Source organism: Hordeum vulgare, chromosome 4H, assembly GCF_904849725.1.
Source record: "Hordeum vulgare subsp. vulgare chromosome 4H, MorexV3_pseudomolecules_assembly, whole genome shotgun sequence".
Taxonomy (NCBI): domain Eukaryota; kingdom Viridiplantae; phylum Streptophyta; class Magnoliopsida; order Poales; family Poaceae; genus Hordeum; species Hordeum vulgare.
Window position 1 is genome coordinate 3,200,624 of NC_058521.1, and position 60,948 is coordinate 3,261,571.

The 60,948-nt window shown below is 45.1% G+C and overlaps 2 protein-coding genes and 2 pseudogenes across 2 annotated transcripts; 2 read left to right on the forward strand and 2 right to left on the reverse strand.

Annotated features, from left to right (window-relative positions):
* Positions 1-3,023: 3,023 nt before the first annotated feature.
* Positions 3,024-6,488, reverse strand: LOC123448300. Its single transcript, XM_045125145.1, has 4 exons — positions 6,238-6,488; positions 4,653-5,118; positions 3,338-3,886; positions 3,024-3,257 (listed from the first exon to the last, which is right to left on the reverse strand). The coding sequence occupies exons 1-4, from the start codon at positions 6,486-6,488 to the stop codon at positions 3,144-3,146; spliced, it is 1,380 nt and encodes a 459-aa protein (XP_044981080.1). The 3' UTR covers positions 3,024-3,143.
* An 8,133-nt stretch (positions 6,489-14,621) lies between these two features.
* Positions 14,622-16,380, forward strand: LOC123450952 (annotated as a pseudogene).
* Positions 16,381-33,315: 16,935 nt separating this feature from the next.
* On the reverse strand, positions 33,316-38,557 carry LOC123450955 (fatty acyl-CoA reductase 1-like). The gene is made up of 10 exons (XM_045127971.1): positions 38,467-38,557; positions 38,284-38,387; positions 35,953-36,158; positions 35,715-35,815; positions 35,223-35,418; positions 34,928-35,098; positions 34,769-34,850; positions 33,943-33,999; positions 33,605-33,900; positions 33,316-33,526 (listed from the first exon to the last, which is right to left on the reverse strand). The coding sequence occupies exons 1-10, from the start codon at positions 38,555-38,557 to the stop codon at positions 33,316-33,318; spliced, it is 1,515 nt and encodes a 504-aa protein (XP_044983906.1).
* A 2,885-nt stretch (positions 38,558-41,442) lies between these two features.
* LOC123450956 lies at positions 41,443-50,063 on the forward strand (annotated as a pseudogene).
* The last annotated feature ends 10,885 nt before the right edge of the window (positions 50,064-60,948 follow it).

Here is a 60,948-nt window from a genome sequence, read left to right on the forward strand (position 1 = left end):
CCTAGGACCTAGATGGTTATTGATTGGCTGTGAAATAAGTTAAAAATAACATTGACACTACATATTTATATAAAAGTAGTATAACAGAGTACTAATTAGCTGTTATGAGTAAATGCAACGCGTCTTAAATATTGTCAATTATGGAAATGCACGTAAATTTAACCGTGTCTTCTAAACCGTGACGGAGGTAGGTACTAGGCAGTTACAAAGTATTACTTACTATACTTGCTTGCTTTTGTAGGAGTTGTTGGAATCCCCCCAAATGTATTGGGTGAAATTGCCTAGTTGGACAACTAAGTTTATCAATCCGGTAGGAGTGTACCCGTATGAACAAAGACAATAACACCTACACACGCGACGCAAATGTCCACAACAAGACAAGTGGGTTGTCAATTGCCTTGCCTTGCTAGTCACAATTAAATACAAGTGGTAGAGATAATTAGTAGCAAGGTAGGATAGTAACAGTAGCAATTGTAGATTAATCCTTTATGAAGAATAAACCCGGGAGCATAGGTCCACCAGTGACATGTCTCTCAAAACGTACAAGCAAATGATTGGTTTACAGTTAGGCAATCGACTGAATTGCAAAAAAATTATGACTATCAACATTCATGTTATAATCTCATATAAGCATTACATCCGTGATAAGTAGACTGTTAATTCAACTGTATCTACTATTAATAATTCATTCAAAAATCGCTATCCAACATGCATCTCAATGTATGAAGTTTGCAAGAAACAAATTATCTTAATAAGCAAAATAACATAATGTAGTATAAAAAAGCCAATAAATATGACAAAACCCCGTCGTTTTATCTAAAGTGACAACAATATGATACACGCCTTAGCTCTTTCTGTCACTGGGTTAGATCATCGGAATAAAAATCCATGAAACCAGAAAATATAAATATATCGAAGAGCATGCAAAGCTATTTAATTACATAGCAAAAAGACTTAAAATATTTAAGTGATTTCAATAAATAATTTGATCATAAGTGACAATTTGATCATGTCCCAACAAACACGTCAGAAAATTACATTGAATCGATCCGGATCGTGTGATGCAGCCCACGATAACATGGTATTAAATATCCGAAATCAAGAGTCGTCTAGCCAGTACCATGGTCCATGGACCCTAAAGTCCTGAAGGAACTACACATCATAGGTTGCCTATTTTTCTTTCACAAACGTCCGTAGTTTGCCGAGTGTATTTTTGCCTACCCTGCATTTGGGGGAACCTTTGATAAAATGCAGTCGGCAAAAAGTGGTCGATTCCGTGGTGACTTCACGTAGGTATACGTGTCGTGCAAACAAGATTGTACTGTTTTTGTTATATAGTGCTTTCCATGTTTTTTTATTATAATAGTTGCTTGCCCTGCAACTAATGCCTACCTCTTTTAATTACATTGACATTTTGTGAACCTGTGGCCAGAGCGCTTTCGCACGTTGACACTGAAGGTACATGTAAAAAGATTGGGCGGGGGGAGGTTGGCTGTACGTATTCATTAACCAGCATTGATCTTTTATTTTGTTTTCTTCTGACCATAGTACAGATGGAGACGCTTATACATATTGCACGCGTTTGCTTACCAGCATATACCGAGTCAGACCCGCATGGAAAGAAAACGACCCATTTGGTTAATGCGACATCCCGAGTGTCATGTACAGTAACCCTTGTAATCAGGCTACAGTAATCATCATGATTAAGTTAATCATATTGTTCGAGGGGTCATGATCAACCTTGACACCATACCTCATTTAGGATTTCTATGAATTTCAAAATTCATTTAATAAATGGAATTAATATTGTATTAAATATGAAAATTTAAAATCACTAGTCAGCATGCACGTGCAACGCACGACTAATCGAATAATTTATAAATTGCTTTCTATATTAAATTTTTAGTATATATATATATATATATATATATATATATATATATATATATATATATATATATATATATATATATATATATATAGCTGCAAAAATATTGAAACACACACAATATACACATTACTTGCACTCCATTGAAAAACTGAAAACAAATGTATTCAGTGGAATAATGGAAAAAATGTTTGGAGTAACATAAGACAAGGAGAAACATTGGGCTCACTTGAAGGTTGCAGTAAGCTGGAATGAATCCTAACTTCTTCACTTGATGCATCATATCTAGCTTCGATGTTTGAACAAAAGGCTTAAAATACAGATAATCTGGCATTAGAACAGGACACAACCTGATATTTCAAAGGAAATATATACAACCTGAGATCTTTTGGCACTTGCATATAAAGGTTGAGGTATCACCTGCAGAAACTCCAAAAAATCAAACAGAAATCCGTTGTGAGTAACTGCAAATCACAAAAAATATCAACAGTCCCAACATATATAACCAGTTGACGTGAAATTAAAGCTTCTAGAGCTACCTCACAGGTGAAGAATTGTGGCTTATTAATGGGGTATGCCGGTCTTGTGACATCCTCAGCTTTTGCTACAGTAAGCATTGTAATTAAGCTACAATGATGACCATGATCAGCAACAAATCATTTTGCTAAATTGGATATGATCAAGTTGAAATTCATATCTCTTTTCAAATTCCACGTAAAAAGCCACTTGAATTATATGGAAATAAAATAATTTTCCAAACAACATCGGAAAAATGTTGCACAATTGTGGTATAATCCAAAACAATTATTATTAAGGAAAACAACATCACCCTCGATGTTGGTGTGGACCCCACCATCAAAACAGAGTCATTTTTGCATTTAAAAGTGCTCTTAAATTCCATGGAAAAATCCAAACATATTCCAATGGGCCCAATTATTCTTATGGTCATTTAAAATACTGTAACATATGTGTTGGACCATGTCACACATTTTTGCTATAGGGAATAGTTGCTGAAATTAAATAAAGCAGAAAATAATAAAAGAAAGCAGAAACAAAAAAATAAGAAAAAATAATTGCTGGATACACGTAAGAAAGTTCTTGTTTGCTTGTTTAACAGTAGTATAGAAGCAGCCAATTACTGCCAAGTGCTTGAGGCAGAAAAAGAGCCTCCAGAACACTTGATCCAAAGAATGTAGGATGGTAACTACATCTTGCAGGTATCATCTGGACAGAAAATATACATCTCTGATCTCCATCAATCAAGAGAATCAAAGGCTGAGCCGAATGCTCCGCGTCCACATTGCCGAACAAACATAAACAGAGTACCATTAACATATCCTTTCACAGCACTGCATAACCGTCTTGGTGCCTATATCAGAATAATGATGGTTAGCAATTGTGAAGGTTGAAAGAGCAGAGGAGATTTTTCTAAGGAATGTTAGAATGAACCAGATGCCATCTTTTGCTTAATGGGGACGCAGAAACTTGAATCTCGTCTATGTCAGATAAAGGAGGTGACCTAAAGCAAAACACCTTCCTTTTGAGGTCATCCCGTTCACTTGACCTTATGTAGGAGCCTCTAGTTATGTTCCCATCCTTCCAAACATCCTTCAAGAAAAATAAGACTGGCTTCTTGCACATAGACTTCTGAATTTCCTTGGTGTCAAAATCGAATTCAGTTCTCTGGCTCATCCTTTTGAAAGCAATGTAAGTCCGCTCGGATCGTTCCAATTCAGGAGGAAGAAGAACACTGGGGTACACTTGAACAACATAACCCAAAGAGATGGCAAGTGTAAGCTTGTGCTTTTTATCATAACAAATTGAGCGCTGCAAGAAGCTCATGGGTTCTGTTTTCATAGCCTTCGTAAAAAGCTCCAAGCTCTCAAGAGAGTTCAATCCAGGATATATAGGATCCACAATATCCACATGGTGGATACTGATGAAAGGAGCGATTGGATGAGCAACCAATATACCATGGGCATTGCCTCTGATATCCCACTGATTACAACATCAGAGAGAAAGTACATACATTAGGAGAGCAGGGAGGTTAGAGAGATGTATTCAAAACTCCAAATCCATAATACATAAATGAACTGGAAAATCAAAATATGTAGTCAAAGGTCGATTGCCCACACTAAGCAAAACAGCTTGATCAGTAATTGTCTCTTTCTCTAATGATGCACTGCTTATTCAACATATAGATGTACAAAGATAGTACCGTAAAAAAAAGTAGACAAGCAAGAAAATTCTATGAGAAGGAAGCACCAGTCAAGCCCAACCAAACTTGCTTTCACTATCATAAACACTCTGGCAAGGCCCTACTTTTGTACATGCATTACAACCAGCGAGGTAACAAAATAGGACACAGCTAGGATGGTACCACAGAGAAAGGATCAATTTTCTTTCTGTCATAACGAATCAAGCATGATACCCATAGTAAAGTTCAAAACAGCGCATCAACATCAAAACTTGCAAAGCAAGATCTACAGTGGGGCTAATTCCTCAGCAATCCCCATATTCGTTCAGTCGACATGAATAGCATGTCACATTGCACTAATGAAGCATGGAATGGGGGGAGGAGCGCGCCTGAGAACTACAGTTTGCTAGCAGAATCTACATAGCACGACAGGCTAAGCGACCCAATTACGTTGCTCGGATGAGATTTATAGCCATTTCATAAGATCTCTACAAATAAGATAAGCGCTGTAAATAGCAAAAAAAAATGTTGAGTGCCGAACAAAAGTTGAAGGATATAGCTCCACACCTGATGGAATCCATATTCGCGTGAAAGGGGCACGCCAAGCTCTGTGATGCAAGCATGGAGGCGGTCGTCGCTTCCATACAGCCTGGGGTACCTCTCGATGCAAATGTCGAGCGTCCGCGCGAGCGCAGCGGCGAGAGGGAAGCTGAGCGCGACGCCTCCGCCTCCGAACGCCATGCCGTGGCTGAAGTAGTTGTTGGCCGAGTGGCTCTTCGACGGGGCCCCGACGTACACCATCTCCCTCCAGTCGTACTTCCCGAGCACCGCCACCAAGTTGTCCGGGGAGAGCACAATGTCGTCGTCCACGAGCACCACCCACCACGCGCCCCCACCCCCGATGAGCCGCACGGCCTCGGCAGCGATGTGCGCGATCCGGAGCCTAGAAGGGTGGCCCGTCGGGTTGGTGTAGAGGAAGCGGGAGGTGTCCTCGGACACCCGGATTGGCGGGAGCGATGGCGGCGGAGGCGGAGGCGTACGGGGAGGGGGAGGCGGAGGCGGACGGGGAGGGGGAGTTGGAGGCGGAGGCGGACGGGAAGGGGGAGGCGGAGGCGGAGGCGACGGCGATGGTGGAGGACAGGGCGTGTGGCTGCCGTTAATTCTGCCTAATATTTTGTAGTTGATTGGCTCGTTTTTTTTGGGAGGTGCAACAGTTGTTCGTTGTAGGAGGAGGTGGAGCACGGCCAGCCTTTGTTAATTTGGTAACTGCACACCGTCATGGTGTATGGATGGTGGAAGGCCGTTAGATTCTAATTTGTTGACTAATTGTGTGGTGGTGATTGGTGTTTGTTTTTTGTGGGGGTAATAGTTGTGTGTACTTAGAGAAGTTTTCGTTTGATCTTTTATTAGTAGTATAGATGAATAGGATGCAAATATTCCATAAGGAATTATAACATTGTAACCGAATTCTTATAAATTATTTGGTGCCTCAAATAAATAAAATAATGACCAAATCAATTATTAAGACCCCCTTTTAAATTTTAGAGTACTCAGATAATTTCAAAAGGGCCCCAAACTCTTTTTGGCACTCTTAGATATTACGGTTTTAAATATTTGACCATGTGCCATATTTTTACAAAGTGCAATTTTACTAAAAATATTTAAACCAAAATTGTAAAATAAAAAAGAAAAGGATAAAGATAAATAAAAATAAAGGGAAAGTCCCCGGCCGGACCACCCCGCCCCGAGGGTATATAACCCTCACCCCTCACCATAATCAGCTCCCAACCCCCACTCCCTCCCGGAGCCACACCCACCAGCCACCCTCTCGCGAGACCCATCAACCGCCGGCCCCTCGTCCCTCTCAAGTGCTCGCCTCCCCTCGCCCCCTCGCTCCTGGCCACGAGGGTCAGTTCCCTCGCCCCGTTCCTCCACCTCCCTCGCATCCTTCTCCCCACGTCGTCCGAGCCCTCCCTGCATTCCACCTCGCCAGGGCCGGCCCTAGCGCCACCACCTCGAGTTCCTCCACCCCGCCGGCCTTCTCCTCCTCCACCTGCGCCACCCCCTCCACCTTGCCTCACCCTGTGCTCGCCAGACTCCCTCGCCTCGCCAGCCACCTCGACAAAGCTACTGGTACCACCTCACCTCTCACCATGCCGACGCCGGCCTTCCATCGGCCTCCTTCGCCGGCCACCAGCGGCCACCGCCTCCGACCTTCCCCTTCACGCGCCCTAAGCCGTCGCCTGGCCCCCGTGCCTCACTGCCGCTCCTCGTGAACCGACGTGCCCCCTCCAGTGCCACTCCGATGGCCGGTCCTCCCGTCGTCCCCATGCCGGCCACCACCAGTCGGCCCTCCGCCGTCCCGGCGCCCCACACCGGCGCCACCAACCCCACCGGATCCATCGTCGGCCGCCGCCCACCGGATCTACTTTTCCAAACTCTTTTGCCCTTGTTTTGGACTCTAATTTGCATGATTAGAATGGAACTAACCCGGACTAACGTTGTTTTCAGCAGAATTGCCATGATGTTGTTTTTGTGCAGAAATAAAAGTTCTCGAAATGACCTGAAAATTTACGGAGAATTTTTCTAGAATTAATGAAAAATACATGCGCAAAGATCCACCGAAGGAGGTGTGCCAGTGGGCCACAAGCCCCTGGGCCGCGACCATCCTCCCAGGCCGTGCCGTGAGGGCTTGTGGGGCCCACGTGGCACAACCGCCCCCAAACTCAGCTCTATTTATTCCGTCTCGCCAGGGAAAAAATCAAGGAGAAGGATTCATCGCGTTTTACGATACGGAGGTGCCGCCACCTCCTGTTCTTCATGTGGAGGGCAGATCTGGAGTCCGTTCCGGGCTTCGGAGAGGGAAAATCGTCGCCATCGTCATCATTAAACTTTCTCCATCGACAATTCCATGATTCTCTTCACCGTTCGTGAGTAATCTCATCGTAGGCTTGCTGGACGGTGATGAGTTGGATGAGATCTATCATGTAATCGAGTTAGTTTTGACGGGGATTGATCCCTAGTATCCACTATGTTCTAGATTGATGTTGCTACTACTTGGCTATGCTTAATGCTTGTCACTAGGGCCCGAGTGCCATGATTTCAGATATGAACCTATTATATTGTCGCCAATATATGTGTGTTTTAGATCCTATCTTGCAAGTTGTAATCACCTACTATGTGTTATGACCCGGCAACCCCGGAGTGACAATAGCCGGAACCACTCCCGGAGATGACCATAGTATGAGGAGTTCATGTATTCACCATGTGTTAATGCATTGGTCCGGTTCTTTATTAAAAGGAGAACCTTAATATCCCGTAGTTTCCATTGGGACCCCGCTGCCACGGGAGGGATGGACAATAGATGTCATGCAAGTTCTTTTCCCTAAGCACGTATGACTACATACGGAATACATGCCTACATTAGATTGACGAACGAGAGCTAGTTAAATATCTCTCCTTGTTATAGATGTTACATGACGAATCACATTCGGCATACTCATCCATCACCGATCCACTGCCTACGAGTCTTTTACTATTGGTCCTTGCTATGTTACTTTGCTGCTACTGCTGTCGCTACTGCTGTTACTCTGTTGCTACTGCTGTTACTTGCTACTCTGTTGTCACTACTGCTGTTACTTGCTACTTCTGTCACTACTGCTGTTACTTGCTACTCTGCTGTCACTACTGCTGTTACTTGCTACTTTTGTCACTACTGCTGTTACTTGCTACTTGGTTGTTACTTGCTCCAACACTTTTACTGGCGCCATTGATACAACAAGTTGGGAATAGTATGCCGTCAACAGACCTGTTTCTGGCACCGTTGCTATCATACTACTTTGCTACTGATACTTTGCTTGCAGACTCTAATCTTTCAGGTGTGGATGAAATTGACAAACTCAGCTACTAATACTTGAGAATATTCTTTCGCTTCCCTTTGTGTCGAATCAATAAATTTGGGTTGAATATTGTACCCTCGAAAACTGTTGCGATCCCCTACACTTGTGGGTTATCACCCTCCCTCGAGCCTGTTGCCTCCTCCCTACATCGTTCATGGCTAATTTTGCTATTACATCACAGGTGGGGATTGGGGTATAGAGTATTTGTCAAGCCATGGCGAACGTGGAGTCGCGTCGAGAGATTGTGGGGCGTAGGCATCCACTTTTCTTCCTCATCGTCTTCCTCCTCACTATCTTTTTCAAGAACGATGGGTCTTGCACATCAGCTTGCCGCAAGCGCCCTGACCACCATCGGCACCTCATCATCGTCCTCCGCTGGAGCCACCACAATCTTGACCATCGAGTATGTTGCGGCACAATGGTCATTAGGATGCCTGTACTCCCTGTACTTGGCCCACTTTGCCCTTTGTCGAGCATCGCTGGAGTCGGCCTGATTCATGGCCCAGCGAAGGATGCCGATTTACATAACGCCCTTCGTTGGGCTAGTAATCAGCGTCTTCAACTCATTCGTCATCACCTTCTTCACCATAGAGTTGGACTCTTTGTGCACGTCTTCCATGCTACTGAAGTTCGAGCATAGTTCCATTTTTTTCTCGAACTTCGCAAGGTCACCGAGCGAGCACCCGATGAAGAATGCCCTCCATCCCATGCCCCACGTGAATGGGTTTGGGTTGTATTTCATGGCGAGGGAGAGGTTGTGAAATAGAGAGGTCGAAGAGGAGAGAAGGTGAAAATGAGAGAGGGATTGAGTGCGATGCTGGCAAGTTGTGTGAGTAAATATAGGATCGTTAGGCCGATAAAAATGAATGTTAACCTTTGAACTACGTTGTCTACATAATAATGTAGATGGCCAAGGGCAAGGAGGTCATGCCACCATTGGAGAGGGGCAAGGAGGTCGTGCCGCTATATTTCGACGTGCATGTGCAAGATCGCCCAAGTCCCAAGCAGAGGAAGTACGAACACTACCATGAGGAGGCAGGACATCTTTTCTCTGAAACTGGAGGATCTTCCTTCACATCTGGAATTCGCGAAGCACTTTCCCACCGTGTGTATGGTATTCAGTGTGAAGACAAACACCGTCTACTCATGAAGGGTCACGGCGAAGGTGGTCGGCGACAGGGTCACCATTGATCAAGGTTGGGCCACTTTCGCTGTCGTTCACCAGGTATCTGGTACATGGTCACGTTCAAGATGCTCACCCCCAACACCATGAAGGTGATCATCTTGAACGACAACGTCGTGGAGGTGGTCACCAAGTGCAAAAAGCACGATGAGGCCTTCGCCATGACCGCGTAAATGACCTCTCTTTCCTAGTTCCTTGTTGGTTGTTCATTTAAGACTATATTATGTTTTGCGTCGTACTATTTTGTTAAACTTTGATTTGTGCTCAAATTTGTTCTTGTTGCTTTATTTTGGTGCCCCTGGTAACTTCACCACATCGAGAAAGAGGTTACCACACTATTATCTTGGATGTAGCCAAACTACCATACTTGTGTTTCTCCTAAAACAAGGCCATAACCAAACAACCTGTTTTTCGTGTCGGCACATGCAGGCTAGAGGGGATGCAGTCAATCGATCAACATGAAGATGTTGGTTTTTTGCCTACATATGCTCAGCCATACCCATCTGAGATAAGTATGCAAAGTGGCAGAAAAATGATGCAGGTAACCAAACGCGTCCATAAAATATATTCATCTCTCTATAAAGACATAAATGTATGCCACACCCTATGAGCACCTTCGTTAGATTAAGTCGTCACATCATCTTCAGATTGACGAAATCGTCATAGATGCATTTCTAGTCGACGAGGACATGTCCTCCAACTGAACCCACATTGCTGAAATGGTTGAAATAAACCCCGAGAAATGCACTATCCTACTAAATGTGAGCAGCAATGTCATCTAGTCAAGAACTTCAACCCTTGTGGGACAAAGATAGCACTATCCTCCTAAACATCGAACTACTTGTTGATTCACTTCTGTTATAGTATGAATTTCCGTGTATTCTATATTAAGACATTTTAATGGACCACTAACTATTTTATAAAGGTGCAACACACCAGCAACTGAAAATGGTACTCCCTTCGTTTCAAAATAATTGAAATTTTGGATTTGACTTAAGTCAAAAAAAAATTAAGTTTGATCAACTTCACAAAAAAGTGTGTTAATATCTAAAATACCAAATACACACAGTACGGAGATACATTTTTGTAAAGGAATTGGTGAGCCTAATTTGGTGTTACATGTGTTAATATATTATTCTATAAACATGGTTAAATGTAAAAGAATGCAAGACTTTAAGAGTCACAATAACGCCCACACGTGTGGGCGTTAAGAGGTGTTGCTCACACGTCATGTGTGGCGTCTAAGGGAATCAGCCCACACGCCTGCATGTGGGAAAAACAACTAACATCCAGACGTCCACCCTCCTGCCTCGCGATCCGCTCATCCGGCCTGCCACCTCGCGGTCCCGCGTGACAGGTTCACTTAGTTGTCATGTAACACTGAAAAGACATGGCAATTGATAGGCATGCGGGCACGACCAGTTCCACTCACTTGCCGTGTAAAACTGAAAAGACATGGCAACTGATAGGCATGCGGGCACGACCAGTTCCACTCAGTTGCCGTGTAACACTGGGAAGACATGGCAACTGACAGGCATGCGGGCACGGTCAGTTCCACTCAGTTGTCATATAATACTGGGAAGATATGGCAATTGACAGGCATGCGGGCACGGCAATTTCACTCAGTTGTCATGTAACATTGGGAAGAGATGGCAACCGACAGGCATGCGGGCACGACAGCTCCACTCAGTTGCCATATAACGGTGAGAAGACATGACAACTGACAGGCATGCGGGCACGGCAGTTTCACTCAGTTGCCATCTACGCTGGAAAGACATAACAACTGACAGGCATCCGGGCGTGTGGGCGTGACACCAGTTGCACCACACGTCGGGTTGGCAGCCGCGAGCTCTGCATGCGCAAAACAGACGTGGGGGCAACACCCCTTATCGCCCACACCCCATCCCCTTCCTATGTGACATAAAAAATCTGCCAAAAACTATCAAAATTACTGTAAACCACAAATGGACGCAGATTCATGTGTTTTGACGGTTTGCAAACACCCACACATGTGGGCGTTATCTTTTCTCAACTTTAATTATATTGAAAAGGAATGTGTATTTTTTTAACTCGGAAAAGGAGAGATTTTTTAAGTACAATACAAGCAGCCTAACTTTTTCGAAATAGTTTGCCAATAAAACTATCTACGGTCCGTCGCGTCTATATATAACACCTCCGGCTGGCCAGAGAATATGGAGCTTTGGACAGGCTAGCTCCGTAACACTGAAAAAACATGGCAATTGATAGGCATGCGGGCACGACCAGTTCCACTCAGTTGTCGTGTTACACTGAAAAGACATGGCAACTGATAGGCATGCGGGCACGACCAGGTCCACTCAGTTGCCGTGTAACACTGGGAAGACATGGCAACTGATAGGCATGCGGGCACGGTCAGTTCCACTCAGTTGTCATGTAATACTGGAAAGAGATGGCAATTGACAGGCATGCGGGCATGGCAGTTCCACTCAGTTGTCATGTAACATTGGGAAGAGATGGCAACCGACAGGCATGCGGGCACGGCAGCTCCACTCAGTTGCCATATAACGGTGAGAAGACATGACAACTGACAGGCATGCGGGCACGGCAGTTTCACTCAGTTGCCATGTACGCTAGAAAGACATAACAACTAACAGGCATGCGGGCGCGTGGGCGTGACACCAGTTGCACCACACGTCGGGTTGGCAGCCGCGAGCTCTGCATGCGCAAAACAGACGTGTGGGCAACACCCCTTATCGCCCACACCCCAACCCCTTCCTACGTGACATAAAAAATCTGCCAAAAACTATCAAAATTACTGTAAACCACAAATGGACGCAGATTCATGCGTTTTGACGGTTTGCAAACACCCACACATGTGGGCGTTATCTTTTCTCAACTTTAATTATATTGAAAAGGAATGTGTATTTTTTTAACTCGGGAAAGGAGAGATTTTTTAAGTACAATACAAGTAGCCTAACTTTTTCGAAATAGTTTGCCAATAAAACCATCTACGGTCCGTCGCGTCTATATCTAACACCTCCGGCTGGCCAGAGAATATGGAGCTTTGGACAGGCTAGCTCCGTAACACTGAAAAGACATGGCAATTGATAGGCATGCGGGCACGACCAGTTCCACTCAGTTACCGTGTAACACTGAAAAGACATGGCAACTGATAGGCATGCGGGAACGACCAGTTCCACTCAGTTGCCGTGTAACACTAGGAAGATATGGCAACTGACAGGCATGCGGGCACGGTCAGTTCCACTCAGTTGTGATGTAATACTGGAAAGAGATGGCAATTGACAGGCATGCGGGCACGGAAGTTCCACTCAGTTGTCATGTAACATTGGGAAGAGATGGCAACCGACAGGCATGCGGGCACGACAGCTCCACTCAGTTGCCATATAACGGTGAGAAGACATGACAACTGACAGGCATGCGGGCACGATAGTTTCACTCAGTTGCCATGTACGCTAGAAAGACATAACAACTAACAGGCATCCGGGCGTGTGGGCGTGACACCAGTTGCACCACACGTCGGGTTGGCAGCCGCGAGCTCTGCAAGCGCAAAACAGACGTGTGGGCAACACCCCTTATCGCCCACACCCCAACCCCTTCCTACGTGACATAAAAAATCTGCCAAAAACTATCAAAATTAATGTAAACCACAAATGAAAGCAGATTCATGCGTTTTGACGGTTTGCAAACACCCACACATGTGGGCGTTATCTTTTCTCAACTTTAATTATATTGAAAAGGAATGTGTATTTTTTTAACTCGGGAAAGGAGAGATTTTTTAAGTACAATACAAGTAGCCTAAATTTTTTGAAATAGTTTGCCAATAAAACTATCTACGATCCGTCGCGTCTATATATAACACCTCCGGCTGGCCAGAGAATATGGAGCTTTGGACAGGCTAGCTCCGGAACACTGAAAAGACATGGCAATTGATAGGCATGCGGGCACGACCAGTTCCACTCAGTTACCGTGTAACACTGAAAAGACATGGCAACTTATAGGCATGCGGGCATGACCAGTTCCACTCAGTTGCCGTGTAACACTGGGAAGACATGGCAACTGACAGGCATGCGGGCACGGTCAGTTCCACTCAGTTGTCATGTAATACTGGAAAGAGATGGCAATTGACAGGCATGCGGGCACGACAGTTTCACTCAGTTGTCATGTAACATTGGGAAGAGATGGCAACCGACAGGCATGCGGGCACGGCAGCTCCACTCAGTTGCCATATAACGGTGAGAAGACATGACAACTGACAGGCATGCGGGCACGGCAGTTTCACTCAGTTGCCATGTACGCTAGAAAGACATAACAACTAACAGGCATGCGGGCGTGTGGGCGTGACACCAGTTGCACCACACGTCGGGTTGGCAGCCGCGAGCTCTGCATGCGCAAAACAGACGTGTGGGCAACACCCCTTACCGCCCACACCCCAACCCCTTCCTACGTGACATAAAAAATCTGCCAAAAACTATCAAAATTAATGTAAACCACAAATGGACGCAGATTCATGCGTTTTGACGGTTTGCAAACACCCACACATGTGTGCGTTATCTTTTCTCAACTTTAATTATATTGTAAAGGAATGTGTATTTTTTTAACTCGGGAAAGGAGAGATTTTTTAAGTACAATACAAGTAGCCTAACTTTTTCGAAATAGTTTGCCAATAAAACTACGGAAAACTCTTTCCATCAACCGGTGGATTTCTACGACCACATCCACCGCCTCTTCTATCAGACGCGTGTCCTGTGTTAGACAAAACCAACTTCGGTGGTGCCGATACAAACGTCCTAAACTCCGACGCCCTACGTCTCCTCCTTGGTTTGGCCCCGAGCTCGAGCCCCATCCCTCGAGCAAATCCACAGAGTTTCTGCAACAACGGCGTTGTTGCGATTTAACAGCGACGTAGCTAGTGTAAATAGGCACAATGACGAGTTTCCGTAACTTGGTCTATGTTTCAAAAAACTAGAACAAATATTTTTTGTTGCAAAAGTTTTCTACGGCCTGACCTACGTTGCAAAAGTTTTTTGCAACATGACGTTTGTTACAAAAGTTTCTGCAATACGATCCTTGTTGCAGAAAATATTCTATAACAAATCCTATCGTAAAAAAAATATACGGGCATTTTCGCAACATGCTCCTTGTTGCAAAAAAATTGCAACATAATCTATGTTGCAAAAGACCCGTCAGTCATTTTTTAACCCGTCAACCGGACGCGTAGCAGCGTGCTTGTTTCTGCAACTGGAGCGTTGTTTCGGAATTTTAGATAGTGGATGAAGACGATCCAGCTCGTGATCAGACGGTACGCACGTATACCTCGAACGGCTAAAAAGATGGTGAATGATTACTATAAATCCACCGGTGGATGCCTAGCAGTCCCTAAAACTATCTACGGTCCGTCGCGTCTATATATAACACCTCCGGCTGGCCAGAGAATACTGAGCTTTGGACAGGCTAGGTCCGTAACACCATGGGCTTTTCACCTCATGCAAAGCCCTTCCTCGTCATTGTTATCTTGTTGCTTGCATGCACTATCCTCCACGACACGACAGAGCTGGGTCTTCCCATGCGGCTCGTGCGCTGGTTTCACGCTTTCCCATACAACCACCACCTCTTCCTCACGGGTCTCCTTCCCACCGCCGTGGTCGCCATATACCTGACCATGAAGCTACGCCCCCGTACCGCATACCTCGTAGACTATGCTTGCTTCAAGGGTACTCCCACTTGTCGCGTGCCCATCTCCATGTTCATTGAGCATATGAATCTGTTGCCGTTCTTGGACGTTAGCAGCATCAAGTTCATCACGCGCATGCTGGAACGCAGTGGCATCGGCAACGAGTCCAACGTGCCCCCCACCATGCACTACATCCCCGTGTACCGAAGCTTGAAGGAAGCCCGTGCTGAAGCAGAGTTGGTCGTCTTCTCTGCCATTGACGACCTGTTCGCAAAGACTGGCATCGCCCCTGACGCTGTGAGCATAGTCGTCGTCAGCTGCAGCGTATTCGACCCAGTGCCGTCCATCGGCGACATGATCGTGAGCAGATACAAGCTCCGCCATGACATCCGCGCTGTAAACCTATCAGGCATGGGATGTAGCGCGGGTGTGACGGCGGTGGGGCTAGCGACCAGGCTACTGCAGGCGACGCGGCACCATGGTGCGCACTACGCTCTGATCGTCTCCTCGGAAACGCTCACCTCCAACTTCTACGAGGGCAAGGAGCGGCCCATGCAGCTATCCAACATTCTCTTCCGCATGGGCGGCGCCGCCGCGCTCCTGTCCACGTCCAAGAAAAAGGCTCGGTTCCGTCTCAGGCACTTCGTGCGAACCATCACCGGCGCCGCAAGTGATGCCGCCTACTCGTGTATCTTCCAAGAGGAGGACGCTGATGGAGAATTAGGGATGAACCTATCCAAGGACCTCCCGACGGTCGCCGCCGACGCTCTAAAGGCCAATATCACTGCCATCGGCTCCCTCGTCCTGCCACTCGCCGAGCAGCTGCTCTTTGTGTTACATGGAGCAACGTCTTTCGTGTGGAGCAAGCTGCCCATCGACGGCAAGCGGGTATTCAGGCCCTACGTCCCGGATTTCCGCAAGGCGTTCGATCACTTCTGCATCCACACCGGCGGCCCTACAGCGATCGACGGTGTACAGCGCATCCTCGGGATATCGGACGAAGATGTGGAGCCGGCGCGTATGACCCTTTATCGGTTTGGAAGAGTAATGCTACACCTACGGGCGTTCTACGGAAGATTTACAGGCTCGTTAAGAGTGATTGGTTGGAATTTACTTAAAGAAGACGGTCCCATCGGTGAAATCAGGGGGAGAGCAGTTAGATTAGGCCACGTCGTCCTTCCGTAAAAGCCTGTTAGAAGCTGTCCGTATCTTTAGCATTATCGGGTTTGGAAACACATCAAGCAGCTCATTGTGGTATGAGATGGCGTACATCGAGGCCAAGGGCCGAATGTCCAAGGCTGATCGTGTTTAGATGATTGGGTTTGGGTCCGGGTTCGAATGCGTTAGCGCTGTGTGGGAGTGCATTTGGCCAGCGGCCGTGCCGGACAAGGCATGGGCTGAGTGCATACATCGATATCCGACCGGTGAGCATTCCCGTGCGACGGAGATCATTGAATGCTAGCTAGCGCGTTCGACCACCTACGTTACCGCTGTCCTCTGCACTTTGCAGTGTGCATTACTACCTCGGTTTCAAAATAAGTGTAGTACCTCGGTTTCAAAATAAATGTCGTTGATCTAATACAAAATTTGTAATAATTTATTACAAAGTTTGCACCACTTATTTTAAGATGGATGAAGTATTATACTCCATGTGTCCCACAATATAAATATTTACAGACTACCTGCAACAATAATCACTGTGCCATGAACGCTAGTTCGATTTTACCTATTGACGGGGATGTACATTAGGGGCAATCCTACGAATCTACATCCCTAGGTCTGTTCAAGATCCTACATAGACATCAACGTTCCAAAAGTCATCTATGCAATCATGATCTCACTCGGACAAGTGTGTTTTCATTCGGGTCACATGACGTCACTTGGAGTGTCTAGTATCAGTTGGACGTGCCTCTACACTCGGACTGCAGCAAGGCGTGGGCAACGAGGAGACTGCAACGGCCAGAGACTTAGAACAATCACATGGAGTGCAGTGAAGACGTGTGTTATCAGTAACGCCAGAGTTAAAGCTGCCATTATTAGTAACTTCCGTTGTTATTAACATTTACTCGCCCTTGTAATGAAGTCCGTCCGATCGTGCTGCACTCTATATAAGCCACCCCGGGTTTCGAGCAAGGGTTCAACATCTGTACTATCACACATTCTATAAGCAAACACCAGCCACCGCGGCTCGAGAAGTAAGGTCGTTAACACTTTCGAGTGGGACCCGAACTCGTACATCTGACACTATCAAAAATATGCTAATACACGACGCTATATTTTTATCGCTACATCGTCACGGTTTTTAATTTACGACGATCTTACGACAAAAAACGAAGCGTCAAAAACTGACAGCAACGACGTTTTGATCAAAATCGTCGTAATTTTTACGACCATTCCTGGATCGTCATAACCTTTACGACGATCCTAAATCGTCGTTGGCAATCTAACCCAGTCCTACGTGGCAAAATTACGACGAAATCAAAATGTGGTCGAAATCAGCTCAACCCATTTCAATTGATCGCATGGGCTGGTTTTTTTTGTTTTGTACTTTTTTATCGGGCTTCTTTCTAGGCCTTAGCCTATTTACAGCCACTTCTAATATATTTTTTCGAATTTTTTTGTATCAATATAATTTGGGCCCTGGCATTTTAGTGTCAAAATACATTTGGTTCAGTTTCAGTTTTGGTCTTTTTTTCATTTTTTTATTTCAGCAACTTTTTGTTTCAGATGTTTGTTTTATTTTTATTTGTTGGGCCTTTTCAACCCAATTATTTGTCCAATTTTAAATTCGACACGATTTGCTATTCAAATCAAGAAAACTCCAAGCCGGATTCGAATCATCTGTCATATAACATCACGTAATACATCTCCCAGGTTTACATAACACAATAACTCATCTCATAAATACATTTCCTTACACATGAATATAGCAAGAACGGACAGAATTGCACAATAGAACAATGACACATCTGCTAACAATGGAGTTCATTCCACTCTGCTATGAGACATAGGTTTAGAAATTTTATGTTGTGTTGATTTGAATGTCCCAAGTAGGCATCATCGACATCTTCTCACCACTTTCCTAGCAACAAAAAAAGAGATAAAACAAAAAACATTAGGCCATAATATTACATCAGAACACAGATCAGTAACTGCAATTCGCAAAATATATCCATTATACTAGATGTCAGAGTTGTTAAAAGTTGCTAGTTATAAAAAAAACCATTATATGTATGTGTATGAACTTGAATTTAATTTTATAGATCCACCTACAATATATAGAAAAATATCAGTCAGGTGAGCAAATATGCTAACTTGTATGAATAAGCAGCATAGATAAATGAGAGTTGATTCCTTTATAGCTATTCAATATCAGGCTGAAGAGGACATTAGTTGAAATAATTTTCTACCAGTTCAAGATTCTAATAAAATAGGTGTCCAGAAAAGGTTTAAACGGATATTTTAATTGTCGTTGAGTGGGCAAAGTTGTCCACACCACATGAACACTACACAGTTTAATACAATAGCACATAAAAAAGCAACTCATATGCTAAAGTGATTATAGGACAATTGACTGGAGCTGCAGTAATACGGATCATACAAGAAACGATAAACTCCTCTCATGAATATACAGTTTTTTAGAACGAATATACAGCAAAAATACCATGAAAACCACGGCGTGCACATGTACTACCATCTGCATGAGAACAACTTGATTGTAGATAGATTCCAACCAGTTAGAACATAATGTATAGGAGTTGCGGGACTTTGTCCAATCGACTCTCCTTTTGTAGTGAATCTACAATTCAGTTGTAAACTACCGTTGTTTTGAAGAAATAAAGATGTTTTCTTTCCAAGAGCACATATTATCTTGTATTGGTTTAATCTTTCGGTGATATAAATATATGCTCCTCTTGATATGCAATGGCAATTTTAGAAACAAGACAACAATCAGCCGGATTACAAATCTCGATGGCACACTCTTGCTAAGCAATGCTGCTCTCAAAGAAAATACTACTTCATATGCAGAGTTGACAGCATAAGGTTGAACTATATTTGACATTGGAAGCTTCAAAAGTTAATTGCTTCGCAAACTTCCGTTTACTCACCCAAATCGCCAGATTTTACCTTCGGGCATAAGCACAAACAGATCTAGCTACTGCCAGATCCTACAACCGCAGCCTACTACTGACCCATGCAGTCAAGAAAACAAGTTCACGCATACAGATGTAGCAAAACTACCACGGGAGAGAGAGGATCAGGTCGCGTCACCTTGTAGTAGCTGAGATGGATGGGGAGGCGCTCGGCGGCGCGGATGGCCGCGAGCGCCTTGTCCGTTAAAAACAGAAGAGCAATATCTACTTTACCTTGAGGCCTCGTTTGGTTAAGGGGGATTAGGAAGGATTTGAGAGGGAGGGATTTTAGGGGATTGGGTGAATCCCTTTGTTTCACCCAATCCTCTCAAATCCCCGGGGTTTTGCTTCCACATTCCCCCTAGGAGGGTTTTGAAACACATGGATAGGAAGGGATTGAAGGGAAACGGAACGGATTGGGCTAAGCAAACCCCTCGTACCAAATGGGCGCGCGAGGATGTGTGGGGTTTCTGGGCCCCCCGGGGATTTTCCTCTCAAATCCTCCCCAGTCCCCCTTAACCAAACGAGGCCTGAAGTACCTGAAAAAGGGCAGAGCGACGAGGTCCTGCAGGATGGGGTTGAGCACGTCCTCGTTGATGGTGTCCGCCGTCTCGTAGTCCTCCATCATCCCACTCTACTTCCTCATCGTGCCCTGAACGAAATGTCGTCGTCGAATCAAAACCTCACCGGAGCAGGAACCCAAAATCACGAGACCAAGGGGAGCCTTACGGGGCAGCCGCAGCCTCCGGCGTGCGAGAGGGACAAAATGGAGGGGAAGTTGCGGGAGCGGACGGCCACGGCGAGGAGCGCCACGAGGAGGTCCGCCGCCCATCACCTAAAACGCCGGCGCGCGGCCCCGCCGTCCTTCGCGGGGGCGGGCTCCTCTGACATCCCGCGCCTGGTTCTATTCCCCGTCCTGGCCGACCATCGCTGGGGCCTGGCCCGTGAGCAGCACCGTCAGCAGGTCCAGCGCCGAGTCCCTTATCCCCGCAGCGGAGTTCATGGCGGCGGTTCGATGGGATCAAGGTGTGCGTGTGTGCGTGCGTGAGGGGAAACTGGCAGGGAGGGGCGTAAGGAGGAGGGCGTGGGGGAGGCCATGGGTAAGAGGAGGAGGACGGCGGCGAGATTCTCGGAAGGGAGGTGAGGGCGCGGATCTGGAAGGGAGGTAGCGGCACGGATCTGGAAGGGAGGAGGGGTTCGTGGGGAGGGAGACTAGGAGAGCGAGGGGTTGGGTTTACCCCGTACATGGCTCGCTGACCGGTGGGCCGAGTTGGATCTGTGGTGGGTGTGGGGCGTGGATCTGTCCGCCACGTCATCGATCCAGGAGAGTTCTATTCCATCCAATAGGAAAGCTTCAAATAATTTGTGTTTTTTAGACTATTACTTTTGTCAAAATAAAGATGTTCAAAATTAGTACAAAATTTCACAAATTTTGCACGCCTTCTAGAGACTACAAACCAATACCTGATCAAAGTTCATAAACATGAGAGCTTGTTTACATTTTTAAATAATATGAATGGTCATACCCTCTATTTTGACCGCATTTTAAAATGGTCATGAAAAATTCAAAAATAAAATAAAATAGAAAACCTTCACATTGTGTCATTATATGTGACAAAGTTATCACGTAAAATAATAAGCTTGTAATATGGCGATTATTTTTAAAAAATGTTGATATAAATGAGCTATCATGTGTGAAGATTCATGGCTTTCAAGCCAAATGACCAATTTTATGGCCACATTCATGACATAGTTTGTTTAAATGATCTTATATTATGTAGAAGGGTGCGTATTGGAATGGCAAACAATGTTGCCTAAGGAAGTTTTGATTTTATTTGGATGGAAAATTCATATTTCATTTTTCGAGTACGCAAAATGAGTTTTTTGTGAATTACATACCATATATTTGTTGCAAAATTGGACCAACCCAATTTTCTAAAATACCAGGCCAAATTTAATGGACAATTCACCAAATGGTTGGGTGTGGAAAGCTTTTATCCACCTCTCGTGAAAAAGACAAATGCTCGTCGAATCAGATGGAAGCGGGTCAAATTTGAACTGCAACTGCATTATAGTTTGCTCTTTATTTTTCCCAAGTATCTATTTCATCAGAGAAACACCAAAAAAATTCTAAGATTCAACCACTAGCTAGGAACGGTCAAACCCGCCTTTTTGACCGCATTTGAAAATAGACATGAAAAATTGAAAAAAATAAAATAAAATGGAAAACCTTTGCATTGTTTAATTATATGTGACAAAGTTACCACAAAAATCATAAACTTGTAATACGGCAATTATTTTTAAAAAGTGTTATTAGAAATGAGCTATCATGTGTGAAGATTCATGGCTTTCAAGCCAAATGATCAATCTTATGGCCACATTTATGGCATAGTTTGTCCAAATGATCTCGTATTGTGCACAAGGGTGCGTAATGGAATGGAAAACAATGTTGCCTAAGAAAGTTTTCATTTTCTTTGAACGGAAAATTCATTTTCCATTTATCGAGTACCCAAAATGAGTTTTTTGTGAAGAACCTACCATATATTTATTGCAAGATTGAACTAAATCATTTTTCTAACATACTAGGACATATTTAATGTATAATTGACCAAATGGTTGGGTGTTAAAGGCTTTTATCAACCTCTCGTGAAAAAGACAAATTTTCGTTGAATCAGCTGGAAGCGGGTCAAATTTGAACTGTAGCTACATTATAGTTTGCTCTTTATTTTTCCAAAAATCATTTGTAGGTATAGAAATATCTATTTAATTAGAGAAACACTAAAATATTTCCAAGATTCAACCACTAGGTAGGAATGGTCATACCCGCTGTTTTGACTACATTTAAAAATGGCCATGAAAAATTCAAAAAAATGGAAAACCATTGCATTGTGTCATTATATGTGACAAAATTACTAGGAAAAATAACAAACTTATAATACGACAATTATTTTTAAGAAGTGTTCTTAGAAATGGGCTATCATGTGTGAAGATTCACTACAAGAAATAAGGTCAATTATGACTCCCTATATTGGTCATTGATTCGTCATTGTTGTTGTTTATTGACTTTTTTTGACCAAATTTACAAGGTCAAGAGTTGGCCGTCAAGAATAAACAAACTTGACCTTTTCTAAAATTTTGGTCATAGAGCTCTATTGATCAAAATTTTGGTTTGATCATTACTCATTTGTGAGAGCCACGTAGGATCTGACATGGCTGTGCTGACATGGCATTGCGAGTGACCAAATGGAATCATCATAAATTTCACAGCCCAATTCAATAATCTTGTCTACATGGGCCTTCACCAATACTATTTTATTATTAATTTTCCCAAAAGCATGTATATCTCAAGATAGGCCCATTAAAAAACAAGTACAAAAAAAATAAAGATTGCCAATTACATGAATTACAATACATCATCAATCGACTCCTCTACACATAAAGGTTCAAGGCCCAATAAGTGCACAACAAAATCGTTCTACAAGTGCAAGTGCACAACAAAAGGGTCCAACAAGTGCATAATCACACATAAGATAGTTCGACAAAGATTGAATGAGAAGCACAAGATTTTGTTGATCACACATAACATCAATGATAAACAAAGTTTCTTGTTCCCTCCTCCTGACCTGTCCTCTACTTCTTATGGGTGCTTCAGATCATCCTGGTAATTCAAATAATCAAATATAAGAAAGCATACAAAATAATCAGTGGTAGTGTATTGAGCTCTGACTACACGTATGTTTGCATGTACTAGAGGCTGGGGCGTCACCTAGAAGTTACATTGTCCAGATTAGCACAATACTTAATGGAAGTTGCCAAATGCAAGTATTTTAACAGTTAGCTATCCAGGTCAATAACAAGAACACAAAGGCCAGGAATAAATATTTGATAGGTAGTTTCCTATCAAGTTTATACATTGTAAGGTAACACTACGGTTCTTTTTCTAAAATTAAAAATTGCAATTCAAAATCAAATGATAACGATGGCCTGTGCCCCAACCTACAAATATCCATGGCGTTAATGGCCAGCATACAACTTACCGCAAAAGAGAAAGAGAAAGCACAGGAGAGGAAGCAGGTGGCTTACCTACGCCGTAGTAGGAGAAGAAGCGGACATCGCTGGTGCGGGGGAGCCGCTCCTGCGCCAGCTATAGCAGAAACAGTCGGGTCCCAGCAACATGCGTACTGGTTTGAGTACCAACATAAAGACTCCCCCTGGTTTGAGTAGCCTACAATATGAAGATACCACTCATAAGAATGCAGGAATGCTGAACTTAACAATATATTGGTGCACATGAGACTGTAAGTGATGCTTCAATGGGGTCAAAGTATTAAGAACCTGTCCACTTCCAAAACCATCTAAAACTTCATACCTGCAGACTTCTAAAAAGATATCCATTAGTTATATTTCTATATTGGAGGTTACTAGCAAAAGGGCCCGTGCGTTGCAACGGGAGAGAAAAATACCACACGTTTTTAATCTTTTTTATAATCATTTCGATTTATTAAAATAATAAGCTAACTAACTAATGTAGTCAGTCCTATCCTATTTTGTTGAGAAATCAACCCATCCATTGTTAATTCCACCATGATGAGAAATTGAGCGGGACAAGCAAAGCAAAACAAAGAGGCTACGTGAATTGATCAATGGATTGTTATCTTATTTCACTAATGGGGTAGAGAATGTGGGATCAGATGACAAACTGAAGATGGTGTTCCATTCTCTGTCTCTACAACAATGCAATCTTACATTCAATACATTCATTCATCAACAAACAAATCCCCATAAAACAAAAAAAATTGCCAGTGCTTGGCACACGGTTGGAGGCATGGGGAGGGGATCTCATCAGATGATGAGTTCCTCCCGGAGGAGGGGATACGATGAGGGGAGCAAGGGTTAGGCGCCTCTATCTGGCCATAAGGAGTCGACGTTGCCGCGCCATAACCTCGGAGTTCCCCGTGTGAGCCATGGAGGCCCGCCTCCACCTGCAAGTACTTCGCTCCGCCGCGCCGCCGCTGTTCTGCATCGAGCAGACACATCATCCCTAGTCACTGTAGCTGTCGCGTTGATTTGATCCAGAAGCTGTGCTCGAGCGCCGCAACGGGGGCAGCAAGCGGGCAGAGGTACGTCCGTGGAGGCGGGTGGGTTGAGATCGACAGCAGTGGTGGTTGAGGTCGGCCGCGGCGGCGAGTGGTGTTGTAGCGGCCTGGGCACACGCCAGGATGGACCAGGGTCAACGCGATGCCCTCGAGCGCCGCAACGGGGGCAGTGAGCGGGGAGAGGTACGGCCGCGGAGGCGGGTGGGTTGAGATCAACAACAGTGGTGGTTGAGGTCGGCCGCGGTGGCGAGTGGTGTGGCAGCGGCCTGGGCACACACCAGGATGGACCAGGGTCGACGCGATCCGCTCGAGCGCCGAAACGGGGGCAGTGAGCGGGGAGAGGTACGGCCGCGGAGGCGGGTCGGTTGAGATCGGCAGCGTTGACGGTTGAGGTCGGCCGCGGCGGCGAGTGGTGTGGCGACCTCCTGGGCACACGTCAGGATGGACCAGGGTCAACGCGATGCGCTCGAGCGCCGCAACGGGGGCAGTGAGCGGGGAGAGGTATGGCCGTGGAGGCGGGTGGGTTGAGATCGGCAGCGGTGGCGGTTGAGGTCGGCCGCGGCGGCGAGTGGTGTGGCGGCGGCCTGGGCACAGGCCAGGGTGGCCCAGGGTCGACGGGAGGAGGCGATGCGTACGGGTATAATTTTTGCAGCGAATCGTTTTTTCCTTTTGCGTTGCAGATAAATGATGGAGCGCGGGTTGAATAACAAAAATTACAGTTTTTTTTTATAAAACTGCCGCGGTGGGTTTTCCGACGGAAGCAATAGCCTCTTTATTATTATATATATATATATATATATATATATATATATATATAATATATAGCAAAAGGGCCCATGCGTTGCAACGGGAGAAAGAAATACCACACGGCACACGCTCTTAATTTATAAAAAATGTCTATAATTTGAGAATTTATAGTTACGATACAAATAAAGATGGTCTTATCCTACAAAAATGCGGTTTAAAATTTCACAGGTCTTCCATTTTAACACGGCTTGCATGTAGATTTAATACGTGCAAAGAATCAGTCAAGTGACCTTCAGTTTCATCTCTAATCCTGATTTTGTTGACGTGTTCATCCCCAACCCGGATGAGTACCGGTATGAAAGAAAGGCGAATAATGACTTATTTATTAAGATCGCACCCTAGATAGTATTTTTATTAAACGTTTAACAGATAAAATAATATCATATTTAAATTCTACATATTTTTTAATCAAATTCCATGTATAATATGTTAAATTTGGAGTTACGGTTTAAAAGATATGAGTATTTAAAAAAAAATTAATATATACTACGAGTTTAATGTCATAAACAGTAAGGGCTTTTTTGTAAAATCACCTTGATGGGTTTTCCGACGGAAGCGATAGCCTCTTTATTATTAGGTAAAGATACTGGTTATTGGTTTGCACAGTGTTTTCAATTTAAAATCTTTACTATTATGCAGTCGCTAAATTTTCTAATAATAACTCTTTCGAACAAGGAACTCTAGTGGCATGAAATCAGGTACTGCAATGTGTTTGTTATTTTCCAGCCAACAGGACACTATTCGTTGTCCTGTCTTAAACATGAAAATCTAAAGAACTTTGTTCTTAGAGTTCCTGTCTTAAACAGAGAAAATCTGCAACAGAAAACTTATTTGGAATTTTCTATTTCGAAATGTTTATCAGGGGAAGATCCTAAGAATGACTTCATGTTCCGGTTCCTATTTTCTGTTATGTCTTCGGAGCATACATAAAGCTGACCAATGAGTATATATTTTCTCTAATAAGCAAAGGTAAAATCTAACCAGAAGAAGGCATGTTTTTAATAAACACCATTGCACCTAACCAGTTTGCTTTACAGTGGTTGGGACATTAACTGATAGCTCCTCGAAAATAAATAAAAGAGATGGCATAACATTACACATATCAGTGTGGGCAATTTTCAAACTTGCTCTACTATATTAGTGGTTTCATTTACCAACATTACAATGCACTAGCTAATTATTACAAGATTATGCAACATTGGAAAACCAATACGTGCAGCTACGTGATGTAATAACATACACAAATGCGGCCGGGAAACTGCTAAATCCAGAATAATGAATAAAGACATTCAGCTTTACTCGCTGTAACAGACTTTTTCCTCTTACCCCACTAGATAGTTATACCACATATTTAGACAGAATTTTAGAAAATATACTGTAAAAAATTAGGAGGCTCTCAATTGGCAACAAATTGGTAGAGCTTAATCATAAAGTCCATGCCATTCTCATACATGACGTTGACCTTTCACAGGCAAGCAATACCAAAACTTGGATCTGATGTTCAGAAATTACATGTCAGCACAAGGCATGCATGAAACATAACCATATATGTTAGGACACCTGGACATGTTAGATGGCTTTACAATATAATACCAAAAGTTGGAACACTTTCTAACTGGAACATGCCTACATTCTGCATCTGGGCATCACTGTCAGCATAGATATGCTAGGGTGTTGCCAATTCTAACTTCACATCTACATAAGAAAACTTCTAGACCAAGCAAACCAGAAAGGCATAGAGCATATAATACCGATCCCCATATCGCGAAGAATCTTCTCCTGTACCTCGGTGGTTACTGCCACAGTTTCCTGTGAGAAGACACACTGATACTGTAAGAGGCTTCACATGAACTAGTAAACCATCTGTCCAAGTAGACATTCCATTGTCCAAACTGAATGAAATTACAGAGAGCCGAATATATGTACAGTCAAATTCAATACTACCGCCTAGTTAACCCACTACAGTTGCGCTTGCACAAAGCACATGCACTATTCTGAGAGAGGAATACGAGCGGATGAACCGGGGGGAAATCCGACCTGCTTGTCACTGACGGCGTCATACCCGACGAAGGAACAAGGGCGTGCTGCTCCGGCATGGACTCTGCGGCGTACAGTCGGCAGCCTTGTCGCCGTTTTCCTTGGTCACATGTACTCGTTGGAGCGGGGGTGCGCAAGGACGGATGCCAAAAATGAATCGGCAGGGTGCGTCATTCTCCTTGAACACCATGGTCGTCCGCGCCCGCACCATGGCCTCCCGCACTGAACGGGGGAAGAGAGTGCGGCAGCCAGATCCGCACTAAACGGACACAAGGGATGGTGGCCGGGAGGTTGACGGGAGAGGTGGAGAAGGGAGCACAGGGGCCTGCCACGGCGGACGGGAGCACAAGGGATCTGGTGAGGGGAAGGAAGGCCGGCGACGGAAGAGGTGGGAGGGGAGTCGAGGGGAACGGGAGAGGTGGGAGGGGAGTCGAGGGGGACTCTGGAGATAGGGTTAGGGTTAGTTTTGTGGGGGAAGGGACTTTATATCCTATTTCTTTTTTTAGTGAATTATATCTTATTAGTTAATGGGTCTGCTCAAGTCCGTATAAATATTGGATTTTGCAAATACGGACCCATATTATTGTCTCTAGTTGTATCTTTTTATTGCCTAAAAACAGGTGGTTTAACTGTATATCCACATCATTGTACTTGTTGATGGGACGTGGTTTCGTTGTATTTTCAGGCACACATACTATAAGTTTAGGTGTATTTTCTTATGAACATGCGGTGCAAAAGAGCACTTGTGCGACCAATCGGCAAGGAGCGTCACCCTTGTATCACTGAAGGAACATATATTTAACAAGGCAAACATATTTGACTTTAAAAACAAGAAAATAAGATATGTATCTAGAAAGGGCTCCCACCTCTCTACTTCTATACAAATGCATGTGGGTTGCCATTGGAGCCAAATTCAACATAATGTGTTGAAAACTTTTTATATCTCTATACTTCTTATGTGAACTTTTATAATAATTGTGTTATAAAGAGGCACGAGGTCATGTTTAAATTTTTTATCGTCTCAAACACCAGGTACCCTATACCACCTTTCAAAACTATTTATCTAAATAGGGTCTAAAAATTATGAGATTAGCATGGGCTCATATATTTCATTTTGGTAATTATATTGTATTTTCTAAAATATTTGGGATATTAAAATGAATAATTATAATTTATTGTTATTTATCTAATATCATTTACTTCATCCATATACGTATAAAACAAATTTTCGCTCTGCATACATGACACATAGGCAAAATTGGTGAGCTTTCGTCCAGTCACCTCCACGCATATGTTTACGACCTTATATTTGATCATGGTAGCACTAAAATATGATCATAAAGAATGCTACACATCTTAATGACCATTTTGTGCAATAGGATGATGACCTAATGGACGCAAAAGGTTATAACGTTATGGGCTTCGAACCCTCTTAGACTTGCCATGACTAATTTCAGAATTTTGGTCATGGATCAATGACCAATTAAATCACCGTCATTATTTTTGATCATAATTGACCGTTTTTCTTGTAGTGATTCATGGCTTTCAAGCCAAATGATCAATCTTATGGCCACATTCATGACATAGTTTGTTGAAATGATATAATATTATGCACAAGGGTGCATATTGGAATGGCAAACAATGTTGATAAAGGAATTTTCATTTTCCTTGTATGTAAACATTATTTTCCATTTTTCAAGTGCCCAAAATGAATTGTTTTGTGATGGACCTACCATATATTTGTTTCAAAATTGGACCAAATCATTTTTATAAAATACTAGGACATATTTAATGTACAGTTGACAAAATGGTTGGGTGTTAAAAGCTTTTATCCACCTCTCGTGAAAAAGACAAATTTATGTCGATTCAGATGGAAGCGGGTTAAATTTGAACTACAGCTGCATTATAGTTTGCTCTTTATTTTCCCAAAAATCATTTATAGATACATGTATCTATTTAATCAGAAAATACATGGTGTGGTGGCTTGATCTCGAGGTTTGGATGGTGGTCGAGGGCCCCAACTCGAGAGCGCGTGAACTTGCATGCCAGCCACATGATCACCACCTGACCGTTGCGTTGCCATGCATTCTGGGTGGAGTAGGCATGTCTGGTGGGTTGGATAATCCCTCGGTAGGTGTTAGGAAGAAGAATACAATAAAAGAATCTCACGAGGAGACTTAAGTAAGCTCAAACATGAATTAGCAACCAAGTGTTTGATTAGCGGTGCGGGTAATGAACATAGATAATAGTCCTAAATTTTGGCTGAGGATGATCATCTACTAAGGAGACTCGTGGAAAATGTTTAGCTCAAATGGATGAACCTAGGTGGCACTTGCTTTGCAAAGTAACACACTGTGCAGAAATATGGATGTTGAAGCTGGGATCAAATAAATAAATGGATTGAGGTGAAATTTGGTGTATGATGTTAATATGGGCATATGAAGGCACTGTACAAACATTATACCATTTGGAAATGCCAAAGTGACACTTCCTTCACAATGTGCCAATCTGGACAGAAAATTGTAATTGAAACTGGGCTCACATAGATGATTAGATTGAGCTGAAATTTGGAGGAGGCAGATAATTTGGACACATTAAGGCACTCTAAAAATTTCGTAAAATTTGGATAAACAAAAATTGTACTTCCTTCAGAATGCTCTTTAATGAACAGAATATTGGGAAAGATATTTAGGAAAATTTTCTAAATTAAATGAGCTAAAATTTGGTGGAGTGAGGTTATATGGTCAGTTTTATTCCGTGGTAAATTTTAATCAACTTTAAAGTACTATAAAATGTAGTTGCTTCACAAACTGAAAATATCATCAGAAACAAAGATTAAATGATGAGCTCACATGGATTGCTAGACGGGGATAAAATTTTGTGAAGAGCTATGTTTTGGGCACATAGAAGATGTGGAAAAAATTCAACTCATCAGGATATTCCTATCTAGTACTTCCTTCACAAAGCTGTTAGCTGAACACAAACTTTGGAAATTTTCTGAGAAAGATTTAATAGGCAAATGGTTACGAAAGTTTTCATGAGGAAATGATTTGGATAGGAAAGTGTGCCAAAAAATATGAGGGTAATAAAAGAAATAGAAATAGTACTTACTTCACAAAGTGCAATTCTGAACAGAATAGGAAAATGAATATTGTTGAATTATTTTTGAACTATGGAAGGAAGGGTTTTCTCATATTTGAGGAATATATGATCAAAAGTATTTATGAGAATTTTTCGAGAATTTTTGGAATGACAGAATAGTAGGTTGCTTCACAAACTAGGATGAGGTGAGATATAATGGACCCACGAGTGACATGTTAACATAGTTAGAACATGTTACGACATTTTTATAATCGTCGTAAAAGTTATGACGATCTCATCTTATGCGGTTACGACGTTTTGACTCACATCGTTGTAATTTATATGTAGATTTGATCCCCTCAAACGGCTTACGACAATCTCGGATGAAACCGTTATAGAACGACATCTTAAAGAACGTCATGTATGAGCATATTTCTTGTAGTGTGAGTGTATCCACTATGCCCTAGATAGGCTCTGCCCCTCAATCGTGCCACTGGTATTATTGTCACGATCATTCTCACGACAGTTGGCGCCCACCATTGGGCTGCGCGTTTAGCAAATTCAGCGCAGTAGGAGATTTACCTTTTTCCTCATCATGATGACACTCGGCGGAGAGATCCTCCTCGGCTCCCTCAGCCTTGACGTTGACGACTCAGCGTGGGTGCAGGACGCACCACTGGACCCACGCCCTCCCTGCTTGAGCTACGTCGCATTTCAGCGCAGTTGCACACGACGCCCACCCCCACGTCCCGCTGCAATTCGTCGCAAGCGATCCGGGCGCTCGCGGTTGCAGCTGTGGATCAAACACGCTATGTCCCACCAGGCCACTTTGGGGCAGGTGGCTATGCTTAGTTCCAATGAGCCCACTGTCAGCCTCTTCCCGGCATCGAGCAATGAATCACTCGATGGCTCTGATAGTGAAAGCACTTGAGACGCCACTAAGGTCTTGATGGCCGACATGACCACAGGAGGCGGCCTTGGAATCGCCTTGGAGAATTCTCCTAGGCGTGATGATGGAGAGCGTCGCCACAACGACGACAATCGCTCACATAGCAGCAGCAGGAAGAACTTTGACGGAGGAGCGAGCAAGCTCTTCTCACCCCCATCACCGAGAACGCCCCAGATGAGATAGCGTTGGAGAACGCGCGTCAGGACACTTTCACCGAGCGCGAGCGTCTCGAGCAGCTCTAACAGTCACTCGACGGTCGGCCCGCAAGGGAATAGCCCGACTCCAGTCGCAATCTCCGTGAGCTGTTTCCGAACAACCGCCCTCGTCATATTGAGGTGATGCAAACACCTCTGTTGAAAACCACACCTCACAGTTTGTAGTTCTCATCTACGGATTTCCCAATGTCACCGCGGCCATCCAAAGAGAGTACCACAATCACCACAACGTATCTCAAGGATAGTCAAAGACAAGCACCAAGAGACTCTCAATCTTCAATCAATTCACAAAAGAGAAAATCACTCATGAAAATATTCTTCTAATCCATGTCCAATAGACCACTGCCACCATGGTCTCGGGGATTATACTAGATATGATCAAGTGAGTACATCAATCCAATAAATAGAAGAAGAGGAAACATCATGGGATCACCCTAGGTTAACATAGCCTATGATCACAATCAAGATCACATCATGGGAGAGAATTAACCACATAGCTACTGTAGAAGACCTCAGCCCCGAGGAGGAACTACTCCCGTTTCATGGAGGGAGGAAGCAACGTCGATGGAGATGAATCCGGGGGCACTTCCCCATCCTGGCAGGGTGCCGACAGAGGAATTCTGATCCCCCGAAACTTGTTGGCGATGGCGGCGGAGATCGGAATTGCTTCTGGAGAAAAGGGTTTCGGAATCAGGGATTCCTCCACGGAGGTAAAAATAGGAGCCAAGGTAGGGCACCAGAGGGGATGGGCCCACCAAGGCGGCCTCTCTGTGCGGCCAGGGAGCAGGCCGCGCCACCAGGGCGCCTGGGGGCCTGGTGACCCCCGTATGGACCTCCTTAAGCCGTCTGGAGTCTTGTGGAACGCTGATTTTTTATATATTTTTTGTGGAATTTTTCGGACATTGTAAATATGGGTATAAACCTGCAAATTCCGAGACATCAGCAGACAGAAACTGACAATGGGTGCACTGTGTTAGTAGGTTAGTCCAAATATGTTGAAAAATGTATGAAAGTGTACAGAACACATATCAATATCACCCAAAACTTGCATGGAGCAAGCATAAATTATAGATATGTTTGGGACGTATCAACATCCTCAAGCTTAATTCCTGCTCGTCCTCGAATAGGTAAATGATAACAAGCATAATTTCTGTGGTGACATGCTAACACACATATAAGAACTTCAAAGTAAAGCAAGTAAGATATGCAATTCAAGTCAAGACAATAACAAGCAAGAGTCTATATCTAATATTGAAACTAGCAAAGTAAGAACATAAAGGTGCAAGAGCTCTCGTTGTCTGTGATTCGAATGTCTCCAAATGGGGTTTGCTTGCAAGAAGTGAGAGATGTGTTTAGAGCATAAAAATAATATATAGTTTAATTGAGAACTTAATCTACTAAAACATCACACTTAGTCTTCTTCGGAATCTTATTTTGACTCATCCCCAGACCACTAGTCACGCACAAGTCAAAAATGATCCTCTCCCTTTCGACTTTGAGCACTCATGCAATGGATGAGCGCGAGCAAGATATATTGGCACTTAGGATGACAAAGAGAATAATGATGGGGAAGGAAGACAAAAAGGTATGAAAGACCCACATCAGTGATGACAATCATAGGCGAATAAAGCCAAATGATAGATATAATGTAAGGAGTAGGGATTGCCATGCAACGGTGTTTTGCGAACAAGGCCAAACACTCTTCCTTGCTACGGTGTTTTGGTGAACATTCGCAAAATGGTTACCGATGAAGCGTCTTCGCAACATTCTTCCTTGCTACGGTGTTTTTGCGAACAAGGCCATGCCAAAACAAATGTTCAGACTAAAATCATGATCTGTAATTTAGTTTAATGCCATCTAAGGGCATGGGCAAACAAATGGTGGTCCAGATAATTCCTGGTAGTAATCTACGACACTCTATAAATCTTATCCTGATGAAATCATAAATACTTATGCGTATAACATCTTTATGGAATTAAGACCAATGTTACACACATACATAAATTAGTTTACAGTAATAGTGCATAAGAAAGATGTTGCCCGCGCATGTCACGGTTCACAATGATAGGTTCGAATGACAATACAATACATACTCAGCCAACATTACCATGGGAATGAATAAGGAGATTACACAACATTGGTATTAGCATTGATTTGATTCACTTGAACACATACTTCATGACGCCAGGGATGTGGATGTTGGAGAAGTAGTTGTCCCAGTCAACAGTCTTGGGGTCAAAGTTGAACAGCCCGACATGGTCGATCCCATTCTCGGCCATGGAAAGCCTCAACCTGTTAAGGTTGACATCATCGAAGAAGCCCTTGAAGAGCGAGAAGGGCCCGTACACCTCCACCAGCCGCATCATGAACCTGACATGGAAGATTTCTATTCCCAAAGATGATACAACCACAAAAGAGTGCATTCGATCGGCTCGTAGACAGACAAACCTGTACTTGCGGTCGAGGTCATTGTAGAGGGAGGCAAGGCCAAAGAGGCCGCAGCAGAGGATGGAGAGCAGGCGAAGGATCTCAAGGGGGAGGCGATATTTGATTATCATGAAGAGGTGGAATGCTGTGATATTGCCCATGAATCTCATCTTGTGGGCGCGCATAGCCCTACCATCGGGCCCCACCTGCGGGTGCTCCTCGAAGTATCGGATCCCCGTCCGGTAGAGCACCGCATACGTTGCTGGATGCCGCAGCGACGAGCTCACGTGGTACACCGCCGGCGGCTGCGGCGGCGGCTGCGGCTCCATCTTCTCCGGCAATGTCGTGAAGGAGGATACTGAGGCGTGCGCTGCCGTTGCTGCCATCATTGCGTTCACCACCATGTCACCGGGCATCTGCATGCGCCATTAATTGTAAGTTTGATTTAGTTGATTTACAACTATATTTAACTACTAGCAGGGTACTATACTATATAATCCATGAAACTAAATGTAACTAGTTTCAGCCCCAACAAGCATATACCATTGAATTAGTACATGCAGCTAAGTAGTACGACGCTGAGTATACCCTAGTCTGGAGTGGTTGAGCAGCCACTTGGTCTGCTGGTTCTCATATAGGCTTAAATGTACACGTTCTTTCAAATGCAAATCTATAGACTTAGCTATTACTCTCCATCCAGGTTTATAAAGCTTAATATATATTTTGGAGACTATTTTGACCATGTGTTACACCAACAATATATGAGTTGTATATGGAGAACACAACACTAAATTCATATTAAAAAGAAAAACTCATTTTTGATAAGTTCTCGGCCTTATAATTTTCACGGCCTATAGTTCATGTATTATTGGTGTCAATTATGGTATGATAAATCTCAAAATATGATATAAACTTGGACGGAGGAAATAGTAGACCACAGCACGTTCTCATAGTCATGCCTGGGGACCAAACTCACAACACGTAACAATGTACTCCCTCCGTTCCTAAATATAATACCTTTTAGAGATTGTACTATAAATTACATACGGATGTATATAGACATATTTTAGAGTATAGATTCACTGATTTTGCTTCGTATGTAGTCTTCTAGTGAAATTCCTCAAATGTCTTATATTTTGGAACGGAGCGAGTAGTATTATGCCAAATTATTTCTTAAAGAATTACCACGTCCATGATGAGGTTGAGGTCGGCAAGGAAGCACGACAAGTTCTGCTTGGCATAGCCGATGATGAACGTATCAATTGTCCTGCAGTTTTTTGAACGTTAAACATATACTGTATCAAAATCTTCAACAAAACCTAAAAAATGTGTTTGAATTTGGACCTGGTCCCTTCGATCCAGCCTGGCAAAGGGTCATTCTTGATGCTGGTGATGATGCTGGGGCGGATGATGACGGCGGGGACATTGCCCTCACCTCGCATCTCCATGCCGAGCACCATCTCCCCCACAGACTTGGTGAACACATATGTGTTTGGCCACCCAAAGTGTCGGGCCCTGCATCCACAATAATTTGCATAGCAAAACAACAACAACAACATCTATATAGTCTGGCCTCATAATAAACCACTTGCAAAATGTATGTGTACATAAACTTAGATAAACATCTATTCGGCCTAACCTGCTAAGGCCAAGGTCCTTCATGGCCTTCCTCTCGGCCTTGGGTGGCGAATCCGGGTCGGCCTCCATCTGCTTCTTCACATCCTTGGCAAGCCTTAGTTCCACGTCCATGTCAAGGTGTGTCCCGTCGCGCAGTGTCTCCCCGTCCCTGAACGGCTTCTCCTGCACCAGCCCTTGCTTCTCGCCCGCCACATAAGCTGCATAGATCACAATTTACTCGCATTGTGTGTATTACTTTTCTCCTTAGTTTTATCATAATGCATTGCATATTAGAAAACCGAGGTGTGGTGAGCCAATACATACATAAACATTATATCCATGAGCTACATGAACCAATGAAGTATAAACAACCCCTCCGACCTCCTCATTTTTATATGTAAATTTTCGGATACGCGTAATAAAATGGAACAACATGACTATCATAACCTTGGTTGTTGTTTGTTTGGTTGGTTTTTATGCTAGAAATTGTAAGGATGTAGTTTTTTTCTCGTACCAGTGGAGACGTGGAGAAGCACCTCGAGATTGGGGCACTTCTTGGCGAAGGCGCACATATGCTTCACACCCATTACATTTACATCAAGAGCCACGTCATACCTGCACACTCGTGCACGCGTGTGCACACACACACACATACATTCCACAGTTTTAGAGACCAGTAATTCACATCCTCTAAACGAAAATTTCCAGATAGAACAACCACACACTAATGGACGTACGAAGATTATTTTTACCTCTCATAGAAGTTGGTGGTAGCAGCGCTGTTAACGATGACATGGAGCTCATCGGCAAGCTGGAGGTCCCTCAGGGTGGTTGCGTCGATGCCGAATGCCTCGTGCGTGACATCTCCAGCCAGAGCCACCACCTTCTCCATAATAAAGTCATCGAATCCACCATCGTGCTGCTCCCTCAGCACCCTAAACAACTCTTTCCCCACGACCTATATTTGATGCATATCACACTAATAAATCCACAAGTTTAGTTTAGGAACTAAGGGGCTGATTGGTTTGATGACAATATTTGGCAGGCAATTGTTGAGACAGGTCTAAAATGTTGACTAACAATTGCTTTGTCGTACCAAGTTCTTGTCAATAACCAGATATTGCTGCTTAGAAATGATGCCACCTTAGCTCCTTCCGTCTATGCCTATTAATTACCGTCCGATCTAGACTCAAAGAATATTTACCATTGGATCAAGTTCATGTAGCGAAGTTACATTTCCGTAACTGCCATAGGCACCTACTCCCTCTGTTCCTAAATAATTATAGTTGCAAAGAACTAGTCTAGTTCTTTCCAACTACAATTATTTAGATACAGAGGAAGTACCAAATACCGGGCGTACGCCGCAGCGGCATACCATGATCACCACAAGGTAAAAAAAACACCATGAGCAGAAAGGTAACTTAGCCCCATGCTCTTCATTTCCAAGTATGACACCATTTATCGTGTAGTGTCTTGTACCGATATTTGACACTGATACCTTTGCATCTCTCTATCTCCCTCCCTCTCCCTCTCCCCCTCCCCCTCCCCCTCCCCCTCTCCCTCTCTCTCTCTCCCCCTCTCGCTCTCTCTCTCTCACACACATTCATGTGTACACTATGATATTGAATCCAATGTTGTTGGTGAGTCTCCTTTTTTAGTGGAGCCAGTGATTAGTCTCTGGTTTCCTACATTTGTCGTGATAAGTATAACACTTCTTGTTTGTGTGTGGGAGTTGGGGAGGGGGGGAGGAGAAAAGGCATGATACCAAATTGTGCTTGAACTAATATATTATTGAGCAATTTTAACATGATCATTTCTATGAGTGCGGCGATTTGGCTCCCGGGCTTAGATGAGCCCGGGCATGAACAGTAAAATCATTTAAAATAGTAGAAAAGTTTTAAAAATTCTGAATATTTTTATGATGAGAGATGATTAGATGTGTGATGTTCATGTCAAATTTGAGAATATTTGGACATCTAAGAAGCTCTTGGTAAAAAAGATAAAATTGGGGCCTGTGAAAAAGTTTACTGTTGTGACCTGATTTTTTCTTTTTTCTCGAGAGCGGTTCAAATGCCAAAATGGTCTGAAATTTAGCACGAACATCACGCAGTTATGTATCTTTTACCACAAAAAAATTCAGAATTTTTTTTATTTTTATTTTTATATTTTTGCTTTCACTGTTGATAGGGTGCATGTGAGCTTGGGTTCCGGATTGAATTATCACATTTTTACCTCCTATTTTGACATGGGAGGGATGAAGGTAAATGCTAATCAGGACCACTACTTAATAAAATCAATGGTTATTATATATATTTTTATATCTCATGTGAAAAGAGGAGGCAAGAAAGACCATGTTAAAATTGCTTTCTCTATACTTAGATTATTAAAGGCACTTGTTTGATCCAATATAGACCACTTAAAAGCACTTGTCTACATATCTAGAAGGAATATATATATATATATATACAAATTTTATCTATCACAGATGGTAGTTATCATGCATCAATTGAGTTGTGTATGTTGTATGTAGTATCTATCAAATCAGAGAGTATGTACGCGTAGTATGTAGTATATGAGAATGTTTAGTGGGTATATGCACTACTTTTTTGTAGTATGTCTCGTATTTTAATTATGCTTCCTTTTACATACAAATATATACGTATTTGACAAATATAGTAAAAACCATGGGTCAACTTCCAATTTTTTCATGTAACTTACTTTAAAGTATCTTATATATAGCATATCAACATACTTAAAATAATTAATTAGCATATATATATATACTACCACATAGTAGTATATGAGACATGTGTTGTAGCTACCCCTAGGTGGTAGGATGTATTTTTCCTACTGTATATAACTACTATAAGTATAGTATATGAGACGGAAAGGAGACACAACAAACCACACAGTGGGAGCAGCTTGTGGGTTTCTCTGTCCTAAAATAACGAATTCCACGTGTTCCTTGCAGCATGATCTTACTAAGAACCATGCTGCCGGTGCATATATACGTAGCTTCTTAGAACGAAAGAAGTATGATGATGAACAAGGATGGACAGACAGGAACGCAAACACGCACGCACCTCGGTCTCCACCCTGCGCCTCGCTGCCGCGGAGTCCGCCGCCCGAACGGGCAGGTAGATCCTCCTCACGCCCGGCTGGACCCTCAGGATCTTCTCCACCAGTACTGCATCCCACCGAAACAAGAAGTGTCAGATGAGCACAATGCAATGCGTATGTAGCTATGTACATGTATGCATACATACTCTTTCCGAGGAAGCCCGTGGATCCAGTGATGAGGACGCTCTTGTTCCTGAAGTACTCCGTGATCGTCGCATCATCAAGTGTTCCAACCATGTTGCCTTACTTTTCTCTCTCACAGAGAGTGAATGTGTGTGTGTGTGTGTGTGAGTGAGAGACACAGAGAGAGAGAGAGAGAGCGCTTCGTAAGAGAAGTTACAGAGAAAGGAAGGAATGTGATATGCTTGGTGTGTGAGGTTTGGCGTTCCTGCACCTGATATTTATACAGATTAAGCAAGGTGCTTGAGGGGGGCAAATTCGTCTCTGAGCAGGATGGCCAGCAACTGAATGCGAGTAATTAGCTCTCTCAAAATAGGTTTTCGCCCCGCTATATGGTTATAGCAACCACGAGATACAACATCCCGAACACCGCTGGGGCGGACAGCATAAGCACGTCCAAAATAAAATACAAGAGAAATTAAGAGAAAAAATACGAACAACGCCGGATCAACTAAAGCTACCACTCCCCGCGACCGTTGTGCCCACCGAAGATAACCACCACGCTCCAAAGCCACTGAGTTGTCGTGTACCAAGCACCACCTTCAAGAAGGAATGCGACGATGTCGACACTGTTGCCCGGACGAATCCTGGGATTTCTCCCGGTACACGGAGGGTAGTGAGGTGAGAGGGTCACCCGACGCCCTTCAAGAAGGATGGTGGCGCCCGCAGGCGTCACCGCGTTGGTGCCGGCAAGATCCGACAGGGATTTCTCCCGACCCCTCGCACCCGCCACCCAGGACCAACCTACGGCTCCACCACACCCGCCGCCCACCAACATAGTCACGAGGAAACCGCCGTTGTCTCACCATGACCAACGAAGCGAGGCCGGTCGGATCCAAACAAGACACCCGTAAACAAGGATCGGCAGCACCGCAGCCACGAGGGAGGGAACAACCTCCACCGGCTTAGGCGGTAGCAGACCGGGCATAGCAGCAGAGGCACACCAGACCAAATGTCCAGCCGAGCCCAGAACGAGCCCGTGAAGCTCCGCCGCCACGCTGCAGCAGTCGCGGCACAGCAGCCGCCGTCCCTGTGGCGAGGAGCTCGCCAGAGCCACCGGAGAACAACGCACCACGGCCCCAGTAGGCCCGCCCCGACCCAGATCGGGCCCCTAGGGCCTAGATCTGGGCCAGCCGGGCGCCGCCGGCCACCGCATGCCAGGGCCATCACCGCCGCCAAGGGGCAGCGCCTCCGCACCGCCGTCGTCCAGAACCACGTCGGAGCGCCGCCGGCCGAGGGGCTCCGCCGCCAGGACCGCCTGGCCGAGTTGGGATCAAGCGACGGGGGAAGAAGGGGGCCGCCACCGCCGGGCTGCGGGGCGCCGCGCGGGCAACGCCTGGCCGCGCCCGCCGACGGCAGCGGCGAGGGGGATGGGCGGCGGCGGCTCGCTGGGAGGGGAAGGACAGGGGAGCCACCCTGGTCGCCTTGCTCGGAGAGGGCGACGCGGGGGGCCTCGGGGGCCAGAACCTCTGTCTGTAATCTTCTACTATCTGTCAATGCGCGGAATTAGCTACGGGCTTGTTGGGCAGAACCATGGCTAGAACTAGCAGGAGACGTGCATGCACGTCCTATTAGAGCAAGTACAATAGAGCTGAGTCAGCTGGCTATAAGGAATAAACTAATATATTTTTGTTTAGTTAGAGAAAAAGAAAAGGAGAAAGAAGGTAAGCGGGCTCTTAGCTAAGAGTCAACTCTAGCACGTGCTCCTAGGCCTTTTGTGAATATGAAAGATGGACCATATAATAAAGAAGTAGTACACTTTTACAATGAACTAATTGTATATGTTGGCTATAAGATGGACTATAGATGACATGATAATGGCTTATAGCTAGTAGCTGGCTATACTATTGTACTTCCTCTTAGGGACGGGAACACCCCATCACCATTATTCCAGGGTCTGGCACCACTTTGCCGGCAAACTCTTTGGTGACGGCGCGCTGGGAGAGGACGGGGAAGGCCTGTCCAATGGCGGCGGCTAGGGTTCCTTGTGTCTTTAAGAGAGCACAAGGTGAGAGATGGGGTCGCCATTGATTGCGTATACACGGCCTCTCTCAAAAATCTCAGATACCAAGGCAAAGAGATAGAAAGTCGTGATCAAGGAGTACTCGCTATCTAAATCACATTAATAATATCAACTACCATGGCGTAGGTTATTGGTTATATCACATGATACTAGACTAGACATAAGACGGCGCACATGTCTAACAACGTGAAAAGCATGCAATGCAGCTTGGGAAGAGCGGACAGGCATTATGGAATTTGAGCTGGTAATTGTTCCATCTTTTCCAGATGCAATGCTTCTTTCGTTCTCAACTGGTAAGCGAATTCTCCGTACAGCACACACTATTGACTTGTCTTTTTTGTTTGAAATAGACACACACTATTGTCTTTGCATCCATCATGCATGAAGAAAATAACCTAGCTAAAAATTATCTTGAAATGGCTCATTGGTAACTGTACTAAAAAGTAGACTTTATAATTGTTGAATCATTTGTGTGTCTTCACATGGACAAATCACGTATATCTCCATATCGTCTTATCTTATTTTCTGTACTTATTATTAGTAGCTTTCGAGTATGTACGAATTACCGGTGCGAATAGTATTATTATCGGTTCATGCCTTAAATAGAGAAAACAAAATGAGTACTAACAGAGTATTGTAACTTGTCTACTTCATTATTTTGGTAGCATGCGATTCCTATGATAATCCCAAACGCGCCTTAAATTAGGAACCCACCCCCCCTCCCCCCTCCACCCCCAATCCCCTACCAGCATAGCCTACACATGCAAAACTCCTTGATGACCCTTGTATAAATATTGTGTGAAGGATACTCTTTAAGACACACAAGCCGCACAACAAGATCTCTTCCTTCCTTCCTTTCTCTTCTGCCCAGGCTCTCACCGCCTCCAACCCATACACACACGAGGAACAAAAGTAAGATATGGTTGGCACACTGAATGAAAAGAAGATCATAAGATACTTCAAGAACAAGAGCATCCTAATCACTGATATCCCCCCCCCCCCCCCCCCACACACACACACACACCCACCCACCCATGCACCAATGAGAGCCGATGGATCCAACTGCTCTTTCCCATGAAACTCATTTATCGCGGGCCTGATTTCTCATTTAAGAACCATGCATGTTCGACTATTGTTGAACTGTGCTCATCTCTTAATTAGTTATTCTTTCGGTGAATATGTGTAGTAGGCCTCCCTCACACACGTCTCCCTCCCTTCCTCGCCGCCCCTGAGGCAGCCGCCGGGCAAGCCCGGGGCGCCAAGGAGGGTGGCGGCGGGGCCTAGGCTCCCCTGCCTCTGCGTGGGAGTCCTGGATCTGGAGCGGTGGCTTCATTGGCGAGGCACGGCAGGCTAGCAGCCGTGCGGGCGGTGGATCCGCCGTCTCGGCCGCGTGGGTGGTGGGATCCGGTGGTCGTTGGCGTCCGGCGACGGCTTTTACGGTGGCCGGTGCGCGCGATCTGACGCCTCCGCTCCTCCCATGTTCGGCGTGTGGGCCAGCTTGGTCGGGCCGCGCTTCCTTGGATTGCCGGTTTTGTATGGGAGGTGCTGCTGGTGCGGGGATCTAGTTCGGGCGAAATCCCTGGTCATCTATGGCCGTCCGCGTCGACGGCAATGCCTGAGGGTGTCATTCCCCTCCTTGGAGGCGTCGGTATAGACTGATTGTTGGCTTTTGAACCGTAGATCAAATCACCACCAAAGTTTGTACTTGCAGTGTAGCTAGGGTAGCTAGCAAGCTAGCAAGCTAGTAGCTTGATGGATGATTGATGGGTGGTCTAGCCAGTACATGGACGCGTATGTACTTGAGCTAGCTGATCGATTTGATCGATCAATTCTCGGCAGCTCAAAGCGTATCGACGAAACTCAGCGCAGCAAACGAATCGGTGGCCGTAGGCTCGTATCGAGCCTGTTAACTTTGTATTGCTTTTCAATTGATCTTCTTGATCTTCTTGGTACAAAGACTATACAGGGGTATACGTATATATATTGCTAAGCTAGGCCTACTGCAAACCGACTCGGTTTGCAATACTATTACTAATCCTACTCGGTTTGCAATACTAACCAAATTAGGACACACGTGTACGTTTAGACTACAACTAGGTTAATTACTACATTCACCTCCTTAACCTTGTTGATATGTCTTCATTGCTCGCACTCCGACTTTCTTCCTCATCTCGATGAACTTCTGTCGACCGAGGGACTTGGTGAAAATATCGGTATGCTGGTCCTTCGTATTCACGTGCAGAACTTCTATCATCCCTTCTTCGCCTTTCTTCTCGTAGCCGAGGGGTTGTTCCACGTACACTTCTTCGGTGAGATCACCGTTGAGGAAAGCGGATTTAACATCCATATGATGAACCTTCCAATCCTCTTGTGCTGCCAAAGCTAGGAGCACTCTCACCATCTCGATTCGAGCAACCGGTGCAAACACCTCATCATAGTCAACTCCTTAACGTTGAACGTAGCCCTTTGCAACGAGTCTTGCCTTGTACTTCACAATGGCATCCTCCGTGTCCTTCTTTAACTTGTAAACCCACTTCAAACCTATCGTCTTTTGGTTTGGAGGTCGGGTTACCAAAGTCCACGTGCCATTGCTCTCAATTGCCTTCATCTCCTCGTCCATGGCGTGCGTCCAGCTAGGACTTTTGCTTGCCTCTACGAAGTTCGCCGGCTCCTCAACTCCGAACAGACATAGTCCGGAGTACTCGAGCGTAACTGGCTTTGTGTACTTGTAGACTTTCTTGAGGGTCTTGTAGCGACGAGGCCCTGAGGAGTCTGTTGTGGCTTGCGAAGGAGGCGACACAAATTGTGTCGGTGTTGATGCACTTGAGGAAGACGGCTGAGACCTTGGTGTGTCATCGACATCCGTGTCGTCGGCGTAGTCGTCGTGACCGTGACCATCATCTTGATTGTCGTCGTCACTATGCGCCTCGTTGTCGATGTTGTCGTCGAGATCTCCGCCTGTGTCGTGCGCGGTGTTGTCGCTATCTCCTTGCGACCTATGCGCGTCGTCGTCGGTGTCGGCACCATGATGATCACTACCATTGTGGTCACCTTGGTTGGGCGTCTTGCCAATCACCTGGACATACTCCCCTGCATCATCATCAGTTGGAAATTCAACTGCAAATATGTTACTGTTTGGAGCATCGTCGGCTGCGGCGCTCCAATTCCACGCTTGGTTTTCTTCAAACACGACGTCGCGTGAAATCCGTAGACGCTTGGTTTGTGGATCGTAGAAACGGTATGCCTTGGTGCCAGAACTGCTCTCGTATCCGATGAACACCATCTTGGTGCTACGATCGGCAAGCTTTGAGAGTTGCGGCTCCGCCGTCTTTACATGTGCCACGCACCCGAATGTCCGTAGATGAGACACATTCGGCTTACGTCTGTAAATTGCTTCATACGGAGTCTTGCCGATCACCGCCTTCGTTGGAGCCCGGTTGAGAAGATAGACCGCCGTCGAGACAGCTTCTCCCCCAAAAAGTCCCTGGCAGGTTCTTGCTCTTGAGTGAACTCCTTGCCATGTCAACGACGGTTCGATTGCGCCTTTCAACGACCCCATTCTGCTGCGGCGTGTAAGGTGCCGTGAGGAACCTCTTTATGCCAATCTTCTCGCAGTAGTCGTTGAACTCATTCGACGTAAACTCTCCGCCGCGATCTGTCCGTAGAGCGCGAACCTTCAGCTTGTGTTCCATCTCTGTTGCAGCCTTCAGCTTCTTGAATACTTCAAACGCCTCATCTTTAGACCGTAGGAGAACGACCCACATATATCTCGAGTAGTCATCTACCACAAGGAAGAAGTACTTCTTTCCTCCGTGAGTTGCCGGGGTGATAGGGCCACATAGATCACCATGGAGCAGCTCGAGTGCATCACTTGCACGATAGGTAGACTGAGCAGGGAACGGCCTGCGGTGCTGTTTTCCAACCAAGCACCCGTCACATACTCGATCAACATGGTCGATAACTGGCATCCCTGATACCATCTCCATCTTTGACATCTTTTTCAAGGCGTAGAAGTTAACATGTCCAAATCTAGCATGCCATAACCACGAATCATCATCACTCTTGGCGAGCCAACACTCCGGTTGAGATTGATCAAGGTTGAGGATATAGAGCCTGTTCCGTGTGCGACTAACACGAGTTAGCACGTTCCGGAGGTTGTCGAAGATCGTCATCACTCCGTTCTCGATATCCACCTTGCATCCATTCTCGTCAAGTTTCCCGATAGAGATGATGTTGTTGCGAAGCCGTGGGATGTAGTATACTCCGGTGAGTATGCGATGTTCGCCTGTGAGACCCTCGAAGAGGACAGATCCTTGCCCACAAATCTCCACATTTGAACCATCACCAAACTTGACCGAGCCTTCAACATCATATTCCAGCTCGAGAAATTTCTCCTTGCATCCCGTCATGTGGTTACTGGCACCCGTGTCGAGATACCACGACACGTTGTGATCCCCGGATAACTTAGGTGTCACATTCTTCTCATGAAGTAGCACCTTCCGGCTTGGTTTCACAACCACTGTTCCAACGAGATCACAAACTTCGGCCATCATAAGACCTGGACCTTCGTCTTCCTCCTTTGCCAAATTTGCCTTGATCTCCCGCTTGTCAGGCTCCGGACAATTCTTTGCAAAGTGACCCATCTCGTTGCAGTTATAGCAATTGACCTCGGACATATCCAAGTTTCGTTGCTTTCGCCCTTTAGATCGGTCTGCCTTACCACAACCTTGTGGTTGGCCTTTTCCTTTGCCTTCTCCGGTTTGTCCGCCGTGCGTTGCGTTGCTTGAGCCTTCGTTGCCATCACGTCTTCCTTTGCTACTTGGGGACTCCCAATCTGTACGCGAGTACATGAGTTGGTCACTACCTCCTCCGTTGCCTTTTCGACAGCCACGAGCATACTCTTCCCACGTCCGCAGGCGTCCAATCGCCTCCGTTATGGTCATGTCGTCGATGTCGTAAAGCTGCTCGAGCGTGCCGATGATGTACGTGAATTTGTCAGTCACTGAACTGAAAAATTTCTCCACAATCTCGGTCTCCTCGAGCTTTGCACCAAGCGCGCGGATCTCTCCCACCAAAGTAGTAAGACGCATGGCGTAGTCATTCACCAATTCAGTTTCCTCCATCTGCAACTTGTGAAATTGGCGCTTCAGCACTTGTGCCCTTGCCTTGGTGACGCGATCTTCTCCGATCCTCATCTCCTTGAGTGCGTTCCACGCCTCTCTTGCCGTCTCGAACTCCGCCAATGTCATTAGCATGGAATCCGGCACAGACTGGGCTATGGCGGCCATGGCACCTTCGTCGCGCTCCTCGTCGATGTCGTCGTCCGTGATGGCCTCCCACACTCGAAGGGATCGAAGAATAATCTTCATCTTCACCGCCCACACGCCGTAGTTGGCGTCGGTGAGCATCGGGTACTGGATGGGGATGTTGCGATGCGCTTGGACGTTAGCGCCGCTCGTTCCTCCACCACTGGTTGCTGACTTGACGCCCTTCTTCACCTTGTCGCCGTTCTTGTTCGCCTTGGCACCGCCGCTGCCGGACTTGACCGACTCAGCGTCGCTGTCCGTCATCGTAGATCGTAGATCGTCGAGGCTATAGATACCAACAATACTGATCCCCTCACTTCCCCTTCCCCTAGGTCTTCCGGGCGAAAGCCTTAACTTTGTTGGGCGGCAGCGGCGCTCACGGCGCCGTTCCCTTCTTGAAGGTGCAGGTTTGGGAACCTTGGGGCTGGGCGATGCTTGTGGGTCGTGGGCAACGGCGCTGGTGCGGCCCTATCCTAGCATGGATCTCCGTCCGTTGCTTGGAGATGGACTCGTGTAGGTGGAGGTCGTCATTTGGCGTCATGATGGCGTCGATGGCGGAGACACCTGCCAAGGCTGGTACCTCAATCTGATCTGAAGATGGACCAGTGGAAGATGGCGACAACGACACATGTGAGTGCGTGGGACCGGTTTGTGCCCCGGACCCGGTATGTGGCTCGGTCAGGGTCTCCAGCTTTAGATGTTAGGCTTAGGTGAGAGGTCTGGGTATTTGGTCCAGATTGCACCCCTTCATCATATGGATAGGTGTAGTGACAAATGTTGTCAAGATGACGGATTCATACATATTGTTGTACTGCTTTGTAAGGTCTTCAAGAATAATCAATAAAATGATCGCATGTATCTTCAAGATGCGGAGACCGGCGGTCATCCTCCTTTTTTTTTAAATGTATAGTACTGGTGGAGAAGATACTGAGAGTTCAACCTGATGTGAAGAAGATCCATCTCCTGGTGCGAGCGGTGGATCCCGCCACAGCGAAGCAACGGGTGGATACTGAGGTACCTAGTGTTGTCCATCGTGTTCCTTCACAATCTAGTCATGTCTTAATTCTTTGATCCCTTTTCTTCAGTTTTGGCGTTGACTCATTTCTTCCCTAGTAGTTAAGTATGCACTTGCAACGTGGTCAAATCAACCATGTCAACTTATATTACCAACATGATGCATCTACAGGTAGTAGGGCAGGAGTTGTTCGGGCTTCTGAGGGAGACGCACGGAGAGAGGTTTCAATCGTTCATCGGAGAGAAGGTCCTACCGTTGGCCGGAGACATGATATACAAGGACTTCGGCATTGACGTTGAGACTCTGAGGGAGCTCCGGCTGATCCAGGAGCTCGAGGTCATTGTCAATAGTGCAGCCACCACCAACTTCAACGAAATGTATGTATCGTTCCATTATATTGATTACCTTTTTTTTGTGCAATATTATATAGGTGACTTGATTGTTTATTTTTCAAAGAGAAACCCCAGCAAAACAAAACTATCCTGATCATGGATCAGTAAAGTTTGTTTGACACATTAGCTGGAGGACCATCCGTGGGGGGTAATTAAGGGGAGTAATTTTTATGGACCAATAAAAACATGCCGGATCTGACCGTACGTGCAATCTCTCCCTAATAATAAAGCGCGATGCGCTTCTGTCGTCCGTCGCGGTCATTTTAAAAAACACCTCTCGATTTTTCAGTATTCAACCCGTAGTCCGTTTTTGAGGCCAAAAACGAATCGTTTTTTGCATTTTTCTGAAAACCCCCTGATGTTTCAGGTAATCAACCCGCGGTCCGGATTTAAGTCAGAAAACGAATCTTTTTTTTGCATTTTTCTGAAAACCCCCTGATGTTTCAGGTAATCAACCCGCCCTCCGTATTTTAACAAAAAAAACCTAACTTTTCAGTTAATCAATCCACATTTTATCTAAAACAAAATTATCCATATCTTTTAAACCGTAACTCCGATTTTAATATGTTATGTATGAAATTTGATTGAAAAAATGTGTAGAATCTAAATAGGATGTTATTTTTATCTGTTGAATACTTCTTAAATATTATTTTTGGTGCAAACTTAATCTGTAGTGTATGGTTCTTTTTTTTCTCTCTTTCCGGCAACGATACGAATTGCAATAAACATCTATTAAATTAAAACCAAATTGAGGGGAAAGAAAACATCGTTAACAACACATTCACACCTTTGAAAAACCTCGTGGGGAGAAACAACATATTTCTAATCTTATTTCGAGTGACTGTATATTCAAACGCATTTTCATTGTATGAGCAATAAAGTCATCGTCGGCAACACAAATGTGATGCCATGCGAAAATATATTGCGTTCCGAGCGTGTATTATTTTCTCTTTCGTTGCAACGCACGGGCTCTTTTGCTAGTATATCTAACAGGAAGCCCGTAAGTCCAGCATTTTTGGATTATAATTGAAGCTCAACCTCTCAATCCCGGAACCCAGCACCTTGTAGTTACGGTTCCAGCTCAATCTCAACCATGGATATGTTTCACGCACTAGGAAAAAGGCAATCTCAAGTGGGATTACTCACTACTATCACCAATTGCATGGAACCACATGGCACATCTCCCCCCTCTGTCTATTATTTTTGTCTTCGCTTCACGAATCGTTCACGAAAACACGAACTGCACTCCTCTTTATATGTGTCTGCAGGTATGATGTGGCTCTGAATGTGAATGTGATGGGAGTGAAGCATTTGTGCAACTTCGTCAAGAAGTGCCCCAATCTCGAGGTGCTCCTCCATGTCTCCACAGGTACATTATCAATTTTAAAATTAATCCAAGATTGTATTCACAAATAAAATTAATAAATATGTCCATGATATCTGCGTAGCTTACGTGGGGGATGACAAGCAAGGGCTGGTGCAAGAGAGACCATTCATATATGACGAGACACTTCATGACGGGACTCACCTCGACATCAATGCCGAGGTGAGGTTGGCCAATGACCTTAGGAAGCAGATGGAGGCCAGCATGAATCCGTCACCCAAGGCCCAGAGGACGGTTATGAAGGACCTCGGCCTTGCTAGGGCCCGACATTTTGGGTGGCCCAACACGTACGTGTTCACCAAGTCTATGGGCGAGATAATTTTGGGCCAACTGCTTCAGGACGAACGTGATGTCCCCATTGTCATCATTCAGCCTAGTATCATCACCAGTATTCTGAACGACCCTTTGTCTGGATGGATCGAAGGCAACAGGTTCATGTTGATCTTGATTAATTTTCATTTCGTTTTCTTCTCCACGACCACCGAAACAGAACACCATGTTGTAAATCTAGAAAGAACAATAAAATAAATTCTGGAACATATCCAGTAATAAAAATAATAATACATCTCCAGGTCGATCCACACAGTCGTGCTCGTCTACGTAAAGGAGAACCAGACATGCTTCCTTGCTGACCTTGGCCTCACCATGGATGTGGTAAGTAATTATAATTTTCATGCAATGTTTGTGCTGCAACTCTGCCCCCACCCTAGTTACTGGTACACTATCTAGGAGCATGGTGCGGTAAGATGCATTTGAATGACGCTACAGAAATGAATGCAATCTATTGGTTGGCTATACCTTGATGCAGATGCCTGGCGATATGCATGGTAGTGAACGCGATGATGGCTGCCACGGTGGCGCACAACTCGTTCTTATCAGAGGAGACAAAGTCTTATCCAAGCACACCAGTGGTGTATCATGTGAGCTCGTCGCTGCGTCACCCTGCATCATGCGGTTTGTTGTATGAGGCGGGTTTCCGGTACTTCAGGAGCACCCTCTCGCTGTTCCAAACGGGCAAGCCGTGCGGACCCATAAGATGCGGTTCATGATGCTCAGGTACCTCCTTCCTATCGAGTTCCTCCACCTGCTCTTCATCCTCTGTTGCGGCTTCTTTGGCCTCGATGAGCTCTACCAAAAACTCGCACATAAGTACAGGTTAGTTATTGAACCTTGTACCGTTATATCTTGCTAATGATGAGACAAAGACTCATTGACACAACTTTTGTTACTAAATTGTTTCAGACGTGCGATGCAAATAGTGGACCTGTATGGGTTTACGCGCTATTTAAGGGGTGCTTTGAAGACATCAACCTAAACAAGCTCAGGCTTGCCCTGCCCAATGACCATGGTAGCTTGTTCAATTTTGACCCCAAGACCATTGAGTGGAATGACTACTTCTATAGGGTCTACATCCCCGGGGTCATTAAGTACATGCTCAATTGAAATAAGCATACACCGATATTCACACCTATTCAATTAGGGCATCTCCAATGGTCGTATGATCATCGTTGGTAAAATTGCCACATAGATGATTTTGATGACATGGCACATAATAAAAGAAGAGAGAGAATGAAACCGTAAGAACCTGAAGCAACGGTTCATGCACAAGCTCCGAGGCAAACATGGTTATTTCTTCAATATTTAATGGACTCACTTAGTTATTTTACATACGGTTAACATACACTCTATTGAAGAGCTTGTATGATGTGCTGTTGGTTGATGATGTGGACACTTATACCAATGATTGAACATACGGACTGTTGGAGATGCTCTTAATGGAATAATATTTCCTTGAAAGTGACCCCCTAGAGTGAAGTTTGTATGTAAATGTGTTTTTATATTTTTCCATGGCATCAAACAAAAAGTTATCATATAACAAAAAAACGTTGTACGCAAGTTGTTAAATGAAAAATGAGTTAAGAAATAAGTTTTCTCTCTCTCTCTTTGCACATTGGAGCGTGTGCAAGGGTGGTTGGTTCAAGTACATACACATCCAGTCCAACCTTTCAATTTTTTATCTGCCACATCATCACACAATGTATGGACACAACTCCCCTCACATGCTGTTAGCCCACATACATGGGAACCCGCGCCACAATGATGATGCCAAGAACAAAGAGAAAACCCATTGTTTTCATGAGCTCATTCCTTTTCTGCAACTTCAATTGCATTTTCTTGTTTTCATTGTTCAGATCCATAACTTTCTTCTCCATCCTACTAGCTTTGATCCAACTACGTTCAAGGCCACCATGGAGCTCCTCAAAAGCTTGCCCCACTAGCTCAGTGGGAGGGGGGTCAATCCAAAAACCCAATCACACTCATCAGGAAGCTGTTAAATCAGAGTTCACATAATTAGGTGAAATTCATAACTTTGCAATAAATCGATGAAAACAGAGTACCAAATAATGTTTTGAGGAATTACATCGAGTGGACAACCCAAAAACCTTCTTCCCATGCTTGCTCCAACCCAAGAAACACGGCGAGCAGGAATTAGCCCATGCCACGGGCAACGGTGATTCGAGCGCTCCTCAAGGCCGTAGAAACATGGATTGGGAATAAAAAATTCAGATTGGAACTGCACAATCCCGCAGCCATCCACCTATGAGCCAGAAAGGCGCATATTACGGCCCATCCCGTGAAACCCTAGATGAGAAATCCCCAAATCCAATGTCAACCGAAAATCCAAATCGACTTACCTCACTGTCTGCGGAGGAGCTTGCACTGTTGGGGAACGTCGCATGGGAAACAAAAATTTTCCTACGCGCACGAAGACCTATCATGGTGATGTCCATCTACGAGAGGGGATGAGTGATCTACGTACCCTTGTAGACCGTACAGCAGAAGCGTTAGTGAACGCGGTTGATGTAGTGGAACGTCCTCACGTCCCTCGATCCGCCCCGCGAACAATCCCGCGATCAGTCCCACGATCTAGTACCGAACGGACGGCACCTCCGCGTTCAGCACACGTACAGCTCGACGATGATCTCGGCCTTCTTGATCCAGCAAGAGAGACGGAGAGGTAGAAGAGTTCTCCGGCAGCGTGACGGCGCTCCGGAGGTTGGTGATGACCTTGTCTCAGCAGGGCTCCGCCCGAGCTCCACAGAAACGCGATCTAGAGGAAAAACCGTGGAGGTATGTGGTCGGGCTGCCGTGGAAAAGTCGTCTCAAATCAGCCCTAAAACCTCCGTATATATAGGTGGGAGGGAGGGGACCTTGCCTTGGGGCTCAAGGAGCCCCAAGGGGGAAGGCTCCCCCCCCCAAACCGAGTTGGACTTGGTTTGGTGGGTGGGAGTCCTTCCTTCCCTTCCCACCTCCCTTTTTTTCTTTTCTCTTTGATTTTCTTTCCTAGGCGCATAGGGCCCTTTTGGGCTGCCCCACCAGCCCACTAAGGGCTGGTGTGCCACCCTCAAGACCTATGGGCTTCCCCGGGTGGGCTGCCCCCCCCCCCCCCCCCGGTGAACTCCCGGAACCCATTCGTCATTCCCGGTACATTCCCGGTAACTCCGAAAACCTTCCGGTAATCAAATTAGGTCATCCTATATATCAATCTTCGTTTCCGGACCATTCCGGAAACCCTCGTGACGTCCGTGATCTCATCCGGGACTCCGAACAACATTCGGTAACCAACCATATAACTCAAATACGCATAAAACAACGTCGAACCTTAAGTGTGCAGACCCTGCGGGTTCGAGAACTATGTAGACATGACCCGAGAGACTCCTCGGTCAATATCCAATAGCGGGACCTGGATGCCCATATTGGATCCTACATATTCTACGAAGATCTTATCGTTTGAACCTCAGTGCCAAGGATTCATATAATCCCGTATGTCATTCCCTTTGTCCTTCGGTATGTTACTTGCCCGAGATTCGATCGTTAGTATCCGTATACCTATTTCAATCTCGTTTACCGGCAAGTCTCTTTACTCGTTCCGTAATACAAGATCCCGCAACTTACACTAAGTTACATTGCTTGCAAGGCTTGTGTGTGATGTTGTATTACCGAGTGGGCCCCGAGATACCTCTCCGTCACACGGAGTGACAAATCCCAGTCTCGATCCATACTAACTCAACCAACACCTTCGGAGATACCTGTAGAGCATCTTTATAGTCACCCAGTTACGTTGCGACGTTTGGTACACACAAAGCATTCCTCCGGTGTTAGTGAGTTATATGATCTCATGGTCATAGTAACAAATACTTGACACACAGAAAACAGTAGCAACAAAATAACACGATCAACATGCTACGTCTATTAGTTTGGGTCTAGTCCATCACGTGATTCTCCTAATGACGTGATCCAGTTATCAAGCAACAACACCTTGTTCATAATCAGAAGACACTGACTATCTTTGATCAACTGGCTAGCCAACTAGAGGCTTGCTAGGGACGGTGTTTTGTCTATGCATCCACACATGTAAATGAGTCTTCATTCAATACAATTATAGCATGGATAATAAACGATTATCTTGATACAGGAATTATAATAATAACTATATTTATTATTGCCTCTAGGGCATAATTCCAACAGTCTCCCACTTGCACTAGAGTCAATAATATAGCCCTCATATCATCATGCGAATTACATTGTGATAAATCTAACACCCATACACTTCTGGTGTTGATCATGCTTTGGCCGTGGAAGAGGTTTAGTCAGCGGGTCTGCTACATTCAGATCCGTGTGCACTTTGCATATATTTACGTCCTCTCCTTCGACATAGTCGCGGATGAGGTTGAAGCGTCGTGTGATGTGTCTGGACTTCTTGTGGAACCATGGTTCCTTTGCTAGGGCAATGGCACCCGTGTTGTCACAGAACAAGGTTATTGGATTCAGTGCGCTTGGCACCACTCCAAGATCCGTCATGAATTGCTTCATCCAGACACCCTGCTTAGCTGCCTCCGAGGCAGCCATGTACTCCGCTTCACATGTAGAATCTGCTACGACGCTCTGCTTGGAACTACACCAGCTTACCGCACCCCCATTAAGAATAAATACGTATCCGGTTTGCGACTTAGAGTCGTCCGGATCTGTGTCAAAGCTTGCATCGACGTAACCTTTTATGGCGAGCTCTTCGTCACCTCCATACACGAGAAACATCTCCTTAGTCCTTTTCAGGTACTTCAGGATATTCTTGACCGCCGTCCAGTGATCCACTCCTGGATTACTCTAGAACCTACCTGCCATACTTATGGCCAGGCTAACATCCGGTCTAGTGCACAGCATTGCATACATGATAGAACCTATGGCTGAAGCATAGGGGACGGAGCGCATATGCTCTCTATATTCATCAGTTGCTGGGCACTGAGTCTTACTCAATCTCGTACCTTGTAAAACTGGCAAGAACCCTTTCTTGGACTGTTCCATTTTGAACCTCTTCAAAACTTTATCAAGGTATGTGCTTTGTGAAAGTCCTATCAGGCGTTTTGATATATCCCTATAGATCTTAATGCCAAGAATGTAAGCAGCTTCTCCTAGGTCCTTCATAGAGAAACTTTTATTCAAGTAATCCTTTATGCTCTCCAAAAACTCTACGTTGTTTCCAATCAGCAATATGTCATCCACATATAATATTAGAAACGCCACAGAGCTCCCACTCACTTTCTTGTAAATACAAGATTCTCCAACCACTTGTATAAACCCAAATGCTTTGATCACCTCATCAAAGCGCTTGTTCCAACTCCGAGATGCTTGCACCAGTCCATAAATGGATCGCTGGAGCTTGCACACCTTGTTAGCATTCTTGGGATCGACAAAACCTTTGGGTTGTATCATATACAACTCTTCCTTAAGGAAACCGTTAAGGAACGCCGTTTTGACATCCATCTGCCAGATTTCATAATCGAAAAATGCAGCTATTGCTAACATCATTCTGACGGACTTAAGCATTGCTACGGGTGAGAATGTGTCATCGTAGTCAACTCCTTGAACTTGTGAAAAACCCTTTGCCACAAGTCGAGCTTTATAAACGGTCACATTGCCGTCAGTGTCCGTCTTCCTCTTAAAGATCCATTTGTTCTGAATAGCCTTGCAGCCCTCAGGTAGTACTTCCAAAGTCCACACTTTGTTCTCATACATGGATCCTATCACGAACTTCATGGCTTCTAGCCATTTGTTGGAATCTGGGCCCACCATTGCTTCTTCATAATTTGCAGGTTCATTGTTGTCTAACAACATGATTGATAAGACGGGATTACCGACCACTCTGGAGCATTACGTGGTCTCGTCGACTAGCGTGGTTCGATAGAAACTTGAACCGGAGTTTCATGATCATTATCATTAATTTCCTCCTCAACCGGCGTCGCAACGACAGAGGGTTCCCCTTGTCCTGCGCCACCATCCACAGGGATGAGAGGTTCGACAACCTCGTCAAGTTTTATCTTCCTCCCACTCAATTCTCTCGTGAGAAACTCCTTCTCGAGAAAAGCTCCGTTTTTAGCAACAAACACTTTGCCCTCAGATTTGAGATAGAAGGTGTACCCAACTGTCTCTTTTGGGTAACCTATGAAGACGCACTTTTCCGCTTTGGGTTCCAGCTTTTCAGGCTGAAGCTTTTTGACATAAGCATCACATCCCCAAACTTTAAGAAACGACAACTTTGGCCTTTTGCCATACCACAGTTCGTATGGTTTTGTCTCAACGGATTTTGACCTATTTAAAGTGAATGCAGTTGTTTCTAATGCATAACCTCAAAATTATAACGGCAAATCGGTAAGAGACATCATAGATCGCACCATCTCTAATAAAGTACGATTACGACGTTCGGACACACCATTACGCTGTGGTGTTCCAGGCGGTGTCAACTGTGAAACAATTCCACATTGTCTTAAGTGAGCACCAAACTCGAAACTCAGATATTCACCCCCATGATCAGACTGTAGGAACTTGATCTTCTTGTTACGATTTTCCACTTCACTCTGAAATTGCTTGAACTTTTCAAATGTTTCAGACTTGTGCTTCATCAAGTAGACATAACCATATCTACTTAAATCGTTAGTGAAGGTGAGAAAATAACGATATCCGCCGCGCGCCTCTACGCTCATCGGACCACACACATCGGTATGTATGATTTCCAACAAGTCACTTGCATGCTCCATAGTTCCGGAGAATGGAGTCTTAGTCATCTTGCCCATGAGGCATGGTTCGCACGTGTCAAGTGAATCAAAGTCAAGTGACTCCAAAAGTCCATTAGCATGGAGTTTCTTCATGCGCTTTATACCATATGACATAAGCGGCAGTGCCACAAAAATATGGCGCTAGCATTGTTAACTCTAACTCTTTTGGTCTCAATGTTATGTATATGTGTATCGCTATCAAGATTCAATATGAACCATCCTCTCACATTAGGTGCATGACCATAAAAGATGTTACTCATAGAAATAGAACAACCATTATTCTCTGACTTAAAAGAGTAACCGTCTCGCAATAAACAAGATCGAGATATAATGTTCATGCTCAACGCAGGCACTAAGTAACAATGATTTAAGTTCATCACTAATCCTGATGGTAGCTGAAGTGACACTGTGCCGACGGTGATTGCATCAACCTTGGAACCGTTTCCTACGCGCATCGTCACTTCGTCTTTTGCCAGCCTTCGTCTATTCCACAGTTCCTGTTTCGAGTTGCAAATATGAGCAACAGAACCGGTATCAAATACCCAGGCACTACTACGAGAGCCGGTTAAGTACACATCAATAACATGTATATCAAATATACCTGATTTTTCTTTGGCCGCCTTCTTATCAGCCAGATACTTGGGGCAGTTGCGCTTCCAGTGACCCATACCCTTGCAATAGTAGCACTCTGTTTCAGGCTTAGGTCCAGCTTTGGGTTTCTTCGTTGGATTGGCAACAGGCTTTGCCGTTTCTCTTGAAACTAGTGGTCTTATTCACCATCAACACTTGATGTTCTTTACGGAGTTCAGACTCTGCGACTTTCAGCATCGCAAACAACTCGCCGGGTGACTTGTTCATCCCTTGCATGTTGTAGTTCAACACAAAGCCTTTATAGCTTAGCGGCAGCGATTGAAGCATTCTGTCAGTGATAGCTTCTTGCGGGAGTTCAATCCCCAGCTCAGCTAGACGGTTTGAGTACCCAGACATTTTGAGCACATGTTCACTGACAGACGAGTTCTCCTCCATCTTGCAAGCATAGAATTTATCGGAGGTCTCATACCTCTCGATCCGGGCGTTCTTCTGAAAGATAAACTTCAACTCCTGGAACATCTCAAATGCTCCATGACGCTCAAAGCGACGTTGAAGTCCCGGTTCTAAGCCATACAAGACTGCACATTGAACTATTGAGTAGTCCTCCTTACGTGCTAACCAAGCGTTCTTAACATCCTGATCAGCCGTAGCGGGTGGTTCATCTCCTAGCGCAGCATTAAGGACATAATCCTTCTTCCCAGCTTGCAAGATTAGCTTAAGATTACGAGCCCAGTCTACAAAGTTGCTTCCATCATCTTTCAGCTTAGCTTTCTCTAGGAACGTATTAAAATTCAGGGTGACTGTCGCGTGAGCCATGATCTACAACACAAATATATTCAAAGTGGACTTAGACTATGTTCAAGATAATTAGAGTTTAACTTAATCAAATTATTTGCTAAACTCCCACTCAAAAAGTACATCTCTCTAGTCATTTGAGTGGTTCATGATCCACTTACACTAGCTCAAGTCCGATCATCACATGAGTTGAGTATAGTTTTAGTGGTAAGCATCCCTATGCTAATCATATCATCTATATGATTCATGATCGACCTTTCGGTCTCATGTGTTCCGAGGCCATGTCTGCACATGCTAGGCTCGTCAAGCTTAACCCGAGTGTTCCGCGTGCGCAACTGTTTTGCACCCGTTGTATGTGAACGTTGAGTCTATCACACCCGATCATCACGTGGTGTCTCGAAACGACGAACTGTAGCAACGGTGCATAGTCGGGGAGAACACAATTTCGTCTTGAAATTTTAGTGAGAGATCACCTCATAATGCTACTGTCGTTCTAAGCAAAATAAGGTGCATAAAGGATTAACATCACATGCAATTCATAAGTGACATGATATGACCATCATCATGTGCTTCTTGATCTCCATCACCAAAGCACCGGCACGATCTTCTTGTCACCGGCCACACCATGATCTCCATCAACGTGTTGCCATCGGGGTTGTCGTGCTACTCATGATATTACTACTAAAGCTACATCCTAGCAAAATAGTAAACGCATCTGCAAGCACAATTGTTAGTATAAAGACAACCCTATGGCTCCTGCCGGTTGCCGTACCATCAACGTGCAAGTCGATATTTTCTATTACAACATGATCATCTCATACATCCAATATATCACATCATTGGCCATATCACATCACAAGCATACCCTGCAAAAACAAGTTAGACGTCCTCTAATTTTGTTGTTGCATGTTTTACGTGGTGACCATGGGTATCTAGTAGGATCGCATCTTACTTACGCAAACACCACAACGGAGATATATGAGTTGCTATTTAACCTCATCCAAGGACCTCCTCGGTCAAATCCGATTCAACTAAAGTTGGAGAAACCGACACTTGCCAGTCATCTTTGAGCAACGGGGTTACTCGTAGCAATGAAACCAGTCTCTCGTAAGCGTACGAGTAATGTCGGTCCAAGCCGCTTCAATCCAACAATACCGCGGAATCAAGAAAAGACTAAGGAGGGCAGCAAAACGCACATCACCGCCCACAAAAACTTTTGTGATCTACTCGAGAAGACATCTACGCATGAACCTAGCTCTGATAGCACTGTTGGGGAACGTCACATGGGAAACAAAAATTTTCCTATGCGCACGAAGACCTATCATGGTGATGTCCATCTACGAGAGGGGATAAGTGATCTACGTACCCTTGTAGACCGTACAGCAGAAGCGTTAGTGAACGGGGTTGATGTAGTGGAACGTCCTCACGTCCCTCGATCCGCCCCGCGAACAATCCCGCGATCAGTCCCACGATCTAGTACCGAACGGACGGCACCTCCGCGTTCAGCACACGTACAGCTCGACGATGATCTCGGCCTTCTTGATCCAGCAAGAGAGACAGAGAGGTAGAAGAGTTCTCCAGCAGCGTGACGGCGCTCCGGAGGTTGGTGATGACCTTGTCTCAGCAGGGCTCCGCCCGAGCTCCGCAGAAACGCGATCTAGAGGAAAAACCGTGGAGGTATGTGGTCGGGCTGCCGTGGAAAAGTCGTCTCAAATCAGCCCTAAAACCTCCGTATATATAGGTGGGAGGGAGGGGACCTTGCCTTGAGGCTCAAGGAGCCCCAAGGGGGTCGTCCGAGTCCAAGGGGTAAGGCTCCCCCCCCAAACCAAGTTGGACTTGGTTTGGTGGGTGGGAGTCCTTCCTTCCCTTCCCACCTCCCTTTTTTTCTTTTCTCTTTGATTTTCTTTCCTAGGCGCATAGGGCCCTTTTGGGCTGCCCCACCAGCCCACTAAGGGCTGGTGTGCCACCCTCAAGACCTATGGGCTTCCCCGGGGTGGGCTCCCCCCCCCCCGGTGAACTCCCGGAACCCATTCGTCATTCCCGGTACATTCCCGGTAACTCCGAAAACCTTCCGGTAATCAAATGAGGTCATCCTATATATCAATCTTCGTTTTCGGACCATTCCGGAAACCCTCGTGACGTCCGTGATCTCATCCGGGACTCCGAACAACATTCGGTAACCAACCATATAACTCAAATACGCATAAAACAACGTCGAACCTTAAGTGTGCAGACCCTGCGGGTTCGAGAACTATGTAGACATGACCCGAGAGACTCCTCGGTCAATATCCAATAGCGGGACCTGGATGCCCATATTGGATCCTGCATATTCTACAAAGATCTTATCGTTTGAACCTCAGTGCCAAGGATTCATATAATCCCGTATGTCATTCTTTTGTCCTTCGGTATGTTACTTGCCCGAGATTCGATCGTCAGTATCCGTATACCTATTTCAATCTCGTTTACCGGCAAGTCTCTTTACTCGTTCCGTAATACAAGATCCCGCAACTTACACTAAGTTACATTGCTTGCAAGGCTTGTGTGTGATGTTGTATTACCGAGTGGGCCCCGAGATACCTCTCCGTCACACGGAGTGACAAATCCCAGTCTCGATCCATACTAACTCAACCAACACCTTCGGAGATATCTGTAGAGCATCTTTATAGTCATCCAGTTACGTTGCGACGTTTGATACACACAAAGCATTCCTCCGGTGTTAGTGAGTTATATGATCTCATGGTCATAGGAACAAATACTTGACACGCAGAAAACAGTAGCAACAAAATAACACGATCAACATGCTACGTCTATTAGTTTGGGTCTAGTCCATCACGTGATTCTCCTAATGACGTGATCCAGTTATCAAGAAACAACACCTTGTTCATAATCAGAAGACACTATCTTTGATCAACTGGCTAGCCAACTAGAGGCTTGCTAGGGACGGTGTTTTGTCTATGCATCCACACATGTAAATGAGTCTTCATTCAGTACAATTATAGCATGGATAATAAACGATTATCTTGATACAGGAATTATAATAATAACTATATTTATTATTGCCTCTAGGGCATAATTCCAACATGCACACGACATTGCGGACGTACACATGGATGTGCCCCAGCGGTGAAAACGGGGATGGGGCGTGACGGACCGCTAAATCTAGAAAATTCTTGGGAAAAATGGAGCTCCGAGGTCGAGCTTCGAGAGGAGAAAGCTTAACTAGTGTGGCTCGGGCATTTCATCGAACACCTCATGTGCATAGGAGGTAAGCTAGAGCACCCAGATGCCCTCCCCTCGCCGGCCAGAAAAAAACAGAGTGCTCTGCCTCGGCGATGGGTATATATAGGCAAATTATTTTTCCCGGTTTGTGGCATAAACTTGGGCTAAAGCCCCCCCTTCTAAACTGGTTCAAGGCATGAACCGGTACCAATGGATGTGGGCCAGGAGCGCGGCCCATTGGTCCCATTTCGTGCCTAGAACCTGGACAAATGGATCCACACGAACCGGGACCAATGCCCACGAGGCCCCGGCCGGCCCCCTGGGCTCATGAACCGGGACTAATGCCCCCCATGGGTCCCGGTTCGTGAAGAACCGGGACTAATGGGCTAGCCAGGCCCGAACCAAAGCCCTATTTTCTACTAGTGCCGCCCATCACTACTAGGAAAAAGTTTATATGCAGGACCTCAGTAGTAGCGCTGGAAAAAAGAAAGCGCTGCTCTAAATTAGCAGTAGCGCTGATCCAGTTAAGCGCTACTACTAACACCTTAGCAGTAGCGCTGCTTACCAAAAACACACTACTATTATGTGGGACCAAACGATGCCACCGACGA

What these genes read in the sequence shown, in the direction of transcription:
- LOC123448300 (XM_045125145.1), bottom strand. Translation starts at nt 6,488, where the DNA reads ATGGATCCGGTGGGGTTGGTGGCGCCGGTGTGGGGCGCCGGGACGGCG. An exon ending in GGAAGGCCGGCGTCGGCATG is followed by an intron (nt 5,119 to 6,237) that starts GTGAGAGGTGAG and finishes TCCCCGTACGCC; the next exon opens with TCCGCCTCCGCCGCCATCGC. An exon ending in TAAGCAAAAGATGGCATCTG is followed by an intron (nt 3,258 to 3,337) that starts GTTCATTCTAAC and finishes ATTCTGATATAG; the next exon opens with GCACCAAGACGGTTATGCAG.
- LOC123450955 (XM_045127971.1), bottom strand. Translation starts at nt 38,557, where the DNA reads ATGGTTGGAACACTTGATGATGCGACGATCACGGAGTACTTCAGGAAC. An exon ending in GCTTCTCCACGTCTCCACTG is followed by an intron (nt 35,419 to 35,714) that starts GTACGAGAAAAA and finishes TGATCTATGCAG; the next exon opens with CTTATGTGGCGGGCGAGAAG. An exon ending in TCAACCTCATCATGGACGTG is followed by an intron (nt 34,000 to 34,768) that starts GTAATTCTTTAA and finishes TGGCGCATGCAG; the next exon opens with ATGCCCGGTGACATGGTGGT.